Source organism: Dipodomys merriami, unplaced genomic scaffold, assembly GCF_024711535.1.
Source record: "Dipodomys merriami isolate MVZ:Mamm:240054 unplaced genomic scaffold, mDipMer1.0.p SCAF_842, whole genome shotgun sequence".
NCBI lineage: Eukaryota > Metazoa > Chordata > Mammalia > Rodentia > Heteromyidae > Dipodomys > Dipodomys merriami.
The window spans coordinates 171196-243284 of NW_027206449.1; the positions used below are offsets into that span (position 1 = coordinate 171196).

The following is a 72089-nucleotide window of genomic DNA, read 5'->3' on the forward strand; positions in this document are numbered from 1 at the left end:
CCTTCCTTCCTTCCTTTTTCTTTTTCTCTTCTTTTTTTTGGGGGGGGGGCGGTCAGTGAAGGGGCTTGAACTCAAGGCCCAGGTTCTGTCTCTAAGCTCTTTTGTTCAAGGCTAGCTAGCACTCTACCACTTAGAGCCACAGCAACACTCTGGTTTTCTGCTGGTTCATTGAAGATAAGAGTCTCAAGGACTTTCCTTCCTGGGCTGGCTCTAAACCACGATTCTCAGATCTCAGCCTCCTGAGAAGCTAGGATTACAGGCATGAGCCGCCAGCGTCCAGCCTAGAATTTCTTATTATAAGAACATAGTTAGGCACCAGTAGCTCACACCTGTAACCTAGCTGTTCAGGAGGCTGAGATTTTATGATCATAGTTTAAAGACATCCCAGGCAGGAAAGTCTGTAAGACTCTTTTCTCTAATGAACCAGAAGAAAACTGGATGCAGAGCTTTGGCTCAAATGGTAGCATGCCAACGTTGAGCAAAAAATACCCTCAGGGTCAATGCTCAAGTTCCAAGTTCAAGCCCCAATAGTGGCACACACAGACAAAAAAAAAAGAATAAATTAAGAAGTAGTGATTGCTTTCTACCGAAAACCTGAAAGGAATGAAGAGGTGAACCTTTTAGGAATCTGTGTACCAGAGTTGGAGGTGTGACTCAAGTGATAGAGTACCTGCCTGTCAAATGCAAGACCCTGAGTTCAAATCTCAGTTCTGCCAAAAAAGCATCTAAGCATTACTCTGGGCAGTATTAAGTTGATCAGAATGTTTGTCAAGGGGAATGTTTGTGCCTTAAATCACAATGGGGGCAGGCATTCTCTGTCATTAAAATTTGAAGATAGATAAACAGTAAATATTGCTGGAGATAATTAGTGCAGTGTGGAAAGACATGGAAGTTCCAACTCTGGCTGGTCCAAATCCATAGGGCCATGGGTATTTATCTAAAGCGTAGCCAAACCGTCTGAGCTGCAAAGGTGAGGTACAATTTGGAAGGCACTCTTTTGACACAGTTATGTTTGAGAGGTGTAATAATAACAGTTTGGCTGGATGCTGGTGTCTCATGCTTCTCATCCTAGCTACTCAGATGGCTGAGATCTGAGTATCGAGGTTCAAAGACAGCCCAGGCAAGATAGCCAATAAGACTCTTATCTCCAATGAACCACCAGCAAAAGGAAGTGTATCTGTGGCTCAAAGTGATAGAGTGCTAACCTTGAGCAAAAGAGCTCAGGGACAGAACTTAGGCCCTTAGTTCAAGCCCTGAAACTGACAAAAGAAAAGAGAAAAGGGGGGAAGGGAAAAAGAAAGGAAAAAAGGAAGGAAGGAAGGAAGGAAGGAAGGAAGGAAGGAAAGAAAGAAAGAAAGAAAGAAAGAAAGAAAGAAAGAAAGAAAGAAAGAAAGAAAGAAAGAAAGAAAGAAGGAAGGGAATTATAAGAAGAGTTATTTTCATTCATAGAGGAAAGTGGCTTGAATGGCAGAATGCTCATCGGATGCAGACTTAACCATTGACTTTGGGAAATTACTTGATATCTCTGACTTTGAACGTCACCTTTACAGTTTGTGAATGAGCCCGCTGCATAGTCAGGATCATTGTGTGGATGGGCAGCACACAGTAGGCCTTCAGTTGATGGCTGTCCCTCCTCTCCAACTATCTGTTGTCCACAACCTTCCATCGGCACCTCTCTGAGATGTCTGTCTGTCTGTCTGTCTGTCTGTTGATCAGCTGGCAGAGAGGCCTCTCTGCCAACTTCCACAATGCTATATTATGGGATGCAGAAACAGCTTTCTGCCATTAAACCTGTGAGGAAAGAACACTTGCTCATTAGAACTGCTCAGTGTGACTCTCCCAAAGGTCATCTCAGTTCTGCAATCCAGACTTGTAGGTTCTTGACATAGACCACGTTGTGTCTCTTGACCTATATAAACGAAAACCTGCGAAAAACATCTAAATCCAGATCTAGGCTGAGGAAGCAATTTTCTTTTCTGGATGGATGGCACAGTTACAAACAACTGGAAAGCAGCAGTATTAATCAAGAATGGGGAACTTTTAAACCCACAGAAGTTAAAAGCAGGGGGAGGGAAGTTGACTGACACATGTAATGATAAAATCTAGACTATTTTGGCTTCAGGTATGGCTTGATCCAGGTACTCAATATCAGGATTTCTCAGCATTAAAAGTCTTTTATTTTATTTTTTTTGGTCGGCCGTGGGGCTTGAACTCTGGGCCTGGGCTCTGTCCTTCAGCTCTTCAGCTCAAGGCGAGCGCTCTACCACTTGAGCTACAGTGCCACTTCCGGTTTTCTGGTGGTTTATTGGAGATAGGAGTCTCACGGTCTCTCCTGCCCAGGCTGGCTTTGAACCGCGATCCTCAGATCTTAGCCTCCTGAGTAGCTAGGATTACAGGCGTGAGCCACCAGCACCCGGCTCAGCATTAAAAGTCTTATTGTACTTTTGATCACCCAAGGTAAATACAAATACTGGAATTGACCCATGAATTATTAGGCTGATGAAATTCTTCTGTGACAACCTGCCTAGATGATCATTGTCTTCCCAATTGATAACTTTGATGAGACCGCCTCCAGGTCTCATTAGAATTTTAGAGGAATCTCACTGTACAGAACCATAAAAGACTATGATACTAAGGTAGAAAAATGTCAGTGTACTACACACCCCCACTCCAAACTCCGATGACTTCCTAGAGGATTAAATCGAGACTTAAAGAAGTAGTGATTGCCTCTCCCACCCAAATATACAGAAATTCTATGACATATCTGGTGTTGTAATGTAGATTTCTTGATACTAATGGAATCGGGTTTTTTCTTCTATATTTTTGCTGCAACTGGGGTGGAGATAGGGTTGATAATAATAGCCTCTGGAAAATGAAACTAGTCTTTTTTTTTTTTTTGCCAGTCCTGGGGCTTGAACTCAGGGCCAGGAGCTGTCTTTGAACCTGTGTGTGCTCAAGGCTAGTCCTCTACCACTTGAGCCACAGCTCTACTTCTGAGAATTTTTTGGAGTAGTTTATTGGAGATCAGGATCTCATGGGCTTTCCTGCTCTGGATTGGCTTTGAACTGAGATCCTTACATCTCAGCCTCCTGAGTTGCTAGGATACAGACTAGCTGTCCCATTTGGTTCCTTTGCTGAGAATTAGGACTCTTCTGGAAACTCTAAGCAAATAGGAGTCAGCTGTGGAGGGCAGTGTTGGCAGATGGCAGCAGGTGGATGTCAAGCTGCAGAGCACAGGGCCCTGTCCGTGATGCTGACCCTTCTCCTCTGTGAGCCAGAGGTTGCTGGATCCTGTGTGACTTGTTCCTGTTTGCAGTCTCCAACACGTCTTCCATTAAATGATAACATTGTCCCCACACCATCCATGGTGGCTTTGAACACTCAGATCTCGGTTCTTCTGTGCAGAAAGACCTGGTGGACTAGAATCTCAAATGTTGCTTCCATGTTGGTTTTGTTAGCATCAGGACTGAATCTCTTTGAGGGCTCACTTGGTCCTTTTAAGGGATCTTTTACTCAAGATTACCAGGCAAGAGAGACAGGTCTTCCTTCCCTCTTTCAATGAATTATCTTCCAGCCTTCCTTATCTTCTTGGGGCTCACACCTGTCATCCTAGCTACTCAGGAATCTGAGACCTGAGGATTACGGTTTCCAAACCAGCTTTGGTAGAAAGGTCCATGAGACTCATCTCCAACGAACCACTCAAAAGCCAGAAGTGGAAGTATGGCTCAAGCAGTAGAGTGACAGCCTGGAGCAAAACAGCCAAATGGAGTTGGAGGGCTTGAGTTCAAGTCCCAGTACTAGCACATACACACAAGAAAATTTGTCTTGTAGACTTGGCCACTTGTGTCTGCAAATTGGTTCTTCATGGGAATCTTGGGTCAAGTCTGTCTAGCCTTGGGTTTGCCTCAGGTTTGTCCTTTTGTTTTCAATGCTTGGCCATCATTTTGACTCTTAGATTTTAGATCTGTAGTTCCCTCAGAGAGAAATCGTATTTCATTCCATTGCAACTTCTAAAATACTACACAGAATGCCATATTCATCTCAGTCAAAACACCTTATCACATCTTCACAGGAAAAATGACTGCGTGAAGTTTAATTTGCTTCAAGTATTATTTGAACTGTGTGTGTTTGTGTGTATAAATCCTGGGGCTTGAACTCAGGGCCTAGGCACTGTCCCTTAGCTTTTTCTTTCAAAGTTCAGTACTCTACCACTTGAGCCATATGCTTCCCTTCTGCAGGGTTTTTTTGTGTGTGTGATTCATTCAGAGATAAGAGTCTTACAGACTCTCCTGCCTGGGCTGTTCTTTGAACTGTGATCTTCAGATCTACACCTCCTGAGTAGCAAGGATTACAGGTGTGAGCCACTAGCACCTCACTCTGGCCCCATTTGAACTAATTCTGTCTGAGAGAGAGAGAGAGAGAGAGAGAGAGAGAGAGAGAGAGTGTCAGAGGGAGACAGACATACAGACAGAAAGACAGAGACAGAGAGAAAGATAGAGACAGAGACAAAGCTAAAGAGAGAGAGAATGACTTTTCTTTTGCTCTACTGAGCCTTCTTGGGATAGAAGCAAAGTTTTCCCTTTTTGTTTTGATTTTGGTTTCTGAGGAATTAGCAATAGGTCTAATTAATGTCATCAAAAGGAGAGCATTTAATTAACTAAATAACATGTTGAGTCTAATGAGAACATACTTCAGCACCCACTAGGTGGTAATGGTCTCTGAGGCTAATTCCCAGGAGGCCTGTGATTGGATACAGAGAAATTTCTGTCCGCCAGTGTCAGGGTGTGTGTGTGTGTGTGTGTGTGTGTGTGTGTGTGTGTGTGTGTGTGTGCATGTGTATGCATAGGTGTGTGTGCACATGAATGTGTATACACCTTGCTTTGCACTTGCCCAGAACTCTCTATTTCCAGTCCTCTTGACCTGTCTAGCCATTTTCATACTTGATGGCCCAATCATTTATAACACCTGATGGAGGCAATCATTTTACCTTAGAAGTAAGTACATGAGGCCCAGATAAGGTTTGTGACTGTATCAGAGTCACACAGCCTCCACCACAGACAGAGTAGGCATTGTTTACATAATATGAAGTGGCCCTGTGGCTCAAGTGGTAGACTGCCAACTTTGAGCAAAAGAAACAAAAAAGCCAAGAGCAAGTGCAAGGTCCTGAGTTCAAATCCTAGTACTGGCACAAAAGACAAGGCGTTCTCTGCATCTCTATGTCATGGCGTCTCATTTACCTCAGAGATGATCGTTCTTAAGATTCCTGAGTGCTTACTTCAACATTTTATTTGGATGAATCTAATAAATTCTTTTCCCCCCAGTATTTTAACACAACAGTAATTAGGCCACTCATGGTGTGTGCAGACCTCCTCCATTTTTGCTTAACATTTTTACTTTCAGCACACAGGACTCTTGTATTTATCTCTTTTTTTGGCCGATTGTGGGGCTTGAACTCTGGACCTGAACACTGTCTCTCAGCATTTCAGCTCGAGGCAAGTGCTCTACCACTTGAGCCACAGCGCCACATCTGGTTTTCTGGTGGTTTATGGAAGATAAGAATCTCATGGACTTTCCTGCCTAGGCTGGCTCTGAACTGTGACCCTCAGATCTCAGCTTCCTGAGTAGCTAGGATTACAGGTGTGAGGCATTGGCACCTGGTTTTATTTATCTTTGATGGCTGCATGACAGATGAACTTTAGGCTATTACTCAGGACCAACAAAGTTAATCCACCAAAAAGCACAGACAAGAAACAGGGGAGAGATGGGAGAGTTCTTTCTCTGCAAATCCCTTACCTGAGCAAACCTAGGTCCTGGGGATGAATGGACTTGGAGGCATTAGAGTGACAGGGAGGAAGAGGAAGAGGTGAAGCTTCAGAGTGAAGCCCGCCTCCTACTTCCTTTTCCATCTTTCTTTGCTTTTTCTTCTTCTAAAATTTCTGTTCTCTGCAGAGACCCAAGCATCCAGAATAGAAGCTCCCAGTAGGTTTATCTACTCATTTATCCTTCTCTGGGAACAATTGCTTTGTTAGCATTGAAAAGATTTATTCATCCCATCTTTGTTTTCACCCTTGTGGGCTTTCTGCTTATTATTGGCTGTTTTTTTGTTTGTTTTCTTGCTTTTTCTTTTTGTACCAGTCCTGGACACTGTCCCTGAATTATTTTTTGCTCAAGGCTGGCACTCTACCACTTGAGTCACAGCTCCACTTCTGGTGGTTTCTTTTGTTTAATTTTTTTTTGGGGGGGGGTCCAGTGGTGGGGCCTGAACTCTGGGCTGTGCGCTGTCCCTCAAGTATAGCACTCTACCACTTGAGCCACAGTGCCACTTCCGGCTTTTTTCTTTTTGCTTATGTGGTGCTGAGGAATTGAACCCAGGTCTTCAGGCATGCAAGGCAAATGCTCTACCACTGAGCCACTTTCCCAGCTCCATCATGAGATTTTTATCTCCAATTAATCAACCCAGAAAGCCAGAAATGGAGATGTAGCCCGAGTGGAAAAGTGGTAGCCCTGAGCAAAACATACAAACAAGCAAAAAAGATTCAGGGACAAGCCCAGACCCTGAGTTCACGTCCCAGTGCCAGCCTCCAGAGAAGACAACAACAAAATAAAGCAGTATGCTACAGCACACTCTTCTACAGATTTGGTAGAGATGTGCTTGACCTTCATTCAAATGAAGAGAATCTTTTAATTTTCTCTGCTTGATGCTGCTCAGTGGGGCATTGGGGAACCTCTCCTTTCTCTGCGGGTGTCAACCATTCACATTGTACGGTGAAGGTTACAGTGAAAGTTTCCACTGGGTTACCATTCCTCGGCCAAAGCTGTCTTATATAATTGAGTTTTCAGCTCTCTCCAAATCTATTTTGAAGCTCTTCTGACCCATTTCCTCTCCTGGGAGATTGGTCCTTCTAGAACACTTCACCTGGATGAGTTTTGCTGGTTGGTCTCACATGGAAAGGGGCCAGTGAACTACTACACTTGAATGTGTTTGGCTGGGTTGGGTCGGTGGGAGGCAGGAAGGAGGCCTAGGCGCTTCTCTAGTGCTTTCTTGATTCAGTGTGACACTGGTAATCATCATGGGTTCCATCTTTGTGGCCCCTGATGGAGGGCCCCTGGTGCACAAATCTGACTCTCTGTGGACTCTGATAGCACTTCTTCTGAGCTTTCATCTCCTTTGACCTCGGGGAATCCACAGCTCTCTTTTGCTGCCAATCTCCATGTGGCTCAGTGGCCCTTGTTTATTCTTTAATCTCCTACCCATCACTTCTTTCTTCCAGTTGGTTCACAAAAGTGAACTGAATTTGTTTGTGTGTGTGGGGGGGTGTACAAGTACTTAGACTCTGAGTCTCTCTTGCTTGTTTTGATTTACTCAAGAGAGCTCCACTTCTTCCTTTTTGATCAATTGGAGATCAGAGTCTTACAGACTTTTCTGCCAAGGCTGGCTTCAAATCTTGATCTTCAAACCTCAGCTGCCTGAATAGCTAGGATAATAGGCATGATCTACTAGTACTGGGCTTTCCATGGGGCATTTGTTTCCTGCTGAGACCTGGAGCAGATGCTCCTGCTGAATTCACTCCTATGTGTTCCAAGTTGTTTTTTGGTTATTTCACAACTGATAGGTCCAGCCCATCACCAAGATTATCACATTTGCTGCCTTCCCCTGGCACACATCGTTGCCCCTCCCTGAGTTCTTGGTCAACTAGAATTGTGAGGTCATTATAATGAGGACATTCTTTTTGGAACTTGATTTCAGAACTAGGTTACCCAGGCTACAGGCCTGTCACCATCTTAAGGACTGTTTATGAGTAAGATCCTGTATTCCTTCATTCTCAACTTTCTGCTCTGTTAAATGAGAGCATCATAGCTTTCCTTTCAAGCTAATTACTGCCAGGATGAAGTGAATTGACATACATGGCAAACTTCATACGGGACAGTGCTTAGTGCTTCATACGGGTGGCCTTCATTGTCAAGGTAACCATGCTTTACATACAAGAGCAAACATTTGATCTAAACACAACACTTGTCTTTTATAGGATGTCGATTGTCTCATGGGCACTGCAAATAGTGATGCTGTGGTGCTTTCTGGAGCCAGGTATCTTGGGAAGGAAATGGTGAGCCATTTTGTGTGTGTGTGTGTGTGTGTGTGTGTGTGTGTGTGTGTGTGTGTGTGTGTGTGCGTGCGTGCGTGCACATGTGCACGCATGCATGCACGCAATCACGCACGGGTGCATGTTCTGGTCCTGAGGCTTGAACTCAGGACCTGGGCTCTGTTTCTGAATTTTTCTACTCAAGGCTAGTATACTACCCCTTGTGCCACAGTTCCACTTCTGGCTTTTTGGTGGTACATTGGAGATAAAAGTCTTAAGGACATTCCAGCCTGGGCTGGCTTTGAACCATGATCCTCAAATATTAGTCTCCTGAGTAGCTAGGATTACTGTTGTGAGCCATCAGTGCCCGAATTGTAATTGTCTTTTTTTCTTTTCCCCAGCCTTGTTTGAGTTTTCTCAGGTGCTCCCTAATGTGTGATGGAGTTGTATGTGAAAAGATGATTATAAGCAAAAATGTTGTGTGTTGGAAAATGTGTTTAATTCACCCTGACTACTGGATATCTTTGCCTAGCAACAGTGTGCTAGAGTGGTTAGTTATTAACTCAGAATTGCTGGGCTGATCTGAAGTTGTAGGTACTGTCTCTTCTCAGCTTTGCAGGAGAAAATCCCATTCATCAGCCTGAGAAAAGATTCACATTGAAAATTCAATATATGAGCCAAGTACTGGTGGCTCACATCTGTCATCCTAGCTACTCAGGAGGCTGAGATATGAGGATTGTGGTTCAAAGCCAACCCAGGCAGGAAAGCCCATGAAACTTTTATCTCCAATGAACCACCAAAAAGCTATGTGAAGCTATGACTCAAGTGGTAGAGTGTTAGCCTTGATCAAGGGACAGTGCTCAGGTCCTGAGTTCAATCCCCAGGACTGGCAAACATGTTTGCATGAGCTTACCCTCCAAATTCAAGATATGATTTCTACTAAATTTTCTGCAATCTATTAACAATTCAAAAGAAACCATAGTTGGGATAATATAGGCAGGGTAAGGTAATAGGGAAGTTAGAAAATATATTCAAAAAATTAAGCTGGAATTAGGAGTGAGGGTATAACCCGCCTAAAAAATAAACAGTCTGGCTGGGTGCTGGTGACTCACACCTTTAATCCTAGCTACTCAGAAGACATGAGAGCTGAGGATCCTGGTTCAAAGCCAGCGTGGGCAGTAAAGTCTGTGAGACTCTTATCTCCAGTAAACCACCAGAAAACTGGAAGTGGCACTATGGCTCAACTGATAGAGTGCTCGCCTTGAGCTGAAGAGCTGAGGGACAGCACCCAGGACCAGAGTTCAAGCCCCACATCAATAACAACAAATAATGGGCTGAACCACAAGAAGTTGAGTCAACTGTTTCAAAAACCCACAGAACTGCCTTCTTTCTAACACTTTCTTTTTCTTTTTCTTTTTTCCACATGTAGAGTAAACATTTCTGCCTCAGAGAAGTAAATAGGTATGGGAATAAAAAGTGACTCTTTCTGGTAAATCTATGACCAGAATGAATATCTTAAATAGGATCACGAAGAGCAGACTTCCATGTCACAAAACTCCTTTGCCAATCCAGATCCACTGTGCCACTCTTGCATAACAGTAGCAAAAAAAAAAAAAAAGAAGAAAAACAATAAAAGGATAATAGAGAAGTTGCTAGGCTACCCTTCATCCAAGTGACCAGTTTGTGAATGAGGAGCTCCAACCCACATAGAGACATGAAGGTCACTTACGAAGCCCCTAATTCTCTGTTTGGCAGAAGCCGTCAAATTCTCCCACTCCTGGCAACTGGCAAGGTACTATCAGCTAACTTGTGTGAGGTTTTGTGAATGACTTCAAGCTTGTATTGTTAATCTAATTTCCTCAAGGGTCACAGTGGGGCATGGAAAATCTAGTAGGGTTCCCTTTTCTTTCTTTTTCTTTCTTTTTTTTGTCAGTCATGCGACTTGAGCTCTGGGTCTGGGGACTGATCTTGAGCTCTTCAGTTCCCTACAACTTGAGTCACAGCACACTTCTGGTTTTCTGGTGGTTAATTGGAGATGAGTCTCACAGATGTTCCTGCATTGGCTGGCTTTGAACTGTGATCCTCAGATCTCAGCCTCCTGAGTAGCTAGGATTAAAGGCATGAGCCACCAGTGTCCAGAGGGTCCCTTTTCTATTTGGGAAATCTCTTTTCCACATACCTTCCCAGAGATACCTAAGAAACTACAAACAAAACTGGATTATTTTGTGGTGCTTGGGATTGAATTTAAGGTCTCACATTTACCAGGCAAGTACTCTACTATATTACCTATACCCTCAGTCCTGTTTACTTTTGGGGTTTCTTTCTTTCTTTGTTTCCCTCAGATAGGGGTATCATGTTTTTACTCCTACTGACCTTGGACCACAGTCATTCTACCTTTGCCTCCAGAGTAGCTGGGATTATAGTCATGCATTATCATGTCTGGATTTGTTTTTAAGTATTTGTATTATAGTTTGAATTCAGGGCTTTGAGGCTCAAGGCTGGCATTCTACCCCTTGAGCCACACCTCTACTTCCTGTCTTTTGCTGGATGGTTGGATATAAGACTCAGAGGGTTTTCTGTTTGGGCTGGCTGAGAATTTGACCTTCAGATCTCAGCCTCCTAATAGCTAGTAGTACATATGTGAGCCACCAGTGTCTTTTCCTCCTCCTCCTCCTCTTCTTCCTCCTCCTTCTCTCCTCCTCCTCTTCCTCCTCCTCCTCCTGCTCCTCCTCCCCTCCCCCTCTTCCTCCTCCTGTTCCTCCTCCTCCTCCTCCTTCTCCTCCTCCTCGTCCTCCTCGTCCTCCTCTTCCTCCTTTTTCGGTAGATTCTCACTAAATTTTGTCTTGGCTAGCCTTCCACTATGGTTCTCCTATCTCTACCTCTAGAGGAGTGAGTCAGCATAGCTGGAAAGGAAACAGAACTTTTGCCTGACTCACTGTGGTGACAAGATCAGCAGGAATTCATATCGTCTCAACCTTCTCTCAACCCTTTCTAATTCATTTCTTCCCCCTTCTAAACTCTGTGTGTGTGTGTGTGTGTGTGTGTGTGTGTGTGTGTGTGTGTGTGTGTGTGCGTGTGCATTTATAATTGTGCTAGTACTAGGGCTTGGACTCAGGGCCTGGAGCTCTCATTTGGCTTTTATTGCTTAAGACTGGTACTTTACCATATCAACCACAGCTCCATTTCCAACCCTTTTTTGCCAGTCGTGGAGCTTGAATTCAGGTCCTGGGCACTGTTCCTAAGCTTCTTTTGGTCAAGGCTAGTATTCTACCACTTGAACCACAGCGCTATTTCTGGCTTTTCTGTGTATGTGGCCCTGAGGAATTGAACCCAGGGATTCAGCCATGGTAGGCAAGCACTCTACCACTAAGCCACCTTCCCAGCTCCTGTTCCCAATTCTTTGCTGATTCATTGGAGATCAGGCTCTCACAGACTTTTCTGCCTAGGCTGGCTTCAAACCAAGGTCTCTGCCTTTCTGAAGAGCTAGGATTATAGGCATGAGCCACTAGCATCCAGATTCAGGCCATGGGTTTTTTGTTTTGTTTTGTTTTGTTTTGTTTTTGCTTCAGATCCAGATTGTAAACATGTCTTGGATGGATTTATATCCTGCTTAGGGCCATAGCCCACACAGTACAAAGTAGACTTTACCTTCACTTGAGGTGAATTCTCATGGGAATTTAGTGGTGAGGATTACATAGTGTGGGCTATTATAGGACCCAGGCAGTATGTGAGAAAATGGGAAAGCACACAGCAGAGACCTTGGCATCTCTTTGATGGCCACAGAAGGAAAGTGTGGGTTTCCTCCATCTTGACATAAGTTCCTTTTTGGATTCTCCAAGTGTGAAGTTCCTCTGAAGCGATCCTTCTTTGATCTCCAACAGAACGCACTTTGTAGATCATCTCCATCCTTGACCCCCTGTGCATCTCCTTCCCACAATAGCCAGGTGTTCTTCAGAGATAATGCCATCTGCACAATAGCTTTGTGTCTCCTTCATGTCCTTCAGAAGTGGGGGCGGGGAGGCTTCAATCTTAGAGACCTATAGCATCCCTGAAGGGCCTTTGTTGCTTTTCCTTGAGATAAATGGGTGCCGGTGTCTCTGGGCAAAAGGGATCAAACTTTGCACAGTGATTTTCAGATCCGTTCAGCCTCCCAAGTAGCTAGGATTACAGGTGTGTATCACTGACACCTGGCTGCATTCTTTTTTTTTTTTTTTTGTCAGACTTGGGGGTTGAACTCAGGACCTGGGCACTGTCCCTGAGATCCTTTTGCTCAAGGCTAGCACTCTACCACTTGAGCCACAGCCCCATATCCAGTTTTTTCTGTGTATATGGTCCAGAGGAATCCAACCCATGGCTTCATGCATGCTAGGCAAGCACTCTACCACTAAGCGACATTCCTACCCTTGCATTCATGTTTAAGGATGGTTTTCTTTCTCTTGTCAGCCCTCTTGCCTTCTTGTAGTTTCCTGAGAACCTCAATTCCTTTCTCCTGAACACCAACAGTTTCTCCTCCAAGTGGAAAAGAGATGGAAAGTATTCAGAGTTTCGTAATGCTTTCTTTTGGCTCTATTTTTCTTCTATTGATTTCTTTGTAATTAAAAAGGTCATAGAAATGTGTGGGGCTGAGAAGGTGACTCAGTGGTAGAGTGCTTGCCTTGCATGCCTGAGGCCCTCAGCACCACATAAGCAAAAAGAAAAAGCCGAAAGTGGCACTGTGGCTCAAGTGTTAGAGCGCTAGCCTTGACCTGAAGAGCTGAGGGACAGCGCCCAGGCCCAGAGTACAAGCCCCACGACCGAGGCCAAAAAAGAAAAAAAGAAATGTGAGAGAAACGGTAGAAAGATGGAAGGGATCCTAATAGATGAGATGGGTGGAATATGGTGAATAATGGTGAAAGCATGTGGTTGTAGGGAATGTGGACTGACAATCATTCCTTCAACCTGAGTTTTTGGGGTAGGGAAGCCAAAGGCCCAGGGAGGGGACTTGAGTGGCCTGTGGAATTTCTGTGGGCAGGGCTCTCAGCGAACAGCACCCCTGGTGGGCAAATCCAGTGTAGCAGAGCATGTTACTTTGGGAAGCAAAGAACTGTCTGGCCTTGGGCTCCCCACTCACCATGCAGAGATAGGAGAAATGAAACAACCGGGGGCATTTTTTAGATACAGCCGTAGAATGCATACATCTCTCTAGAGAATCAGCCTCTGTGGGCAGCTGCTGGTTTAGCTCAGAAGTGAAGGGTTGGAGAAGAAAGGAGGGAGAAAGAGCCAGGGATGTTGGTTTCTTGTTTTTAGCTCTGTTAGCGTCTTCTGTGCTACTGTTACTAAACCGTATCCTAGTAATAAACACTATCCTAGTGTTACGGTTATTAAAAAAATTAGTTCTGGCTCTAATCCTAGCTCAGGAGGCTGAGATCTGAGGTTAATTGAAAGCCAGACCAGACAGGTTATTTTTGATAAACAACTCAGAAAGCTGGAAGTAGTCTTGTAGCTCCAAGTGTATATCGCTATCCTTGAGAACAAAGAGCCTCAGGGATAGCTCCCGGGTCAAGCTCCAGGATCTGTAAAAAATAAAAAAAAATTAGAACTGGGTACTGCAATCCTAGCTACTTAGGAGACTGAAATCTGATGATTATGGTGGGAAGCCAGCTCAGATAAGAGTGTCTGTGAGACTTTTATCTCCAATTAAACACCAAAAACCTGGAAGTTGTGCTGTGGTTCAAATAATGGAGTGCTAGACTTGAGCACAAAAGGTAAGCACCCAGGCCTTGAGTTCAAGCCCTAGGACCAACACAAACACACACACACATACACACACACACACTCACACACACACACACAGAGCTGTGCTGGCATGAGCTCTTCAGTCTTTTCTCCTTATGAGATTTTTTTCATTAATATTTACACAATATTTTATTATTTTCATTCAGGTGAAATCTTTCCTTAACTCTCTGAGTGGAGAAGAATTAGAGGCTCTAATATTTGAATTAGAACAACTCAGAAGCATTTTCCCTAGCAGAATTTTTTGAGGAAGAGGAAGAAGAGAAAAAAGGTAATATGAAAATTCAGAATCGGAGTGGGAAGATGCAATGTATTTATTATTACTAGAGTATTTATTATTACTAGGGTATTTATTATTATTATTATTATTATTATTATTATTATTATTACTAGATTATTTATTATTACTAGAGTGATTTGTGTGTTTGTGTGTGTGCACGCACAACACCTGTGCTGGTCCTGGGGCTTGAACTCAAGGTCTGCTTGCTGTCCCTGACCTTCTTTGCTTAAAGTTAGACCTTTAAGGACTTGAGCCACACCTCTACTTCCAGCTTTTTTTTGTGTGTGATTAGAGATAGGAGTCTCACGGAGTTTTCTTCCTACGCTGGCTTCCAACTATGATCCCCAGATCTCAGCTGCCTTAGTAGCAGTCTGACAGGGATAGCCACTGGTACCCTGCATCTCTCTCTTTTTTGCAGTAAGAATTTTCATGTAGAATTTTTTTTGCAACTTTCCCCCATCTAGGTGTTCAAACACGTCAGCCTCTTGCTTATGTCTTCTTTTTTTTTTCCCTGTCAGACTTCTCTTATCATCCCTCATACTGATATTGTTCATACACCCCTGCCAGTGATTACAGTTAAAGATTGCTTTTTCAGAGTTTGTCCTCAGTTTGGCTGATGTTTCTTTATATCTCTGGATACTTCATCTGTGCCTCATGACTTGTGGGATCCTTAATTCCATCTTGAATTGAGGCAGAAAAGTTGGTAGTACCTAAAACGTGAGTGGCACTCTTCCCCCTCCCTGCCTCCACAATTTAAAGCCTGTATCTCTTAGAAAATATGAATGTTGAAGCTGCTCATTTTTTATAGTAATTAGGTAATGTGGCAGTTAGTATAAAATGTAATTTCTGGACAAATGAATCTTAAGGGTTGTTTAATTTTAACATTTAATTAGATATATTTCTAAGACATATTCTCTGCTAATTGGCTATTTTAAGAAAGTGGAATCCAATGAACTAAGTTTTGTCTTTTTTTTAAAGCTGGTCCTAGGATTTGAACTCAGGGCTTGGATGTTGCCCTAAGCTTTTTTGCTCATGGGTAGTGCTCTACCACTTGAACCACTGCACCACTTCTGGCTTCTTCTGAGTAGTTTATTGGAGATAAGAGTCTCACAGACTTTTCTGTCTGGACTGGCTTTGACCCATGATCCTTAGATCTTAATTTCCTCAGTAGCTAGGATTACAAGCATGAGCCACCAGTGCCTAGCCCATTTGTAGTGTTTAAATGAACTATTTACTTTGCCATGGAATGACATTTTCACTCTGAAGTATACAAGTGGTCATAGAGACTAGAATTTTATTTGGTGAACATTTCTTAAAAGTGAATGAAATGAGCCTTTTCAATGAGAAAAGCAACGATGTATGAGTCATGATACACATTCAAACTAAGTTTCAATTTTGTAGAATGTATTTATTGCTCTGTTGAGCTTTGTAGCTTCCCAGTGCTGTTTACAGACTATGCTGATGAAATCTGTGTTGATAATAACAGCTATATTCATTGATTTCAGGACAGTTGGTCAGCATTTGGAAGATTTGTGTCACTCGGTGTGAGTATTTTCCCATTATTTAATGTGTGATGTTAGCAAATCATGTACAGGCAAAAGAAAAGAAAAGACTAACTGATTTTAATTTAATACATCCAAGCAGAAAATCTTATGGTATAGCTTCAGGCTCATTGCTATGTATCTCATTACAACTAAATTTTAAGAGATGACCACTAGTTGAGTTTTAGTGTAATATTAAGGAGTATGCCAGCATTAGCTTTATTGATAATCTGAGAAGGCAACTAAAATACTTCTTCCTTTTCTAACTAAGTGACTTTGTAAGGTAGTTTTTCTGCATATACTTGAAACAACATAACCCAACAGACAGTATAAAAGCAGATGAGAGAATACAGGTGTCTTTCATTAGGCTAAAGGATGAAGAGATTTATTAAAGATGTAAAACAATGGGACTATTCTGCTGAAATTTTACCTTTTTTGGAAAATACAGTGTTTTTCAATAAGCGTATATTAATAAGTAGTGTTTCTTTTCTTTCTTTTTGGTGAGTTGTGGGGAGTAAACTCTGGGCTTGGGTGCTGACCCTCAGCTCTTTAGCTCAGTGCTAGTATTCTACCACTTGAGCCACAGCGCCACTTACAACTTTTTCTGCTTATGTGGTGCTCAGTAATTGAACTCAAGGCCTCATGCATACAAGACAAACACTCTACCACTGAGCCACCTTCCCATCCCCAGTGTTTTTGTTCTTAAATTTACAAAACTACCATAAGCACTTGAGTTCTAAATTTTCTTTTGTTTGGGTTGTGAAACTAGGACTCAATACCTGATGCTTTGCTCATTACCTGAGTTCTACTTTTTAACATATCTGTCTGTTTCTCTTGTGTGTGTGCGTGCACATGCTAATGCATGTGTATCCCCTATTTTTTATTTAATTTATTTATTTTTGTGCCAGTCCTGGGGCTTGAATTCAGCACTTAGGCATTGATCCGGAGCTGCAGTCTACCACTTGAGTTATAGTTGTACTTCTGGGTTTGTTTTGTTTTGTTTTCTGAGTGGTTTATTGGAGATAAGAATCTCATTGACTTTCCTGCTCCAGCTACCTTTTAATAGCAATCTATAGATCTCAGTCTCCTGAGTGTGTAGCCAGGATTACTGGTGAGAGGCACCAGTTCCTGGCTCTACTTACATTTTTTTTTGTCGGTTGCGGGGCCTAAACTCTGGGTCTGGGCACTGTCCCTCAGCTCTTCAGCTCAAGGCTAGCGCTCTCTCACTTGAGCCACAGTGCCACCTCTGGCTTTTTCTACTTATGTGGTGCCGAGGAATCGAACCCAGGACCTCATGCATGCAAGGCAAGCACTCTACCACTGAGCCACCTTACCTTTTTAATTAGCTCTTTGGGAGCTCTCAAAATTTAAGAGTATTAAGAGGTCCTGAGACGAGCATGTTTGAGAGCTGCCAGATTAAAATTTTCCAAATGTCAGTGCTTTTAAAGATGGCTCTCTGTTTTACTTCTTTGAACTGTCAGTGTGCTTGCCACTGATATCTCTAAACCTCATTTGATTTTTTTCTATTTCTCATCAACTGTAAAATAACTAGTCTTCAAGTTTTCTACAAAGCAAATATTTCTCAGTGAGAAACTTTTCTTACTCCTTTAGTATGGATTTTATGCAGACTGGGACATTTTCTTTTTTGTTTGTTGTCTTCAGCATCGTGTTTAAGAAGTCAGACTAGACAATTGTATAACATCTTACTAATAAATGATTCCTTAGTCTATGTAAAAGCTTGATTCCTGATTAGAAAATGTTTTCTGACCAGGTACTGGTGGCTCACACCTGTAAACCTAGATACTCAGGAAACTGAGACCCTGGATGGGTTTAAAGCCAGCTCACCAGCAAAGTCTGTGAGACTCATCCCCAGGTAACTACCAAAAGCCCAAAATGGAGCTGTAGCTCAAGTGATAGAGTGTTAGATTTGAGCTGAAGAAGCTCAGGGACAGCACCCACACCCTGAGTTCATGCCCTAGGACTTGCACAAAAAAAGAAAAAAAGATTTTTTGAACATAAGTTCTTAATGTTCTTCTGAAGTATTGAGATGGCAGTTAACTATGATGGGCTTTGGAGTTATCCACTGAGTCAAAATAAAGATCTGTCTTTTACTAAAGCCATGTGACCTGTGATACTGAGCTCTTTTCTCATCTGTAAGGTAACCCAATCTAATTCCTTACAGGTTGTTAAAATAAGTACTAAATGAAATACTTTATTCAGAGGCTGGGAAGGTGTCTCAGTGGTAGAGTGCTTGCCTTGCATGCATGAGGCCTTGGGTTCGATTCCTCAGTACCACATAAGCAGAAAAAGCCAGAAGTGGCACTGTGGCTCAAGTGGTAGAGCACTAGCCTTGAGCTGAAGAGCTGAAGAGCTGAGGGACAGTGCCCAGGCCCAGAGTTCAGACCCCGAGACTGGCAAAAACAAAACAAAACAAAACAAAAATGAAATAATGTATTCAATAAGTGGCATAATAGTCATAAGCAAGGGATGGTAATTATTTTAATGATTCCAAAGATATAATAGATTAAAAAATCTGCTTTTTAGAAGTCTTAACTTAGGAAACACATAAAGCCATTGTGATGTGTTTAGATAGTTGCATTCTTTCTAATTAGTCCTCAATATGACAGTTGTGTTATTTATAAACTTTTTTTGTGCAATTAACTGCATTTGTTCATGTAATCAGCATCTGTTTGGTGTAGGAATGGGAATCCTGAACTTTAAATACCATTCAGAGGACTCTGAAGGATTTTCTAAACAGTTGGATTTTTGTCTAATATATTCACCAGAAATGACTCTGAAAAGAGACTCCTGCCCAACTCCTCTCACTCTGTGCCAGCCCTCCTCAGTGATATTTGTTGAGAATTCAGCAGTGATGTTGGCATTTAATGATATCTCAATGAAGTACTATAAAAACGGATGTAGCTGACGGGGGATAAATGTAGGAACCTGCTGTTGCGGTAGTGTTGGTCATCTTTTTCTATCAGCATTTTTGGACACAGTGGCAAGTGTCTGTGATCCTAACAATGACAGGAAGATGAAATCGGTAATTGTAGTTCAGGCATGCATCCAGGCAGGAAACCATACTCTCCCTGAAAATAGTCAAGGGAAAGCAGGGCCCAAGGCATGGCTCAGTGGTAGAGTGTCTGCTTACTAAGTTTGAGTGAGCTGAGCTCAAACCCCAGTACCATCATAACAAAGTAAAACAATGGTGGAAGATCACTACCAAATACTTTCCACAGAATTAAGTATATATTGGGCAGGATTGTGGCCCAGTATTAGGCTAGGGGTGTAACTCCATGGTACAGTACTTGCCTGAGGCTTTGCATTTGGTGACTGGCATTGAGATGAGGAGAAGTTGCATCGAAATTATGTAGGATGGTGCTGGTGGCTCACGACTATAATCAGCTACTCAGGAGGCTGAGACCTGGAGGATGGACGTTTAAAGCCAGCCAGGCAGAAAATTCTGTTTAGATCTATCTCCACTTAGCAAGAAAAAGACAGACTGGTGTTGTGGTTCAGATTAGTAAGACATCAGCTGAGTTCAAGCTGTGGTCCTGGCACCAAAAACAACAATAACAAAATAAATAAATAAAGGAATAAAGTGTGGGCTTTGGAGGGACTTTGGAAAAAGGAAGGACTCTCCCAAAATCGGAAGATGCATGCCTGAACTACAATTACCGATTTCATCTTCCTGTCATTGTTAGGATCACAGACACTTGCCACTGTGTCCAGCCTCTCTGTTGAGATGGAATCTCCTAAAATTTTCTGCCCATGCTGGGCTGGAACTGAGATCCTCTTAATTTTGGACTCTCACATTAGTGTTGGAGGATGAGCACATACTAATATAACAGGCTATGGCTGAGAAGGGATCTCACAAACTGTGCTGCCAAGGCTGACCTCAAATTATAATCCTCCATTCTCAACCTCTCAAATAGCTAGGTTTACAGGCATGAGCCACAGCAGTGACCTGCCTCATTTTGTTCACAACACTTACCAAAAAATAAGTTTATTAACACTCAAACATAATACATTGTATATCTGAACATTGTAAATTAAATGTATATATTGGAATATTATTTACATTCTAAGTACACACTAAATAATTTTTTAGAACAGAATGAGATAAATATAAGTGAAAAAAAATTCTGCATGCTATTGGATCATTTTGTCAATATTTTGTGATATAGGTATGTCATTATATTTTCAGATTAATTTCTTGCACCCAGTAGGATTTAGTTGGATGACAACCTACGAGTCAGGTTTTAGATTTTTATTCATATTAGGATATAGTTAAATGTTGTTTAAATGAGTTACATTGGTAAGGATGGTATTAATGAGATCAGCTTCACAATCCATCTTATACTTGGGATTGCTAAGTCATTTTAATTCTTTCTCTTAAATGCCAAGGGAGAGGCACAAATGAGCTATGATACATTCTTCCCGCCAATCCCGGGAAATTTTGGGGACAATGGTCAGATAAAGCAGTAACAATTTGCCCTTTAAGCTATAGACTGCTGATTAAAAAATATATAGATTCTAAAGGCTAAAACCTTAGGCTGGTCTCAAAGTGAGTGAATGGATAGGATTTATTTGTGTAAAGAGAGAAGGAATATTTCCTGACAGTATGTTTGGCTGTCTTGATTATAGTTTGCTCTTGACTTACCCATATGTTTGCATGTTTCTTCAGTGAGGTGTTCTGCTTTCCCATCATCAAGATAACATTTTCCTTAGCACCCTTCCAACATTAATCCTTTCTCCCGCTGATTTAAACATCACCTTGCTCACTTGGATCATGGATTATTCCCTCAATTTTACTTCCTTTTTTGTTCCTAGATTAGTGCTGATCAGTTCTCTACTCAGCCACTAAAATTATCTTCCTTTGATTTAAATTTGATCTTACTTGTCTCTGTTCTAAAAATCATTCAGTGGTTCCTCATCTCTTCGTTAGAATCTTTGGAATCTTACTAGGGTGTAAAGGCCCAGTCTTTGCTGGATCCTACTTTGTTGTTTTTTTCCTTTGTTTACATTAAATGCTGTGATCATACTAAACTTCCTGCTATGCTTTCACCCCCTAATCTTGGCACTCATTTTCTCTGCCTGAAACTCTTCCCATAACTTGAATTCCATTTTTTAAATTCTTTTTCTTTTCTTTTTTTCTGGTCCTGGGGCTTGAACTCAGGGCCTGGGTTCTGTTCCTGAGCCTCTTTGTGCTGAAGGCTAGTGCTCTACCATTTGTGCCACAGGGTCACTTCTGTCTCTTTCTGTTTGTGTGGTACTGAGGAATCAAACCCAGGGCTTCATGCATGCTAGGCAAACACTCTACTACTAAGCCACATTCCCAGCCCTGAATTCCATTTACTTTATACAATATCTGCTTCATACTCTCCATTCATTATTCTGTAATGTGACGCAAAGAGCATTGAGAGTGGAGGCCAAGGTTTAACTCCTAACCTTTGCTAAGAAATCTTGTGGAAATTCTTGACCTCTTCCAGCCTTCATTATCTTTATTGCCAACGTGTGATAATGCCCACCTCTCTTATAAGCCCATTAAGAACATCTATCGACATACTATACACAAAAAAATTCTATAAGCATGTCAGCCAAAGATGTTTGGTGTGGCAACGTTTGTGATGACAACAAGAATGATCCCAAGGAAGCATTTAGCTTCACTGCTCAGGTGACCTTCCTGAACCATCCAGGCCAAATCAGTGCTAACTATGCCTCTGTCCTGGATTGTCATTCAGCTTAAATTGCTTGCAAGTTTCCTGAGTGGAAAGAGAAACTTGAACAGAGATCTTGTAAGAAGTTGGAAGCTAGTCCTAAATTCCTGAAGTCTAGTGATGCTGTCATGGTTCATATGGTTCCAGCAAGCCTTGTGTATGTGGAGAGCTTCTCTGACTATCCTCCTTTGGGTCATCTTGCTGTTTGTGATAGGAGACAGTTGCTGTGTGGCATCAAAGCTGTGGACAATAAGTCTGCTGGAGCTGGCAAGGCCACAAAGTCTGCCCAGAAATCTCAGAAGGCCGAGTGATTATTATTATCCCTAACGCCTGTAGCTTCAGCTTAACCAGTGGTGGAAGAAAAGTCTCAGAAATGTTTGTCTTAATTGGGCATTTAAGTTTAATAGTAAAAGACTGGATAATGATAACAATGCATCATAAAAACTTGAGAAGGAAAGGAAAAAATTCTATAAGCACTCATATTCCATGCTCATTAAATTGTTATGCATACTTCTGCTGCATTCACTCCTCTTCCTTCTCACCTTTCTTGTGATCCTCAGCAGTTTTTCTGGAATGTTTTTCATGTAAAACTTTATTTTTTTTCATGGGATGAAGATTTTTCTGAAGAGATAACAGATGTTTTTACCAACACATCTCCTGCAAATCAGACAAACTGGCCAGGGTAAGTTATTACTTCTTGGTGATTGAGATTCATTTGTGACACTTCAGTGAATAAAAACTGAGATAGTAACCATTTACGATATGGAAGTAAGAGCGAAAGCCTTGCTCTTTGTTGGTGACTTGTGAGCTATGTGCATATCCAAGGTCAGAGTGGGCAGGGAGGTGCTATATCCAGAGAAATATTTAATACAACATATATTCCATTGCCTGCTCATGCACAGGACATGGGATGCTTTTTCCTTTTATCCCTATCTTTCCCAGGCTCAGGAGACATTCTGTAAACCAGTACGCCCCAGGCACACAATGCTCTCTGGACAGAGGGAACTGATATAATCAGGATGTCCTGTTTGCTCCTAAGTCCTAGGGTAAGGACCCTAATACTTGATCTTTTTGGTTGTTGTTGTTATTAGAAAATAAATTTTGTTATGGAATGTCTTGGGTAAAAGAAAGACATTCCTCAAGCAACAAAGTAGCAGAAAGTTCCAGGCCAGCCTGTTCTAGCAGGGTTATAACTCAAAAAGAAAAAAAAAACATAAAGAAATACATGTTTAAAATCTACTGAATGTAAGAAAAAAAGAGTACAGTTTCCTGTGAGTATATAATGTCAGAGAGTTTCCTGGAAACAGTAGCCTCTAAAATGGGATGATTTTTTTCTTTATAGGGAAATAGTAATAACATTTATTATTATAACCACAATTCAGTGACATTCAGTACATTTCCAGTATTGTAGAACCATCACCTTTATCTTATCCCAAACATATCCATCACCCTCGACAGAAATTTTGGGCCATTAAACCATTCATGCCTCTTTCCTTACCTCAACCCACAGTAGCCCTGAGTTATTTTCTGTGTCTGTGAACTTTCTTACTCTTGGTACTTTATTGTTGTAGTCTGAATGTTTGGATTTCCATAATTTTTCATATGGTAACACTTGATCTTTTATTCTTATCCCCTAATGTTTGCTTTCTCCATGAAACCCTCTCAGAACACTCCTCGGGAACTCATCTTCTGCAGTTCAAGTGCATCTCTTCACTATTCAATCTAGTATTGTTTAAAAATGGTCAAATTTAAGAAAAGTCATAAAAAGAATATAAACAGTATTTGTGTGCTTTTTATGAAAATTCACTATAGTTAACATTTTCCTTCTTTCGCTTAATCACTTATTTGTGTGTATGTTCTCTTTGTGGACATACATTTGAGATTAACTTGTATATATCATAGTCCTCTATTCCTACATATTTTAATCTTGCTCTCCTCAGGATAAAAATGTCCTGTTATTACATATCCACAGTAGTTACCGGCTTCAGTAAATTAATCACAATGCCATACTTTTGCTTAATCTTTGTCTATATTTCAGTCTTGACAATTGGCTCAATTCTGCCCTCTCATTTTTTTCTCCAGTACTAATACCAGTACATGATCATGAATTATATATAGTTGTGTATACTTGATCTCCTATAGTCTATAATAATTCTCTGCTTTTCCTTTATAACATTACTATTTTTAACAACACAAGCACCTGCTTCCATTTAGTAGCTAGGATTAGAGGTATGAGTGACTGCTGACTAGCAAATGTAGAGTTCTTGAGGGTTAAATTGTGTTATTTGTTTTTGTTTTTGTTTTTTACAAAGTATGAGGCCCATTGTAAAAATTGCTCAGTGTTGATGACCCTATATAAACTAGCTTATTATCCCAAATATACATGTAGATGTTCAATAAGCAGATATGTCTCTATATTTTTATACTAGGTAATTTGCTAGGTGCTAGGGAAGTAATGATGAGGACATAGAAAAATCACAAGAATAAAAGAAATCATGTTAATAAATATTTTTGAGGTCAATAATTCTCAATGTGGTCCCTATGTGGCAATTCTCAGAAGGCAGTTTTCAAATAATTGAAATTTCAAATAATTTCAAATTGAAATAGAGATACAGGATATAGCAGGGGCATTGGCCTGGTTGTCTGCACACTAAGGATGTAGGGAAATGTGCACTGGAGCATGTGGTTCTGGGAATAATTTTTTAATACTTTTGTTTACATTTTTTACCTTTTTTCTCCAGGCTAGCAGGCTTCATACCTTGAGCCACAGCTTAATTACTCACTTTCTTTTTTCTTTGTTCCTTTTTGCCGACCTTGGGGCTTGAACTCTTCTGCCTGGGCCCTGTCCCTGAGCTTCTTTTGCTCAAGGCTAACACTCTACCACTTCAGCCACAGCAGCACTTCCAGCTTTTTCTAAGTAGTCTATTATGTTTCTCGGACTTTCCTTCCTTGCATCAAACTGTGATCCATAGAACTCAGCCTCCTGAGTATGAGTAGCTAGGATTACTGGTGTGACCCTTTGGCACCTGGCTAGGTTTTTCTTATGTTTTGGTTCTGGACCTAGGGCTTGAACACAGGGCCTGGTCAGTGTTGTTTAGTTTTTGTTTTTTATTTAAAGCTGATAGTCTATTTGAGCCAAAGCTCACTTTCTGCCTTTTTGTTGTTGTTTTTATTCTTTGTGTTAATCCCAGGGCTTCAAAGTGGCCTGGCCAGTCTCCAGTCTCCATGCTTTCTCCCCCTCCGCCCCCCCCCCCAAGTTAGCAAGCACTACATCTTTAGCCAGTGCACAACTCTTCCTTTTTATTTTTGGTTGTTGTTTTTATTTCTTTGTATTTGGCTTTTATTTATTTATTTATTTTGGCTGGTCATTGGGCTTGAACTCTGGGCCTGGGTGCTATCCCTCAGCATTTCAGCTCCAGGTCCTCTACCATTTGAGCCACAGCACCACTTGCAGCTTTTTTTTCTGCTTATGTGATGTTGAGAAATCGAACCAGGGCCTCATGCATCCAAAGCAAGCAAGCCCTCTACCACTGAGCCACCTTCCCAGCCCTGGTTTTCATTTTTTATGGTGATCCTAGGGCTTGACCTGCCAGTCTTCTTGAGGTGTTGGGCTTTTTCCCCCCTCTAGGATGGAAGTTTTACAAGTTGAGCCATAGCTCATCTTTTTTTTTTTTTTTTGGTGGTTAATATTGTAAGGTCCGCTCCTGGATGGCAAGCAGACTCCACCCTCCTCACAGCAAAGTCTCCATCCAGTAACTGCATTACCTTGGGAACTGGGACACCTGGAAGAAGTCACATTTGCATCCACTGAGGTCATATCTGAATTTGATGTGGCCACACCTTTCTCTGCACGTACCCTAGGTAAGGCCTAGCCCAGGCCCAGACACTCTCTCTCTGCTCTCTCTCTGCTCTCTCTGCTCTCTCTGCTCTTTTCTAGCTCTTTCTTCTCTCATTCCTCTCTTTCCCAACTCTCTCTCATTCGAAGGCTTTTCCCAGCCAGGTGGAGTGCCAACCTTGCCTGGTCCCAGCAGGTCTACTGAATAAAACTAGTCCCTTACCTGAATAGCACATGCATGGTGCTGTTCTTACTCGGCTATCTCTTTTTTTAAAACCTAACAAGTGAGATAAGTGTCCTATGGCTCTAACTACTCAGGAGGCTGAGATCTGAGGACCTCAGTTGGAAGCCAGCCCAGACAGAAAAGTCCTTGTGAGACTCTTATGTCCAATTAAGCACTCAAAACCCAGAAGTGGCGCTATGGCACAAATGGTAGAGCACAAGGCTTGAGTACAAAGAGGCTCAGGGACAGCACAAAAGTCCTGAGTTCAAGCCCCACAACAGTCAAAAAATACAGAAAGAAAAAAAGTACTACAGGAAGCCAAGATGACTATCCAGACAGCTTGGTATTGGCATAAGAACAGACATCAGGACCAATGGAATAGAATTGAAAACCCAGAAATGAACCTACAGACCTATAGACATCTAATCTTCGATAAGGGAGCTAAAACAATAGAATGGAAGAAAGACAGCCTCTTCAGTAAATGGTGCTGCTAAAATTGGTTAACTACTTGTAGAAAACTAAAGCTAGATCCTTATATATCACCTTGCACCAGAATCAACTCCAAATGGATCAAAGACCTCGAAGTCAAAGTACACACTTTGAAAACATTACAGGATGGAATAGGAGAAACCCTAGGTCTCCTCGGCTCAGGCCAAAATTTTCTGAATAGAGACCCGGAAACACAACAAATCAAAGAAAGGTGGGACAAATGGGATTGCATGAAGTTGCAGAGCTTCTGCATGGCAAAGGACATAGCTAGCAAGATCAATAGAAAGCCCACGGATTGGGAGAAGATCTTCACTAGCCATACAACAGACAAGGGTCTCATATCTAAAATATACTTGGAACTCAAAAAATTAAATCCCCCAACAACAAATCCTCAAAGAAACAACTGCCCAATAAATAAGTGGGCTAAAGACTTAAAGAGAAACTTCTCTGAAGAAGAAAGAAGGATGGCCAATAGACACATGAAGAAATGCTCAACCTCCCTAGCCATAAAAGAAATGCAAATCAAAACAACATTGAGATACAACCTCACTCTAGTTAGAATGGCTAAAATCAAGAACTCTAACAACAACAGATGCTGGAGGGGATGTGGACAGAAGGAAACCTTACTTCATTGTTGGTGGGAATGTAAACTTGTTCAACCACTTTGGAAAGCAGTATGGAGGTTCCTCAAAAGACTTCACATAGAGATCCCCTATGACCCAGCAATCCCATTTTTGGGCATTTACCCAAATGTTTACAAACAAGACCACACTAAAGCTACTAGCACAACTATGTTTATTGCAGCATTATTTACCATAGCTAAGATATGCAACCAACCCAGATGCCCCTCAGTAGATGAATGGATCAAGAAAATGTCGTATATATACACAATGGAATTCTATGCCTCCATCAGAAAGAATGACATTGCCCCATTTGTTAGGAAATGGAAAAACGTGGAAAACATTATATTAAGTGAAGTAAGCCAGGCCCAAAGAAACATAGGTCCCATGGTTTCCCTTATTTGCAATATCTAGTATATGTATGAGTCAAGCGGAAAAGGTCAGATAATGTGATGTTAGGAAAATGAATCCTTAGATATGTATTCAAATGTTTTTTTTCCTTTCATGCATTTGTTTCTAACGCATTTATAAGATTATCTCTTTGTAGCTTTGTATGTCCCTCCCCCACAGTATAACCCTGCTTTTACTATATTTGATGTCAGTATAACTTGTGTAGGAGATGGGAAAAAACAAGTCGTTTAAGGATACAGGTAGACCTGTTGCAACAATGAGAAGTACAAATTGTCATGTCGAAAACGAGCTTTACAATGTTGGTGGGGGGGCTAGCGGGGAGGATTGGGTGGGCAGATGGGGGGGAGGCTGGGAAGGGATGTTAAGTGTAAACAAAGGAGGAGGCTGCAATGCTTGATAAGAAATGTACACATTAACCTGCCCATGTAATTGTAACCCCTCTGTACAGTGTGTTCACAAAAAAATAAAAATAAAATAAAATAAATAAATAAGGAAAAAAAAGAAAGTTGAGAGCCAAGGTTCAAAGCCATTCTAGGCATGAAAATCAATGAGACGTTTTTCACCAATTAACCAGCAACAGGTAGGAAGCAGTAGAGCTCTACCCTTGAGTAAAACTCAAGTTTTAGCCCAGGAGTAGCATAAATGAAAAGAATTCTCATTTACTTTCCTGCCCAGGCTGGATTCAAACCACAAATGCTCAGATTTCAGCTATTTGAGCAGGTAGGATTATAGGTGTGAACCATATTTTTAAAATCTTGAATTGGCTCTAATATTTTTGTCCTTCTTTTCATTAATTTATTATTCTTTTTCACTTTTTCATAAGTTTGGGTCATCCAGCTTATTATTAGGGCTGGCCACTGTTTCTGAGGTTTTTGTTTTGAAGTTTTTTTTTGTGGATTTTTGTCCCAACCTGCAGGACGTCAATGAGGGCGATGAACCTAAACGAGAAGGAATGAAGGGACAAGAGACATGAAGAATGACAGCAAGACAGGGATTCTGATCAAGCTGCAAATTTTTATTTTTCACACAGGGGTATTTATATGCTTGGAATAAGGAAGCTTTTAAATTGGCCATTAAGGAAGCTTTTTCATTGGCCATAGCAGCTGCAGGATGTTTGCGTAGGGCAGGGTGAAAGGGTGGTCATTAGCAGCTGCAGGATGTTTGCATAAGGCAGGATGAAAGGGTCGGATTTCTGAGAGTGGTTCTGTAAACTCAGCCACAAGATGTTCCAGTGAGATAGTCAAGCCTATCTTCATGTTGAGAGACTCCTTTTGGATCTCAACAGATTTTTTTTTTTGAGCTTGTTATAGTACTTGAACTCCAGGCCTGGTCATTATTCCTAATTTTTTCTCAAGACTAGTAGGCTTCCCACCTCAAGACAGTTCAAATTGTGGCTCTTTATGTATTTTTCTTTCTTTCTGCATTTATTTTAGGTGATGCTCTTATGGTTTGTACTCAGGACTTGGGCATTTTTTTTTTTGAGTTTTTGTTGTTGCTGTATTTTTTTTTTCTTCATTGCTGGTCTTAGGGCTTGAACATAGGGCCTTAGCTTTTGCTAGTCATAAAATCAGGGCAGAGAGACTGTGTCTGAGGTTTTTCCCTTTTCTTTCTCAAGACTAGCAGTGTCTATGGCTTGAGCCACAGATAAAGTTCTGGCTTTATTTATTTATTTATTTATTTTCATTTTTGTTGCTAGGGCTTCAACTCATGACATGGCCACTCTCCTGAGGCTTGAAGTCAGGGCAGGGCCATTGTGAATGAAGCATTTTTTGTATTGTTTATTCTCAAGGTTAGCATACTTTAACAGCTTGAGCAACAGCTGCATGAATGGCTTTGTTTATATAATGTTCTCTACCACCCCCACCAGGCAAAAGTTGTAAAGTTCATTTTTGAAATAATTTCTTGTACATCTCATTGTTGCAATAGGTCTAGCTGTAACCCTATTTAAACAATTTGTTTTTTCCCTTCACCTTCACAAATTACCCCAACATCAAATACAGTGAAAATGTGGGAGTTATTTATTTATTTGGTTCTGGTCCTAGGGCTGGAACACAGGGAGTGGTGACTCTTCCTAAACCTGAAATCAGGGCAAGGTCACTGTGCTGGAGTCTCTCTCCCGTGTCCTGAGCAAGGCTGGCAGGCTCCAAAACTTAAGCCACATTTCAACATCTGGCTTTGTAAAACAAATTTGGTGATTCATAAGGGGTAAGTTTCTTATGGAGGAGCTGGGAAGTGGCTCAGTGGTAAAGTACTTGCCTTGAGCTGAAGAGCTAAGGGACACCATCCAGAGCTGGAGTTCATGCCCCACAACCCACAAAAACGAAAAAAGAAAAGAAAAAAAAAGCTGAGTGCCAGTGGCTTACACCTGTAATCCTAGCTACTCAGGAGGGTGAGATCTGAGGATTGCAGTTCAAAGCCAGACTGGGAAGGAAAGTCCATGAGACAATTATCTCCACTAAATCACCAGAAAACCAGAAGTGGCCCTGTGGCTCAAGTGGTAGAGCACTAGCCTTGAGCTGAAGAGCTTAGGGACAGTGTGCACGCCGAGTTCAAGCCCCATGACCAACCAAAAAAAAAGAAAGATTCTCATGGGAAGACAGGGACATTAGCCAGGTTCTAAAATCAGAGTATGGTGATTCGAAGCCAGCCAGGGCAGGAAAGTTTTTGAGACTCTCATCTCCAATTAATCACCAAGAGCATGGAAGTAGAATAGTTCTAGTCTTGTGCAAAACAGCACAAGTTCAGGCCCCAGGACTAGCACACATAAAACCTAGTGTCATGGAGCTTCCTGCCCAGGTTGACTATGAACCACAATCCTAAAATTTCAGCTTCCAAAGTAGCTAGGATTATAGGCATGAGCCACTACTTAAAAATATTTCATTGACTTCTCTCTTCTTCTTTTGCCTTCTTATTATATTGTTCATTTCGTGTGTGTGTGTGTGTGTGTGTGTGTGTGTGTGTGTGTGTGTGTGTGTGTGTGTGTGTGTGTCCTGGTGCTTGTTCTAGACCTTGAACTCTGGAGCCTAGCCACAGTCTCTGAATTTGTTTTACTTTTATTTTTAATGCTGTTTCTAGGCTTTGTATTCAGGGCCTAGTCCCTGTCCCTGAGTCATTCTTTTGTTGCTGGTGGTGGTGGTCCTAGGGCTTGAACATAGGGCCGGGTCACTTCCTGGGTTTGAAACCAGGGCAGGTCCACTGTGTATGAGGGTTTTTGTTGTTCGTTTTCCCTCAAAGCAAGCAGTCTCTGTGGCTTGAGCCACACAGATCAACTTCTGGATTCTTTTACTTTTTGGCAGTTCATGGAAGATAAAAATCTCATAGAATATAAGAGTACTGTATCAGCAACTGAAATCTGAGGATTGGGGTTGAAAGCCCGGGCAGGTAAGTCCGTAAAACTTATCTCCATTTCATCCCCCAAAGAAAGGAAGTGGTAGAATGCTACCTTTAAGAAAAAAGAATTTCTATTTCAAGCCCTGGGTTCAAGACCCCTACCTGATACATACTCACAAACTCGTAAGGGACTTTTCTGCCTGGGATGCCTTGGAACCCAGATCTTCAAATTCTGTCTTTTGTGTAGCTTGAGCTCCAGGTGTAAACCACCAATTCTCTTGGCTTTTGTGCTCATCTTCCACTCTGATTTTTATTTGTGTTTTGTATTTAATTGATTAATTATTAGTAGTCCTACCCTATGTATCTGGGCCTGGTCACTGTTATTTTGCTTTTTCATTCAAGGCTGTTGCTTTACCACTTGAACCACAGCTCTACTTCTGGCATTTTTGCTGGTTAGTTGGAGATTAGAGCCTCATGGAATTTCCTGCCCAGGTGGGCTTTTAACCACCATCCTGAGATTTCATGCTCCTAACTGGGATTACATGTCAGCCACCAAAAAGTGCCTGGCTCACTCAATTTTAATATTCTTTTTTTTTGTGGTTGGTCATGGGGCTTGAACTCTGGGTCTGGGCTCTGTCCCTCAGCTCTTCAGTTCAAAGCTAGCGCTCGACCACTTGAGCCACAGAGCCACTTCCAGCTTTTTTCTTTTTTGCTATATGGTGCTGAGGAATCAAACCCAGGGCCTCATGCATGCAAGGCAAGAGCTCTACCACTGAGCCAACTTCCCAGCCCTCAATTTTAATATTCTTAATAGGCTCTTACAGTCTTTTTATTCACATGATGATGATGATGATGATGATGATGATGATGATGATGATGATGATGATGATGTGCTGGTCATAGGTTTGAAATCAGGGCATGGGTGCTGTCCATGATCTTCCAGTTGAACCTCAGCTCAAGTCCTGGACTTTTCTTTATTTCTTTTTGCTTCTTTCTTGGTGGTTAATTTGAGAGAATTGTCTCATAAAAAACCTTGGCACTACTCAGAAGGTTGAAATCTGAGGATTGTGTTTTCAAGCCAGTCCTGACAAGAAAGTCCAAAACACCCTTTTCTTTTTCTTTTTGTTGTTGTTGTTGTAATGACAAAGGTGAGGTGCAGTGGAGTTGCAGTTTCATTAACAGGTAAAAAGGATGTTTGCTTTTGAGCAATAGCCTCCCAAAGTACACTGCCTCCTGACTAGGGATGGTCCACTGATGGTTAGAATGACTTGTCTTCCTTCTATGACCCTATTACCCTGGTAACCGATTGTTTACAAAGATGTGATCCTGACACCTTAGCAACATGAGAAGGGACAATATCATTCCTAGGTTGGGATGAAAACCAAGTGGATCCCCCCATTTGGTGTGCTGCCTCGCTCTGGGGGGCCAGGATGATAGTGCACCCTTCTGTGAAGAAGGAAAATGACTTGAACAATTCTGTACTCTTTGTTCATTTCTGACAGATGAGGGCTGTGGATAAATTCATGGACTCACCTAGGGACAAGCAGGGAATTTTCTAGGATCTCCATTGTGTCTAGGAAGGAAGGGCCTCAGGTTTTGCTGCAGAGAGATGCATCCTACAGTGCGGTTGCAGCAGCCCTGGCTTGCTCCAATGCCAGTGATTTCACAGATCAGCAATATACCTGGACCCAGGAAATGTCACCTTATGCAGATGAAATAACTCTCAGGACATCTGTCCTGATGACCATGGAAGCCTATGCCAGTGCAAGCGTTGGTGACACAATTCTGCTCATGTGGCTGGGAGTATGGAAGTGGCACAGGTGTGGATTTGAGGTGTTGGATAGCACACGTGGTGTATGCTTTCTGCTCTGCCCACCACATGAGTAAAGGCAATGCTGGATTCTGTCTGAATTTAACTGGGGTCTGAGGGACTGTGGATTTTCTGGGATGCCAAAACTCCCAGGGGGACATAGGTTGAGCTGGACTAGGTGAAAGGGAGTGAAGGAAACCTCCAGAAAGAAGGAAGTCTTGATTCTCTTTAAAAGTTCCTTTAATGCTTAAATTTTAATGAAAACGGGAAATAAATGGAAAAAGTGATTCTAGATCTCAGTTTCCTGAATAGCTAGCATAACAGGTGTGACACTAGTACCCAACTCACTCTTTTGTATCTATTGAGTTTATTAGGTTCTAGACACTGTAGCAAGGAAAAAAAGAAAAGCTTTGTTTTGAAGGTCTATGCCTTTGTGTGTGGGGTTGGGAGAGGGTAGGGAATGTATACACATAAATATGTTTAAATATATGATGGAAAAAATATATTGAGTGATGTGCTAGGGAGGAATGTTAGCAATTTGCAGTGATGTATGAGTTCAGAAAAGCCTCATGTGGTAAAGTGACTTAGAAGAGATCAAGGCAACTCATCCAGGCCCCAGAATCAGGTAGAGTCATGAGCTCGAAGTATGAGCACCTACACCTGGGTCCCCTCCCATTTCTGGAGTTCCCTCCATACAACTGGCCCCTCCCTCTCTCTGCCCAGACCCACCTGGACTCCCATCTACCTCACTTCCTTTTCCCTCAGATCCTCCTGCTACCAGGATAGTGATGGAGGTCATGTGCTCCCTCTTGGGGGAAATATCGCTTCTCTAATAAACCTTGTAATAATCTTTCTCCTTTGCCTTCCTGCTTCTGCATGGTCCCCTTGCATGGATTTTTGTCTAATCCTCTTACATTGGTCGCCCCTGTGGGGATAGGCTCCCCAGTGGGTTTGATCCTCCCTCCACTTCGGAAGGAGGTTCAACCAGCTTCCCTGGGACCTATGCTGAGATCCTATACGCCAGCCACCAGAGGACCACCAAGGTAACTTTCTCCTGACTGAGCGCTCTACCAGCCCATCCAACACTGCTAATTAAGTCCCACTCCAGGGTAAGTGAAAAGTTTATCTGAGGTCTGCGTTTCTGATTCTGATATCTCAGTGGTAAGGGTACCTGGGCCTCTGTGACTTACCGAGCCCCCCTTCCCCTCATCAGAGCCAAACCTTGGCCAAGTGCCAGGGGCCTACCTTGGCCCAAGGACCCCTCCTCCATGGCCCAAGGAATGCAAATGGACAAACATGAAGACATTCTCCACTGGCAGGGCCACCACCCCCTTTAGGAGCCAACCTGTACTGTGGAGAACACTCTAATATAGGCCCATGGCATCAGGTCCGTTACCATGGGAAGGACACTAAATTTCTTTACATTAAGGCCACCTGGGCCTTGGAGGGCTTCTGAGCCCCTTCAATCAAATTTTGCCCCAAATTTAAAACTCCACTTCTGCGAGTGCTTGGGCAGATAGCTCTGGCTCTCTCTCTCTCCCTCTCTCCCTCTCTTCCTCTCTCCCTCTCCCTCTTTCCCTCTCCCTTGCAACTGAAGGTAAAAGTATGGATGAGTTTAAGTTTAAACTCCTCCTCTGTGTACTGCTTTTGCAGTTTCCCCTCCTCTGCAGTCTCCCCTGTGAGGCCCTCCCCTCTTTTGCGGCCTCCCCCACAAGGCACCCTCACTTCTTTGCCCTTCCCCACGAGGCACCCTCACTCCTGCGGCCTCCCAGTGAGGTATACTCCTTTTTGCAGCCTCTTCTGTGAGGCCCCCACCCCTGAAGGACTTCATCTGTGAGGTCCCCACTGCTCTGCGGGACCCCTCCTCTGCCTTTGTAGTGGGGGTGGAAGCTGAAGCTCCAGTTTTGCCAGAAACAATGCATAAAGCATAAAGTGACTCCATTTAGGGTATCATCTCTTATTCTTTTCCATGGTTTTCCATGGTCAGGACTGACTTTGTCCTGGCCATTGTCTCAACATCCATTGCTGGGATAGCTTGTCCCGGTTGGCATTTACGGTTTGGACTCAAGGCCTGGGCACTGTCCCTGAGTCCTTCTGTTCCAGGCTAATGCTCTACTACTTAGAGTCACAATGCCACTTTCAGCCTTTGGCTGGATAGTCCTGGTTCTGTGCTGATTAGTAGGGAGATGGAGTTTTAGAAGGATTTTTTTTGTGCCCAAGATGGCTTTGAACTTTCTTACAAAAGCTCTTTTTATTTCCAGCTAAAGCAACAAGGAGATCAATGAGATGGAGGTTACCTATAACTTGTTAACAATTGACTAACAATTACTTGTCAGAGATTTTTAAAAGAAAGCCCAGTAGATGCTTTTAACCTGAGACTGATTGGCACTCTAAGTACAGCCCACTGCCTCTGGGTAGCCTGTTTAAAGTGGCTTATAGACAACATTTAACCTATAACAAATGTACAGGCCTTTTCTTGGGCTACAGCAGCATAGCCTGTTTAACACCCTGGTTTATAAAAGCATTTTCTGTCTGGCAGAGGAATGCCTACCTATGTAGGCCTTTAGACAGATCTCAATAGGAACATAATCTCAGCTTTACAAGCTTTTCAACAGATGAATTTAACCAGCTCAAAAGTTACTGCCAATTAGGACTTTGAGCAGATACAGGGGTTTTGGGATTTACATTCTACAATCTTAGCTTTTACTACCCACTATCACAGATCTCTGGAAAGTTTTGCCCAGTTACACCAACATGGGTGATAGGAATGTTTAAAAACTTATCTTTCCATGACTTTCTGGCTTGATCAATTTTTTGGAAGACAAAGCTCAAGTAACTCAGGACCTGATACCACTTTTGTCATCCAAACATTTGTTTGTAATTGCCTCTGAATGTTTTAACATTGTCAGGGTCCCTGGAGTGCCTTTCTTATGTTGGGATAAATACATCTTTGGCACTTTCCTTGGTCAGTCGCCGGACTTGAACTCAGGGTTTGAGTACTGTCCCTCAGCTCTCCAGCTCAGGACTAGCACTTGGCCACTTTAAACTCCAAAACAACTCAGCTTTGAGCACTCTGTTGGCAGATTAGAGATGACAATCTCACAGGGACTTTAGTCTGCCTGTGCCTGGACTGGCTTCGAACGACAGATCAATGAGTTGTTTTTTTTTTTTTTACAAACAGTCACTTTGAAAAGACCCCAGACCCCAGAATACGTTCATCCATTGAGCTCTTTAAGAAAAACCACTGCCCCTTCCCCTACATAGCTAAGAGAGCAAGCAGGACGCAGGCAAGTCATTAACCACTGAGTCACCGCCTGCAGACCTCAGCATGACTCTAACACATGCCCTAAAACCAGGCATTCCTGAAAAATAGCCGACCCTCCCGTCCCTTCCTGTAAAACTTAGCTATAATGGCAGGGTAGGTCAGGAGGTAATAAATCACTTGTCAAAATTAGGGAACGAACAGTTTCGGTGCATGACGACCAGCACAGACTTGCCGGGGCAAGTACCGACACGTCAGCTTTCCCCCAACCCCACCTGCCCCATCTGGCCAGCTTAACCTGACCAATCCCCACCCTGAGCGTAATTTGAAATTAACCAATCAATACTCTGTAACCAAGCATCTTGCTTCTGTAACCTTGCTTCTGCTGTCCATAAAAAGAGGGTGCTTTCAAGCACTCGGCGCGCAAGTCTCCCGATAGACTATGTCGCCCCGGGTACCCGTGTAACCGGTTCTCAGACATTCAACCCGAACCTTGTGGATCTCGAGGTTGAGTGCACCTGGGAGCCGAGGGCTTGCCCAAATAAACCTCTTGCTGATTGCATCCGCACAAGTGGTCTCGTTGTTCCTTGGGGAAGGGTCTCTTCTGATTGAAGGACACCCCACGCCGGGGGTCTTTCAACTTTTACTCCAATTAAAAGCAACAAAGATGGTCATTGGAAGTAGTTTTATAAGCATGGTTTTACTTATTAAATTACATTTGACAAACGTGTCCTATCTTTTACTGTGGGCCTTCCGGCAACTGTTACAAAAAACTTTAGGGGCAAACCTGAATAATCCTATTTTTTTTTTTTTTTACTTTGAAATAAACCTTTAGGAAAATTTTATCTTTTAAACTTGTCTGGGAGGTCAGCCACTCCCCACAACTTCTCAAATTTTTACAAGGGGGATGTCATTTTAAATCCTTTTTGTGAAGTTATGTTAATTTGCATTTAAATGCATCATTGAAACACTGGGCTGTATATTCTTTGCCTGTAGGCTGTCCTGTGGGCAGTGAATAGAAAGAGTGGCCATATTTTTTTTCTGCAGTCTGAGTTACATTTAGGAATTTACCTCCAATTGTAAAATAGTATAGAAATCAATTTCTATCCTTTGCTCATACACCCTGTATGGTCTAACTTCTGGCGATTAACATTTACAGAACCAAATATCTAATGTGGCTTGTGTTTTACCCTTAATTAACAGGCTTTTGGTCATGTAAGATGAAGCAAGGCCAGAGTCTGAGAGAGACTGTGGCATCTCCCAGCATGTATGGACTGTTGCACCTCCTGTTGGTAACCTGCAATATTTCTACATATACTGGTTAGAGACCTGGTTTACATTGTCTTTTGCAGGCTGGTGCCACTGGTTTAGGCAGCTGTGCCTGGGCATAGTCACTCTGCTCCCTTGATCTTAATTGAAGTTGATCGGCACACAGGGGAGAAAACAGAGAATGAAACCCTTAGCTTTAGTTTACTAGCCATGGTCAGTGTACAATAGTTAACTCTTAGCATAGATGGACATAGGAATGACATAATTCACAGCCAACTTAGTTACCAATTTCATTTACTTTGTAAAGGACATTGTCTTTTTTAAGTCCTTTTCCAAGGTCTTTTAAAACTGCCTGTTTTTTCTTTGGCTTAGTCAGGTCACAAAGTTTTAAAGCAATTTAGATTAATTCACAGCTTCCATTGACAAAGATTTTTAGTAGGCAGAGTAACCTTGAAACCATAATCACTTACATATAGTCAAATAAGACACAGACAGACATGTTTGTGCACAGATTATAGAGCATGCTTAGATTTTAAAATAGACTTTTAAAGTTTTGAAATTTTAGTGGAACTACTTTTCTAATTATGAAGGAACCATGTGGTCAGTTTAAAATACAAAACTTTGCCAACAAGAAACCAAATGAACAGGAGGCAATAGGAACATACACTTGGCCTAGCATAATGGCACCACAGGACAGGGGAGGGGGAAGGGGTAGTACCAAGCTGAAGTACCAAGATGCCAATTTGGCACATCCACCACTTGCTCAGTGCTAGAGAGAAGATTAATACACTTTTGGTAATATCCAAACTTGTTGGCCTTTATTTCGGTGAGTTTAGACTTAAACTCACCCATTTTCTATCTAATGAGTAGAAACAAGCAATTACTGGTTACATTCTTCCAGGGCTTAACCAACGCGTTTAGCATATGAAATACTTGTGAAAGAGGTTACAAGCAGGTAATTTTGGCAAGAGGGAGAGTTTAAGGGGAGGGGGAGAGAGAGAGAGAGAGGTACTTGCTCAAGCACTCTCAGAAGTGGAGTTTTAAATCTGGGCCAAATTTAACTGATGGGGAACCAACAGCCCTCCAAGGCCAGGTGGCCTTAATGTAAAGAAATTTAGTGTCCTTCCCATGGTAAGTGACCTGAAGCCATTTGCCTACAGTAGAGTGTCCTCTACAGTGCAGGTTGGCTCCTGAATAGGTGGTGGCCCCACCAGTGGAGACTGTCCTTATGTTGGTCCAAGGTGGGTCCTTGGGCCATGGTAGGCCCCTAGTGGCTAATTCTAGCACTTGGCCAAGTTTTTGGTCAGATGGTGAGGGTGGGGCTCAGTTAGCCCAGAAAGGCTCAGGTGGCCTTACCACTGATATTGGAATCAGAAACCCCGACCTCGGACAAACTTGTCACTTACCCTGGAGTGGGAATTAATTAGTGGGGCTGGATGGGCTGGTAGAGCGCTCAGTCAGGAGGAAGTTACCTTGATGGTCCTCTGGTGACTGGAGTGAAGGATCTCAGAATAGGTCCCAGGGAAGCTGGTTGAACTCCCTTCTGAGGTGCAGGGGGAGCAAATGCACTGGGGAACCTATCCCAGTATGGAGCCACCAATGAAAGAGGATCAGACACATCCATCCTATGGGACCATGCAGAGGCAGGCAGGCAAAGGAGAAAGATTACAAGGTTTATTAGAGGAGCCATATTTCCCCCAAGAGGGAGCACATGACCTCCATCACCATCCTGGTAGCAGAAGTATCTGAGAGAAAAGGAAGTGAGGTAGATAGGAGTTCTGGTGGGTCTGGGTGGAGAGAGGGAGAGGCCAGTTGTATGGAGGGAACTCCAGAAATGGGAGGGGGCCCAGATGTGGGTGGAGCTGAGGACCAAAGGTGAGCAATCTACAAACTGCAGTTCAAAGCCAGTCCAGGCAGAGAAAGATTATCATCTCTAACTAGCCAGCAGAGTGCCAAAAAAGTGGGCAGAGTTGCTTTGGAGTCCGAAGTGGCAAAGCGCAATCCTTGTACTGGAGAGCTGAAAAACAGCACTCAGGCACTAAGTTCAAGTCCAGTGACCAAGGGAAATGTCAAGGTTGCATTTACCCTAACATAGAAAGAGGCACTGCTGGGACTTTGGCAATAATGTTTGGCTCTTCTAAAATTGATCAGAGCTGGAGGTCATGGCAAGCTAGTTTATAAGCATGCATAACTGGGCAAAAACTTGTCAACCATTTGTAATAGTTGGCTGTAAAAGGCTGAGTTTGTGAAATGTGGGGAATAGCTTAAATCCAAACTGCTCTGTATGTGCTTAAGACCCTAATTGGCAGTAAATTCTGGGCTGACACTAACCAAATAAATTTGTTTAAGAATAAAATATGAAATTGTTAGGACCAGATCGAAAGTAAACAGATAGGGTATTAATTAGAACAAGGAAGGAGAAAATTCAAATTTAACTGAGACAAATAAGTCCCAGGTAAGCAGAGAAACATTGGTATAAACACCAAAATAAAACAAAATTGTGGTCTGATAATTACTAAAAAGATCATTTATATCAGGATTTAGACCAAATGTTAAATTTTCAAAGATAAGGGCTTAAGTAGAGAGTTAAGCACCAGGAGCTACACTAAACATCTGTATGCCAAAGGATGGGCTGTCCCACCTAGGCTATTTGAGGAGCTAAACAATGCTTTCGCCCATTTGGGGAGGTAATGTTTTCCTAGAATTTCAAGGTAAGACTTGTCCCACCTCCAGGCCTTGAAGCTGGGTACAATGCCCCCATCTCCAGCCTAGATACCAGGATGTCTACAGGCAGTTGTTTGGACTCAACCACCCTATTTGCCTTAATGCAATTTGTAATCACTAACTGTTAGTTCTGCTTTTATAACTTGTTTGTCAATTACAAAACTGCCACTGAACACCTACAAGTGGAACTTCTTATGGATCTTACCTTTAAACATCCTAGACTATTTAAATCTTTTACAAACCAAAGTACTAAACAGGCTATGCTGCTATAGCCCCCCCCCCCAACAGGGTCCATACAGCTATTAAAAGTTAAAAAATTATGTCTAAACTCTAGTTTGGAATAAAATGTAATTAGTAAAAAGTTGTCACCTTGACAAACTACCCCACACCATATTATAAAAGCCAGTGTACAACCAGAAAAATATTAGGGGAGTTTACTAAAGTTAGTCCCTAGGAAAACTTCTTTAATCAACCTGTGTAGACTAATGCCAACTGTTTACACACCCATAAAACATTTAAGCTTCAATTATAAAAAAAAAAAAAAACGAAAAAGGGGAATCCCCAAGGGAAACTTTTGCCTTCACCTTATTTAAATTTTTAAAATTTCACTCAAAGTGATCCTTTCACTAAAGCTGAAAAGCATTTTATCCCTCTAGCACCACCTCACTATCTATTCCCATATGGTTTAAAAAATTTAATCAATGAAGACTAAGAGTAATGCCCCATAAGGGAAAACAGTGTTTCTATCATTCCAGATGGATCCACTGGCAACATCTGGGTCCCTTTTTGACTCATCCGACCTCCAGAGAAGCAAAAACAACACAACACAACCCTGAGGAAGAAGATCTAGTACGCAGCTTCGCAGACCTAAGCTTTAAGTCCCGAGGAAGCCATCATCCTTATCTTAAGAAAACCAGCTTGACCCCACCAACATGGGGTCAGAATAAGGTGTTGACACAAGACCGAAGCCACCCTGGTCAGTACAAAAACCCCTAGAATACCTGAATATCTGTTTTGGCCGTGATTGCACTGCTTGTGAATACATCTGCAGTGAACATGCATATTGGGCCTATGTCCCTCACCCACCATTGTTAAAATTAGTGGATTAGCTAGACCAAGGTCCGGTGGCGTATACAAATGACAGCACGTATTTTCCGCCACCATGGGATCATGCAGACCCTACTCATCCAGGTGAGGAAGGAATACCTTATATTATTTCCTTAGGATTTGAGTCTTTACCACTGTGTTTAGGGACATCACCTTGCTTACCAACCAGAAGACAGGTATGGGCATACATCTTGCCTGATGATAAGATCAACAATCATATGGGGCTATTCAGAACAAGTTCCTTAAATTTTATTGGTCAGGATCATTCTTATACAAATAAGACTGGGCAACCACCTAACCTAGTATGCCAGGACATTAATTATTGAATTGGGTTTATGTTTCTATTCAGTGGTCTCAGTGTCAAAACCCTAGAGGAAAGATTATACAGCATAATGATAACATCTCATTTATAGATTGAGGTCCTCATGGATGTTTCATTGCCAATTATTCTGAAAAGCATGTTGGTGATTGGTATACTAATAATTCTTCTGACGGTGACGTCTATACAATGGAGTTATAAATCATGTAGAACCCATTGGCTTGCTCACCTGACATGATGGAGGCCTTGTGCCTCGTAGGCCACATATAAATTTCAGGGGACACTTAGGGCCTGAGCAGTGGCATTTATAAAACTTGCCACCCAATTTTATACAACTCAGAATTGGATTGGTCACTTTACTAGGGCCCATGAGGCAAATTATACATTTTACAGGAACCATTCTTCTACTGTACAGGGTTGTATTAAACTTTCCTATGTACTAGCCCACAGGGACAGTGTCAATCAATGAGAACCCACGCAGCCAGGACTCTTTACATGCTTAAATCATACTATTTCTTTTAATATGCCTTCTCAGTCTCTCTTGATATTAAGATCTCGCTTAGGGGTCTGGGTGCCTGTTAACCTCACCCGACCTTGGCAGGAGAGCCCCACTGTTGGTTTGTTGAAAGGAGTCTTCCAGCAACTGCTGAAGAGAACTAGGAGATTCCTGGGTCTGAGTGTAGCTGTGATCCTTGAAATGATTGCTATCACCATGACTGCTGCGACTGCTGGAGTGGCCCTGCATTCCTCCATCCAAACCAAGGACTTTGTAGAGAAGTGGCTGGACTGTCACCAGCTATGGACTCATCAGCACAATATTAAACAGGACATTGATTCCCGTCTGAACACACTGCAACACAGGGTGCAGTGGATGGGAGACTAGATAATTGATCTGCAGAAACAGCTAACCTTCAAGTGTGATTAGAGCTCAATAAACTGTGCATCACTCCTACTTGATTCAACACTTCTAACATTACTTGGCAGGGACTTCACTACCACCTGCCAGTCTTGCAAGGAAATTTGACTTGGGACATCCACTAGTTACAGCAGGAAGTCATTGAGACTTTCTTGGCACAACTCCCTGGGGTGGGATATGAAGGTCTGGCTGAGGGAATTGCATCTGTGCTAAACCAATTGGACCCTCGTACCTGGTGGCACAGTTTTAAACATAGTGTTTCTACAGATCGATTGCATTATGTCTTGTCAAGATATTGCTGTCTACATTCCAAAATAGTTTCTGCAAATCCCTCCTGCAAAGGATCTCTTGCTTACAGTTGTACTTAAAAAACAAAAAAGGGGGGAGATGTCAGAGGCATTGACTGGCATAACCCCATTTGTTGCTGTTTCCACAGTGGGATCTGGGGACACGATGTGTGGTATAGGCAAGAAGGGACTACACCATGTGGGTATAGACAAAATTTATTGAAACATCACATGCTTATATACAGCACACAAGCAGGAGAAGTAAATCTTCAGTCAGGGGCAGAGAGTTAAACAGTTTTATGGGAGCACAGGCAATGAGAGTTTAAACAGAAAAAGCTAATCCTTGTCAACAAATGTGGAGCAGTTCCACTAATCAAGGTTGTAAAAGTAGGTAAAGCACAGGTGATTACACATAGGGGGAGTCTCCAGGCATTGTTCTACGTGGTTAAGTAGATGAAGCAGGAATGGTACTTTGAGCAAACCATTACCTGAGTCTTGCACCGGGGGCAGAACCTTTGCCCAGCATGGAGGAAGGGGTGTCCCTTCCTCCCCGAGAAGAATTGGAAGTGGTCCTGTGGCTCAGGTGGTAGGGCACTTGCTTTCAGCTGAAAAGCTGAGGGACAGCGCCCAGGCCCAGAGTTCAAGCCCCACGACCAACAAAAATAAATAAATTGGAAGGAAAGAATGCATGCCTGCATGCACCCTCAGGGCACACAGGTGCTCAGATGGGGTTTTGTAGGCCTATGCCTCCAACACCCATCTGAACCCCTCTCCTTTTGCTCCAGATCCAGCTCCCAGATCTTAGGCCGATTGGGTGGAAGGGGGTTGTGTCAATCCTGGAGTTTTTCTCCGCCTCTGGCTGTGCCTGAGCAGCTGCAGGAGCCCTGGCCCATGCTGCACGAGGCAGCAACAACTGCTGCAGTCGCTGCTGCAAGTTTGGCCATTTGGCTCCACTCCTGCCTGGTTGCCCTGACACTGGAGGAGTCTCGCTGACTCCTTTGCTGTTTCACACTGCACCTCCAGCCTAGGGATGAGCCCAGGAAGCTCGGCGCTGGAGCCTTTGAGGCCTGAGGTCAGCCACTGGAGGGATTTGGAGGGGCTTCCCTGACTGCAGGGTCTGGCCTGAGGAGCCTGTGCCCCAGCCATGGCTGCTTGCTGCTTCTCACTGTTGCTCAGAAGAAGCGGCGGTGGCGGCGCTGGCCTGTAGCCGGCTTGCTTGCTCCCTCCGAGGCTCTTACAGTAGTGTTACTGGCAGAACAATATCCCAACTGCTCTAGTACTATTTTATTGTATTTTAAAAATAAAAGACTTCATGGGCCCCATAAGTGCTTTATAAAATATGACTGGCAGCCGCTATTTAAATAAATGTGAGAATTCAGGAGGTTTTTTTTTTTTATCTTCCTAAGTGATTTTTTTTGTCTGTCTTGGGACTTGAACTCTGGGCCTGGGTGCTGCTGTCCCTTAGCTCTTCAGCTAAAAGCTAGCACTCTACCACTTGAGCCACAGGAACACTTAGGTTTTTTGGTGGTTTATTGGAGATAAGAGTCTCATGGTCTTTCCTGCACTGGTTGGCTTTGAACCAGATCTCAGCTTCCTGAGTGGCTAGGATTACAGGCAGGAGCCACTTGCGCCCAGCTCTAAGTGATCATTTTAAAGGCTAAGCATGATAGATCACTCCTGTAGTACCATCGACTTGGGAGGCATAGATTGAGAGGACTGCAATCCAAGACCAACCCAGGCAAAAAGTGAGATCTGATCACAATCATCAAGCTGGGCTGATTCCAATAATCTCAGCTAGATGGGAGGCTGGTCCTGGGATGGGAAGAAAACAGGATGCCCTAACTTAAAAACTAAAGTACAAAAAGGCCGTGGTGTGGATTAAGAGTTAAACACCTGCCTAAGCATGAAATCCTTTGTATAAACCCTAGTACTGAGAAAAGGAGGGAGGGAGGAAAGCAGGAAGGGATATAGGGGAGGGAGAGAGATGTTATTTCATTAATTTTACATTTTTCCTAACACCATTCATTTTGAGTTTCTTTTGCTCAAGACTAGCACTCTGCCACTCAAGCCTCAGTACCACTTCCAGCCTTTTCTCTTTATGTGGTACTGAGGAACCAAACCCAGGACTTCATGTATGTGCTAGGCCAGCACTTTATTACTAAGCCACATTCCCAATCCTTCTTTTATTTTGTAAGATGAGGTTTGGTTTTGTGTTCTTCTCTTGGCATGGAACTTAGGCTAGTCTCGACCTAACTTCTGACTCAGCCTCCTAAATTCAGAGATTGCAAACATAGACCACCATGCTCAGCTCAGGATTCCTTTGAGAGAATCATCTTTTCAGAGACAGAGTTATTCTGTCTTCCTTGGATTGGATGGCCTTTTGCTTTTGGCATTGTGTTAATCCCATTTCTTGTCCTGATATATTTCTCCTCTTAGATCAATAGAAAAATTTCAGGTTCCCAACTTGAAGCCTATTGGTGTCATCCAATAATATCACAAAACTTGTGAATACCATTACCTGGCATCATGGGCATGCCAGCCAGCTAAAACTCAGCTATCAGATGGGCTTGGGCTCCAACAATGCAGGCATTTCTCTGCATAATCTGAAAACTGTCATAGATAATGTTGGTTTATCCCATCCTGTTTTCAGCTGCTTGCCATTCTGAGCTTTATATGTTTTTGCATTCTTTTATTTATTTATTTATTTATTTTGAGTCATGGGCCTTGATCTCTGGGCTTGGCTTGGGTGATGTCCCTGAGCTTTTCAACTCAAGGCTAGCACTCTATGACTTGAGCCACAGAGCCACTTCTGGTTTTCTGCTGGTTTATTGGAGATAGGAGTCTCACGGACTTTCCACCCTGGGCTGGCTTTGAACCACGATCCTCAGATCTCAGACTTCTAAGTAGCTAGGATTACAGGTGTGAGCCACCTGTACCCGGCCCTGACTGAATCTTGAAAAGAGAAGACAGGAATAGGTCAAGAGACAGACAGTATCAAAAAGGGGATGGGAGGGATCGAGAGTCCTGACTGAGCAGTGGATCCATATAAAGTCTGATCAGACTTACTCCAAACATGAAGGAACATCTTCAGTCTGGATGTGGGATGCCTATAAACATTGTCAGGGACATGAAATGAGCAGGGCTGGGATGAGGGTTTTAGAGAGCACTGTGGGATGAAGTGTCATTAAAAACTCTCAGCTCTGGGGCTGGGAAGTTGGCTCAGTGGTAGAGCGCTTGCCTTGCATGCCTGAGGCCCTGGGTTCGATTCTTCAGCACCACATAAGCAAAATAGAATAAGCCGGAAGTGGCGCTCTGGCTCAAGTGGTAGAGCACTAGCCTTGAGCTGAAGAGCTGAGGGACAGGGCACAGGCCCAGAGTTCAGGCCCCACAACCGGACCCTCCCCCCCCAAAAAAAAACCCTCTCAGTTCTGACAGCACAGATCAGGTGTATGTCTTGGGAGTCCCCTGTTGTGCCGTGGCAATGCTCTTCCTGTGTATGTCTGCCTAGAGGGGGAGGTGTTTGCTCCTTATTTGTCATTAATTCTAGAGGACAGAGGAGCCCCATGAGTCCAGTAAACAGATGCTTTCTGGCAGCTTCTCACAGTGTTTCCTCCAGGCAGCACCAGGCTCTTTACTTGCTCTGATGAGGCAGCTGCATATGGGTCTGCAGGAATTTCTTGTCAAGAAATTAGAGAGTCATTCATTCATTACTCTAGAACAAAGAATGGCAATGCCTAACTATAGGTTGCTTTGTTATTCCAATGTGTGTGCTACTGGCACTGGCTTGTCTCTTCAGTCTGCACAGGCTCAGGACAATACTATAGTCAGCTCTGACACACCAGCTTACACCCAGTCACTACTCAGAATGTGATGTCAAAGCTACGGTAATAGATGACAAGGCTGTTTAAGTCAGAATAATATCACAGCAGAATGCACTATGATATCTTTTTGCTCCTCTGATTTAACAGCTTCTAAGCTAGTGTTTCCTGGCTTTCTATCCTTGTGGCCTAGTATGAGAGCCATCTAGGTTGATGCAATGCATCAGCCAGGAGAAGGGTGTCTATAGTCAGAGTATGACACAAAAAATAGCATCTGTGGTGGAGGTTAGACTTGGTGTTGGATTATAATTAAGCGCTTGCTGCAAAGCTGGGAACCATGGAAATGGACTGCCATTGTGAAATGGACATGGGATAATTTAGGAGACAACAAGGATCTGAGTAGCTCTCACCTGTAATCCTAGCTACTCAGGATGCTGTGATCTGAGTACTGAGGTTCAGAGACAACCTAGGCACAAATATCAGATAGTTACTTTCTTCCAATTAACTAGCAAAAACTGGAACTAGAGCTGTGGCTGAAGTACTTACTAGCCATAAGAAAAAGAGCTAAGGGTCAGCACTGAGCACATGCTAGCATGAAAAAAATGAGAAAGATTTAAGAAGGGAAATTACAAGAAACTTACTGTGAACAATTAGACCTCTAATTATCTTTCTTTTTATTAGCAAGTATTGGTTGTACAAGGAGGAGGTTGTGAAGTTCCCATACATGTATACAATGTATCACAGTCATACCCCCTCCATAACCTACCCAGTCTTATTTCCAGTTAACACGAAAAAGCCAGAAGCAGTGAGGTAGCTCAAGTGGAAGGGTCCCAGCCTTGAGCAAAAAACTGAAATGACATTACCAGGTCCTGAGTTGAAGCCCTAGTACAAGGACCACCACACCCAACAAAAATAAAACATTCCATGGGAATGAATGTAGATCTTGTAACATACAACTACAGAAAATAGTAATGTCTGGCATTGAGCTTCCTTAAATTATAAATAACATGAGGAAACTGTTAGGTTTTTAAAAAGAGGTAGCCGAGTAAGAACTGCACCAGCACGCACGTGGTATTCAGGTAAGGGGTAGTAGACCTGCTGGGACCAGGCAAGGTTGGCACTCCACGTGGCTGGGAAAGGCCTGGGAATGAGAGAGAGCTGGGAAAAGAGGAAAGAGAGAGAGAAAAGAGCCAGAAAAGAGCAGAGAGAGAGGTAAGAACAGTAGCACTCACGTGGTATTCAGGTTAAGGGGTAGACCTGCTGGGACCAGGCAAGGTTGGCACTCCACGTGGCTGGGAAAGAGAGAGAGAGCAAGAAAAGAGCAGCAAGAGGAAGAGAAGAAGAGCAAGAGCAAGAGCAAGAGCAAGAGAGCGTCTGGGCCTGGGTTAGGCCTTATGTAGGGTATGGGCGGGGAAAGGTGTGGCCACATCAAATTCAGATGTGACCTCAGCGGATGCAGATGTGACCTCTTCCAGGTATCCCAGTTGCCTAGGTAACGCAGGTACTGGGTGGAGACTTTGCTGCGAGGAGGGTGGAGTCTGCTGGCCATCCAGGAGCGGACCTTACATTCCAGCCTTTTAATAATCATGAAATAGGGCGAGGATTCTCTCTGGCTACTTCCTGCTGACAAGGGGCGTCGACAATAGGGGTAAAAGGCTGGAATTTGGTCTCCTCCCAGAGAAGGCAGTGAGCAGCAGCTGTCCCTTGGTGGCGTGAGTCCTTAGATGAAATCTGGAGAAGTCTCATGAGCATTGAGGGGCTGGAAAAAAATACTAGAGAGCAAATAAATGGCAAGGGGAAGGACTTGGGCTGAAAATGTTGTTAGAAATGTCCCTAGTTACTTCTGACATCTGGCGACTAGGTAGAGAAGTCAAGTGACAAAGGCAAGAATATAAATTCCTGTTCAGTTAATAGGTAGACAGGTATAGACACTGGCTGGGTAGGCTTCTTACTTCTACTGACCTCCAGGCTCAGGTTAATTTTGAAAGGGCAGGCACAAAGTAGGTGATGTGACATCATCTCCTCTTACTCCTTTCCACGTTCCCTTGTTCCCCAGACTGGCTGAGTCTAGGTGCTCGTTGCTGGGATGGCTTGTCCCAGTTGGTATTCAAGATTTGAACTCAAGGCCTGGGCACTGTCCCTGAGCACTTCTGCTCAAGGCTAGCACTGAACCACTTTGAGTTATAGTACCACTAGTATTCAAGGAGGTTTGAACTCAAGGCCTGGGCACTGTCCCTGAGCACTTCTGCTCAAGGCTAGCAGGGAACCACTTTGAGTTATAGTACCACTTGCAGAGTTTAGCTGGGAGACAGAGTCTTAGGAATTTTTTAGCCCAAGCTGGCTTTGAACTGAAATCTTTGCCACAAAAGCCCTTTATTATTTCCAATTAAAGCAACAAGGATTTCAAGTAGAATAAGTAGAGCTTACCTGGTTCTTATCAAGAATTGCCAACAAATATTCTGAAATGACAAAACTCATTAGATGTGATGAGAATTTTAGCACAGATATACCCAGTATTTTATTTTATTTTATTTTAATTTTATTTTATTTGAGAACATACTGTACAGAGGGGCGACAATTACATGGGCAGGATAATGCATACATTTCTTACCAAGCATTGCAGCCTCCTCCTTTGTTTACCCTTCACCTCCCTTCCCAGCCTCCCCCCTCCCCCCACCCAATTATACCCCCCTCCCCCCCCACACCGACATTGTAAAGTTGGTTTTGACATGACATTTTATACCCAGTATTTTAGAACCACGTAGTCAGTAGTAGAATACACAACACAAAACAAAAAAGGCAAAACTTAAAACCTAAAATTTCGACAACATTTAGACATCTTTGCTAACAAAGCATATCAGCTGGTTGGGCGTCCATTACCAGGGCCTGTGAAAAGAGCAACTTGTTAGCAAGGCACCTTAGAATAGATGGAGTAGTAAACTTAGTGGAAGGTGAAGGGTCAGATGGGGCCAAATCCTTAAGCCACCACATGGCCAAGATGGCGAATTCAAGATGGCGAATCTCTGAAAGAATGCAAAGAAAGCCTGAATAGATTAAGCCTACATTGGCTAGCGTTTGAGAGGGAACCTAGAGGGGGGGGGGTCCCTGGGACCCAGCCTGCGTCGCACTCTTCAAGACACAGGCCAAAAAGTTATAAAAAAAAAAAAAAGGGTAGAAAGTTGCCCATGAATGGCAGAGAGAGAGCAAAGAGAGCCCGAAAGTAAACAGACTTCTGATCATTTACCATTGCAGTAGCAAAAACTGTGTACTTCTGAGAACGGCATAAAAATGAGGCTCTCTGGCTTTCCAGGGAGCGCAGGAGACATTTCAAAGGGGCTTCACGGCTTGGGCGTGATTCGCAGCACCCGATTAATGAGTAGGAGAGTCAGTCTGGTGAGTGAGGGAGAGCTGACCAGGCAGAAGCGGCGTCCCGACATCCCCCAGAGCCCTCTAGAGAGAGCAACAGAGAACCGTAGAGAGTAGCTCCACTCACCAGAGTAGAGAAGTGGTGTGGACGTGGATGTGAAGGCAGCAATGGTATCAATGCATTGATTCCGCCGCAGACAGACGGGTTTGCAAAAGGCCATCAGAGCAAAAAGGGAAGAACAAAAAAAATGAAAAAAGAAGCAAAAAACAGAGAAATCCCAGCTATCCTGACTATAAGCCTTTATCTGAGTCACGGTACCATTTATGTTAGGTTTCTAAAAAGAGGTAAGCCGAGTAAGAACAGCACCAGCACGCACGTGGTATATAGTAGTAGCCCTGCTGGGACCAGGCAAGGTTGGCACTCCACGTGGCTGGGAAAGGCCTGGGAATGAGAGAGAGCTGGGAAGAGAGGAAAGAGAGAGAGAAAAGAGCCAGAAAAGAGCAGAGAGAGGGGTAAGAACAGTAGCACTCACGTGGTATTCAGGTTAAGGGGTAGACCTGCTGGGACCAGGCAAGGTTGGCACTCCACGTGGCTGGGAAAGAGAGAGAGCAAGAAAAGAGCAAGAGCAAGAGCAAGAGCAGGAGCAGGAGCAGGAGCAGGAGCAGGAGCAGGAGCAGGAGCAGGAGCAGGAGCAGGAGCAGGAGCAGGAGCAGGAGCAGGAGCAAGAGAGCGTCTGGGCCTGGGTTAGGCCTTATGTAGGGTATGGGCGGGGAAAGGTGTGGCCACATCAAATTCAGATGTGACCTCAGTGGATGCAGATGTGACCCCTTCCAGGTATCCTAGTTGCCTAGGTAACGCAGGTACTGGGTGGAGACTTTGCTGCGAGGAGGGTGGAGTCCACTGGCCATCCAGGAGCGGACCTTACAGAAACAAAGGTCCAAAGTCTTTTTGAATAGCATTTTATTTTCTGAGGATAACAGAATAAGAAGACATTGTTATTGTCTGTTCTGTCACATGGTGTTAGATATAAGTATGGGATACTCTGCAGGAAGAACCTCTGTGCAACTTCTGAGGAAACAGAAGTTGGCTGTTCTTTTAAGGGTGAAGGAAATACTTTGTATCTTTTGATGGCTGTGAATCTATGGGAAATCATCAACCTATTAAAAAAACTAGATATAGTTATAGAATTATATCATCTTATAATAAGAAAGGTCATTAAAGGCACTTTAAAACTAAACAAAGAGGGGCTGGGAAGGTGTCTGAATGGTAGAGTGCTTGCCTCACATGCATGAGGCCCTGGGTTCAATTCCTCAGAACCACATAAGCAGAAAAGCAGAAAGTGGTACTGTGGCTCAAGTGGTAGAGCACTAGCCTTGAGCTGAAAAGCTGAGGGACAGCTCCCAGGCCATTTGTTCAGACCCCATGGCCAACAAAATACATACATACATACATACATACATACATACATACATACATACATACTTACATAAACTAAGAATAAGAACTTTAAAAGAGTAAATTAATAGAAATTGAATCTAACTTAAATAGAATCTACAAATTTATACTGTTAAATTCATTGAGTACTTAAACAAATGGGGAAATTCAATTCTTTTTGTTAGATTGTTAACTGAAGAATATAATTTGAGTGAGGGAATTTTGTGTAGATGCCTATTACATATCATCTAATAGAAATGCCATGTAAGCCAGAACACATAAGCCTCCCACAGGACATAGTGCTGTCTGAAAATGAACTCATGGAAAAATGGTACAAAACCTCGTTCAGAAGTCATACTAAAATTTTTCTGTGTATATGCTGATCCTGGGGTTACAACTGAGGACTTGGGTGCTGTCTTTGAGCTAATTTTGCTCAAGACTAGTGCTGTGCCACTTGAGTCACAGCACCACTTCCAGGAGTGTTTTAGTAGTTTTTTGGAGATGAGTCTCATGGACTTTCTTTCATGGGCTGGCTTCAAACATTGGTCCTCAGATCTCCACCTCCTGAGCAGCTAAGGCTATAGGCATGATCCAGCAGTGCTGGGCTCCCAACTGACAATTTTCTCTCAAGAAATATCACTTCACACTGAAATAGTGAATCCAAATAGCTCATAATGGAACAAGGAATAATATTTCCAGAGCAACCTGTAGTGGATCTATTCGCATATACTGTGACAGATACCAAATGTTCCCAAATCAAATCTACCCTAACCATTTTTCTCTCATAGACCCTTCTTAAAGCAATTTCAGCAGGTTTTGTTAGTTTGTTTTGTGCTTATTCTAGGTCTTGAACTCGGGGCCTGAGTACCATATCTATGCTCCTTTTGCTTAATCTTAGCATGCTACCACATGAGCTACAATCCATTTCCTTTCTTTTGGTAGTTTTTTGGAGATAAGACTCACTGATTTTTCCTGCTTACAACCTTCTGAATAGATAGGATTAAAGTTGTGAGCCACTTTCCCCCACCTTCATTGTTTACTTTTGTAGGAGCACATAAAGTACTTCGACCACATTTGTCCATTTGCCCTTCCCCTCAATGCTACCCCCACCAAAAACCTTATAATAGCTTTCTTAATCCCTTGATTAAAGTAAACTAAGCAAAGAGATAATTAAAAATGATATGGTATATCTTAGGTTGCCTTGATCTTAGCAGAATATCACTTCAAGTTAAAAACTGATTAACAAAAATTAAAGAAAAATACCGAGGAGACTCAAAATTGAACAAAGTAAATCCTAATCTTCAAGTTTCAGGTCTCCAAGTAAAAGGAAAGCAGAAACTGTTGTTGGGAGTTCCAGGTAACCAGTGAGGCTTGATAGTCAAAAGTGATGTGTGATCCTGAAGTCTGAGGGGAGTATGAGCAGTACTAATGTATAAGTGTTTAAAATCCCTCACTTCAATGGTTATGCTGGGGTGAAGTTGAGAATGTCCTTGTTCAAGGTTTTGGGTATCATCATATTTATGACTTCATGAAATCCCTTAACATCATGATGCCTCTTCCTGAAAATTCATTGAGCAATCCTAGCTACTCAGAAGGCTGAGATCTGAGCATCATGGTTCAGTTATCTCCAATTAATCACCAAAAAGATGGAAGTGGAGCTGCAGCTCAAGTGGAAAATCACTAACCTTGAGGGGGAAAAAGAGCAAACAAGAACAGATTCTAAGCCCTGAGTTCAAGCCCTAGGAGTGGGGATGGGGGGAGTTTGATTGAGAAGGAAGACAAAAGACAGTCAAAGCCAAGAGTAAAGTAGGTCCTAAGAGTTCAGAGATTACAACCTAGAATGCCTTTAACCAAGGATGCTTGTCTTAGTTGGGTTTTTCTTATTGTGATTTTTTATAGGCAAACAGCATTGAATTGGAGAAAAAAATGGCTTTCTCAACCTAAACAAAATGTCAAAATGAAGAAAAAGCCTATCTTGTGCAAGCCTATAAGGCAGGAGTTACTTGAGGGGAATGAAGAAAGCCTAAAGAAGAGCTCAGCATCCCAGAGAATGGTGTGTCAGACCAGGAAGGCAAAGAGGAGGACCAGGAGCTAGAATCATCATGTGACCTCAATTCTGTGGATATGTGCAGAGTCATGTGTTCACTCACTAACTCTTAGGATTTTGTCATGGCTAGGACACTAAACTTGCTCCTTACTCAAATTTTCCCTTTCATCTGCTTGATCTCAAAACTTCTTAACTTGGGTGGCATTTTTTGTGCTTTTGAAAATTTTATTATTTCTCAAAAACAGCCTTTGAAGTGTTAAAAGGATATCTGGGTGAATAAAGTGGAAATATTCGAGTTTTGTTAAAAAAAATGAATGAACTGAGGCAGTTGGAAGACCATGGGAAGAGGTGTAATAAGAATAGTCTCTTCCGTGGGAAAAGTCCTAGCAGTTTTACCTTCAGCTCCATCTATAAGAAACCATTAACATTCTCTATTAGTAGAGTTATTATTTGTATAATTAAATTTGTAATTGGCACTTGATGATCCAAATATTAAGTACCATGTCCCCTGAGCAAAGTTTAGGTTGTCTGATATAAAGTTGAAGAGCCTACAAGTTTAAATTTTTCTTTAATATAATAAGTAACAGACTATTTTTCAAAATCTACTTGGTATGGCGAACTTGAATTGCTAGGCCTGGTAATACTTTTCATTGTAGGAACAACTAGTTTTTCTACATAGCTCTTACCCTATACCCTGATGCCCTACTCTGCTTTGTTAGCCTTGTCCAATACTTTGGGATGTAGTCCTTTGGTTTATTTTTATCATTCTAAAGCTAGTCTCTATCATCATAGATATGTCAGAATTGGCATGTTGGTATAAATATCTGGGAATAAATCTATTTCTTCCACTGTTCTCCCCACAGATATCTTTAGGTAGAAAAATGTTGTTTCCTGCTCTTTGCCTTAGCACCATCTTCCTAGAAAAAACAGCACCATGAGAGCCAAGTAGAGGAAGCGAATGCGCAGGCTGAAGGGCAAAAGAAGAAAGATGAGGCAGAGGTCTAAGTAAACCAGTCTGTGCACCCATCGAGGCCAGAGGAGCAGGACGAATAAGGAATGCCATAGGCTGGGATGCTGAGATGTTGGACTGCATGCCGCTGTGATTTCCCAGTGGATCCAGAACTTTCATTGCCAAGATCATCTCTGAAAGACACACCTTGCTCATAACCAAGCATCCCCTGATGGTCCTGTGCCCCGGACCTGTGACATTCTGGACTAGTTCTGTTCATAGTTGTGGCCAAGTGTGACACATGTACAATAAACCATCTCTTTTGCTGTTGCAAGAAAAAAAAGGAAACAAAAATGTTGTTTCCTTATTGAAAATTCACCCATTTCAAATATTTTGTGGAAGTTTCTTTTTTGTTTATTGTTTTTTGTTTTTTGGATTTTGTTTTTTGTTTTGTCAGTCATGGGACTTTAATTCTGGGCCTAAGCACCGTCCCTCGTTCTTCAGCTCAAGGTTAGCACTCTACCACTTGAGCCATAGTGCCACTTCTGGTTTTCTGAGTAGTTTATTGAGATAAGAGTCTCAGGGACTTTCCTGCCTGGGCTGGCTTTGAACCATGATCCTCAGATCTCAACCTCTTGAGTAGCTAGGATTGCAGGCTTGAGCCACTGGTATCTGGCTGGAAGATTTTTATATGTGGATTTATGGAGGGGTGTATTTGTTTTCTACTTTTCAAACCATTATTTAATGACCATTCTTTTGGTATTGAGCAATTTTATTATTTTAATTTGGGGCATTGCTTTATTTTGTTTTGTTTTTACACATAATGGTATTTGAAATCAGGGTCTCATACTCACCTTACTTGAACCACTGCTCAAGTCCAGCTCTTTGCTTGTTGAAGATGGAGTTGCAGACTTTTCTGCCTGGCCTGGCTTTGAATCACCATTCTCCAGATCTTAGCCTCCTAATTGAATTTTATGTGTTCAATAGTGTGGAATGTAAGCCAGGCATGGGAAGCTCACAGCTATAATTCTAGCTACTCAGGAGACTGAGGTGTGAAGCCAATCCCAAACATAAAAGTTCACAAGTCTCTCAGCTCTAACAAACTTCTCAGAAAAGGCTAGCAGTGGTGCCATGGCTCGGTGGTAGAATGCTAGCTTTGAGCAGAAGAAGTTCAAGGACAGCACCTAGTCCCGGAGTTCAAGCCTCTGCCTGTTGGGGTGGGGGGCAGAAGAGTGGGTTTCAAACAGTCAAATGGAAACTCTTCTTCCCAACTTTTCATGACCAGTCTTCCCTCTCCTCCTTCATAAAGGCCACAGTATTACACGTTTTCTACCAGAGGCATAGAAACTGGTAATATTAAGTGCTTTTTGTTTTACATTCAATTCACTTTGGAACTTTAAAAAACTTCTATAACTTATAATAAAGATTTATACTACTGAAAATTAACTGATTTTTTGAAAAGCATAGAAAAAAATCTTTGTCAAGGGTCCCAGTGAATACTAAGGAACATTATTGGGAAATTTTTACTTGGTTGCTTGTCTGTTGCATCATTTAAACACATGTGGAATTTGGGGGTTTTCAACATTTTACCACCAAATCTTCAACAAACTACGTTGCCTCATTGGATTTTTCTTCAAAAGTTATAAAATATTTTGACATGTTTTTGGTTTGGTCTTTTGGGGATTTTGGCTTTTGGAGTGCTAGTGGGCCAGTATGTAGGCTTGAACGGAGGTCTGGTATCTTGCTTAGATTATTTTGTTCAATGCAGTCACTGTGTCATTTAAGTCAGATTTCCACTTCTGGCTTTTTGCTACTTAATTGAAATAAGAATCTTGAGGATTTGTTTCCTTGGGTTGGCATCAAACTGTGATCTTCAGATCCCACCTTCATGAGCAGCTGAAATTACAAGTATGAGCCAAACCCTGGATATATTGTAGTACCTATAAAACCAAAAGATGGACAAAATTCTGAAGCAAGTGTGAATGATATGTATTTTACATAATTATATAGAAAAATATAACCATGTAAGTTTGTGTGTGTGTGTGTGTGTGTGTGTGTGTGTGTGTGTGATTTTAAATGTGTAGAGGGAAATGAAGATGTATTGAGGAAAGATTTCACCTAGGGTTTTTCACAGACTGGGTTACAATACAGTCATCATCCCATCCATCTGCATCCTTCCCTAAGATATGCACATCCTGTGGTGGTATTATGGTTATTTTTTGTGTGTGAGCACCACTACCGGGGCTTGGATTCAGGGCCTGGATGTTGTCCCTTAACTTTTGTTGTTGTTGCAAGGCTGGTAGTCTGCCTTTTGAACCACAGCTCAGCTTTCTGTCTTTTGCTGGTTAATTGGAGGTAAGGGTCTTTTTGCATGGGTTGGCTTTAAACTGGGATCCTAAGATCTCAGCCTTCTGAGTAGCTAGGATTACAGGCCTGAGCCTCCAGTGTCTAGCTTTTCATTATTACTTTTACAGCCTACATACTCATACACATCCCTTGCATCCAAAAATCTGACAGTTCAGGCTAACTGACAAGATGTGAGGAAAGATGACTGAGTAGATACGTTTCCAAATGGGCATCTAGCCATATTAATATCATTTTGGTAGGTAACATCCTTTAGTGAGCACATATTTCCTCTTTCACTCTTTCTTTAGAAGTCAGTGAAATGTTTTTGATATATCTTTCAAATATCATCTCCCAAACAGGAGATAATATTTTAATATATTTGACAATATTTCAGATGAGGGGTCTTGGTTGTCTGAAGCTCTGTGTGAAGAAGGCATCCAGCTGGGCTGTGAGCACAGAGCTGATGTTTCCAATCTGCTGGTTTCAGAGAAAGAGGTTTTCTTCCTGGGCAGGCTTTGAATCCATACCCTCTGCTTTCAGGCTTCTGAGGATTACAAGCATAAAGCACCACCAACTGGCTCATTTTAGAAGCCTTAGTTGCTTTTCATTCATCCCTTTTTTCCTGCAAGGTTGATGTAGGCAGCCTGGTTGTACCTCATGATAAAGTGATTTTTATAATACTTTGCCTCTGCCATTTCTGAAACTTATTTCCTCAGTACTGGGTATATGAAGTTGATCTAAACCCATTTTCCTTCTGAGATGTTAGGTAGCTTATTTAAATCATTTATCCTTTGCTTTGGCAAAGCAATCGAGATGTTTCTGTAAAACCCAATTTCATGAGAGTATTATAGTTAGAAATTATCATATACACACTTCAGTGTAGTCTATGCTTTTTTATTGATTTATTGATTTATTTATTTAGGTCAGTCATGGGGCTTGAACTCTGGGCCTAAGCGCTTTCCAGAAGCTCTTCAGCTCAAGGCTAGTGCTCCACCTCTTGAGCTACAGCACCACTTCCAGTTTTCTGATGGTTTATTGGAGATAAGAGTTTCACGGAGCTACCTTCCCAGGCTGGTTTTAAACCATGATCCCCAGATCTCAGCCTCCTAAGTAGCTAGGATTACAGGCGTGAGCCACAAGTGCCCGGCAGTCTCTGCTTTTATAAACTTATAAGATTGGGTGGAAGAATGGTGATTGTTGAATTAATTTAGTAATTATTCTATAGATTTTAATCCTTAAGGCTTATTAACTCAAAAAGGGATTAAATACATTCAGAATAGTGGAATGTGGCAACTACTGATTTGATGTATGTGGACAAATGATCAGATTTCTTATGATTACTAAAAAGATTTCTTCAAATTTCCAGTGGGAAGCTGCTGTGTTAACTGGGAGGAGACAGTGGTGATGCTGGAGCTCTGAAAACTGGCTATGAAGCAGAATTTCAGAGGAGAGCATTTGTTAAGGATATAATTTCCAAGGCTCATACCAAATATATTGAACTAGATTGCCCAATGATGAACAACGGGGCACATTTTGTTTGTTGGTTTGTCTTGTGAAGATTTAAATTTTGAGCCTGGGTACTGTCCCTTAGTGTTTTTTGTTCTAGGCTAATGTTCTACCTCTTGAACCACAGCATCACTTTCAGATTTTTGGTGGTTAATTGAAAGTCAGTATTACCAAATTTCCTCTTTGGGCTTGCTTCAAACCTCATCCTCAGATATTGGCCTTGGGGGTAGTTAGGATTCCATTCCAGGTATGAGCCACCAGTACCAGCTAAAATCACATTTTAAAAGTATTCTCTAGGTTAGTCTGGTGTGTCTGGTTACAATTTGAGAACATTGGTTCTGGTGGGTCATGACAGATTTAGAATAAAATCAGAACTTTTCTTCCTGTAACAAGTAGCACACAATATCTAATTTATTCCTGCCTTCATCTCTGATCTCTTTCTTCTTCATTGTACCAGTCCTTCCTTGTTCCATGAACCTCAGCATGTCAGGGCTGTCTTCCTTTTCTTAAACAAGTCAGGTCCGTTCCCACCATTGGGGATGTACTTGCTGTTCTTGCTACCTGGAACATCTGCTCCTAGAAAATTGCATGGATGATGGCCCTGCTTTCAGATCAAATGTCCCCTCCTCAGGGATGTCTCTTCCTATCCCCACTGTGAAGTTGTACCCACAATACCACCAATGTCATGCCTCTGATTTATAGAAATTGTGATTATGATTTCTGGTTTTCTTCTCAGCATGAAATAGGCATGGAGGCAGCCACATTCACTTCTTTTTCTCCAACCCCTGCAACAGTGCCTGGTCTTTAGTGCTCAGGAGCCTTAGCATGGGAATGAGCCTTACCCAGCTCAAGTAATCCTAGTTACCAGTCAGGACAGCTCATCAAGCTGTAGCCTGGTGTCTAGCAGTCATTTCCTCTCATGCTTTGTGCCTCTCTGTGTAGCTGAGTCCACCTCAGGGCCAGATCAGTGCCTGAAATTTATCTGCTGCCATGGCAAAAGTATCTGTGATGTCATAGAAGTTATGGCCATTGTTTTGTGAAGCTGTGAGGACACCCACCCCCATAAAAGGTCACCCAGACAGGGATCTCCCATGCCCAGGAGTACATTCAAAAGTTCAACAACCAAACCATCCCTCACCCCCTGATGCACTCAGTGTGTTTCCATTCTTTAAAAAAAAAAAGAAAAGAAAAATTCAAGACATGCCTTTGGTGATTTGTCACAGAATTATTGAAACATAGTATATAATTTTATGTGAGTATTTGTAAGACTTTGTCCATCTCTGGAGCCATTGGCATATTTATATGTGTTTGCAGCTTGGGAACAAAAATAAGCTTTAATTCAGCATAGTCAGAGACTATAGTTCAGAAGGCTCTTTTGAGACCCTTTTGGAGGGAATGCTAGCTTTCCATCCACAGGTGGCCATCTTGGTACAGGAATTGAGTAGATTGTCATAGGATAAGAAGCTTGTCCTAATTTCTACTGACTTTCCTCTGGGGTCAGGGAGGGTGATCCCTGTGTTTGCTATCCTGGAGGGACCCAGACTTCCTCTCAAAGTCTAATGTCATGATGGTAAAAGAGGCTAAAACTTAGAACCCACCTTCCTATACAACTAGGGTTATAGGCCTGGACCTTGTACATACAACTCATAGCCCTTTTTTGGTACATAATGTGGTCAACTTAATTATATTCTCTTCATAGATAGATGCACAAATGTATATACACATGTATTTATTCATCTGTTTATAAACAGTGTTATATCTACACACACAAATATATATTTATATAATTATAATCAAAGTTATATCACCACTTTCCCCAATAATGTTTTACACTAGTTTGTGAAAAAATACCCTTGAGACTAAAAATGTTAAATGCTCTCATAGTTTGAAAAAATCATATTCAATCTTATATAATATATTATATATAATATAGTGTAAAGAATATAACATGTATTTACATATAACTATTTTAATTATGGATTTCCTTCCTGATTAATTATGGAACCATGTAGACAATGATAATTGTCTAAATCTAAATCTATTTTACTGTTGTCAGGAAATACATTATTATAATAAGGCTTGCAAAATTCACATTGGTGAGTTACAAAGTTTCAATAATTAAAATATACAACTAGGATGATGATAAAAACAAAATAATAGAAAAAGGAAGAATGGGAGCTTGTGGAAAGAAAAAAACCTCCACAACCCAAACCTCAACAACCCATGCCTTTTTTCCCCAAAATCTTTAGAGACTTAATATATTGGAATCAACACTTACAGGCACTACCCAAACAGAAAACAATCACGAATTTAGAATTCAGCTATTCTAGTCTAAATCCATGCCTTGTGTCAGACAAGCAAGTATTCATCATCAATCTCCTTTTTTAAAAAAAAATTCATGTGTATGAATCTTCTCCATTAACAATTTGATAAACCAGAATTTGTTCAGAGTAGGTACTTGTGGCTCACACCTGTACTCCTAGCTACTCAAGACTGACATGGAAGGAAAACATTTGGATTGTCATTCTTTAATGACAGAAGGGAAGCTCAGATGTGTTTAGTATGTAAAAGACCCTTAGTTCATTACTCAGAAGCATAATAAAGAAATGGAAAGGAAGAAAAAGGGCAGAAATATATGTATATGTTCCATTGGGTAGGTGTGTGTACATATGTGTCTGTCTATATGTACATAGGCATACATATCCTTTAAAATGTGAATTGTATTGAATGTTTCCATTTTAATCCCCCTTTCTATCCTCTTCCTGCCCTGTACCTGCCATTACCTCTGATTTCACTGTTAGTTCCCTACTTTTGTCCATCTGGAGTCTGTCCAACCGCTTTTCTGGTGGACCTCTTGATATCAATCATTCATTTTCCTAAATTTTACAGATATGACATGCAATGTAACTATTTTAGAAATGATAGTGAGGGACAACTTCAAAAAATCAATTTAATGTATGCTGGAGACTCACCTGTAATCTAAGTTCTGAAGATGCTAGGATTCAAAGTCAGCCAGGACAGAAAAGCCTGTATAACTCCATCATATTCACTTAATCAGTCAAAAAACAGGAAATGGAGCAATAGCCAAATTGTAAAAAAAAAAAAAGTACTGTAAACCGAAGAAGAATCTTATAAGAAAAGTAATATATGCTGACCTCTGCAATTATGGAGTTGGGAGCATTTTGTGAGCATCCAAGACTTGAGTTCTAATCCCAGTACCAGAGCAACAACATCTACAAAAACCATTTTCTATTACCAAAATAGTCCTGACAATTAATAACCTAAGTTGGTAATGTGTATTTAGTCCAGACGATGCTTATCCAGACTCAAGGGTAAACAGACTGAATTAGGAAAATTGAGACAGAACTGGAGCTAAGGAAATAATACAAAAATAAAGGACTAAAATCTGAAATTAACATTTAAACAAAATTATAGCAGTTTGAACAAGAAAAAGATATTTTTATGAATAATGGGGTTTTGTGTTTTCTTCGGACCAAGGACTTGTACTCAATGCCTGTGTGCCGTCCATTAGCTTTTTTGCTCAAGACAAGCACTCTAGTCCTTAAACCACAGCTCCACTTCCAGCTTTTTTTTTGGATGGTTAGAGCAGATTATTTCTGCCCAGGCTGGCTTTCAATTGTAATCTTCAGAGCTCATCCTGGTATCTAAGACTGCAGGTGTGAACCACAAGCACCTGGCTGGAATAATAGTTTGAAAGATTCAGTTTTAGAAGAGTTGGAAGACTAAGCCAAGTGAGCAGGTATGCTGAAGCCAAGAAGCTAGAGGCTAGAGGTGTGTAATACTTTTATTATTTGTTCTGATGTAGGAGAAATTATCTTCAGATTGTTTTGATCCTGGACAAAAACACTGTGGAAAAAATATCCAATGATGTAAGGAATTTTGTGTTCTCAATTTGGGAATCACTGAGAGAGAGAAAAAAATAATAAGCTGTCCTGGCATAGAGCTCAGAAGTTTAAGTTGACTAGGCAAGTATTCTATTACTTGACCCCTGCCCTAGGCAGGTGGTTTTCAGTTAATTTTCAGACGAGGTGTTCAGTTTTTGCCCTGGGATGGCATTCAGATTTGCCTTTTCAAAAGCTGTGGTTGATTATCAGTATGCAGCTCTACTACCAGATTTACAAACCAACAATTATATAAATGGAACAGTTGTGGAAACAGAAGTAGAAATGTAGAAGTCCTGTAAAACTTTGTGTTCCTTGGAAATGGAGGTATAGATGATGGAGAGCTAATATGTTATAGAAATCTTGCCCATGTAATTGTAACCCCTCTGTACAGTATTTTCATAATAAATTAAAAAAAAAGAAATTTGAATCTCTGGACTCAGAGCCTATAGCACAATTGAACATTACTTTGGTAGGTCATAAATGTCTGATTTCTACTCCCAAAATGACAATAAATACCACCCAGGATATTAAATTGCCTCAAACTGGCAAATTTCTTTGCTTGTCACATTTAAGTCAGGCTTCAAAACTTTTCTAGGACCTCGTTATATGATTTTGTAGAAACTCAGATTTTTCCAAATATCACTGGCTGGGCACTTATTGATTCCCCTGAACATAGACTGGGGGCATTTTCCATTAGCCCCATGGGTAATACTTTATCCTGCACAACAAAACAAGTGCTGATTTGACTAGTTTGGAGCCGATCTAGGTGGATTCTAAACATCAATGGAAGTCATTCTGGATCAAGTTCTTCCTTGGTGGTTCATGCAGGTACACCTGCATCACATGTGGGGTTCAGAAGCACTGGAATGTGCACAGGACTCAAAACCTGTTTGGGCTTTGCTACAAATGGAACAAACCCCTCTATGTTCACATGCTTTCTGGAGTGCAGGGATGGCTCCAGATCTCCATTGGTCACCATCACCAACATCACTAATAGATTCCTTATCTGGAGTTCAAGAGAAGCTTCTCTACAGTAATGCTAACCTGAGAATGGAAATAGGCACAGGATTTTAAAGTGGACTCTAGAAGTTAAGGTGCAACTAAACTTCCATGAGGATCTAATGGGGGATCAGTATAGTTTGAACTTGGACTGAACACTGATGAGTGGCTATGTTCATGTATTTTCAAAAAGAAAAATTACCTGGCAGAGAATATCCATAAAAGAACATTTTGCCAAGCCAGGTAGTACTAGGGGCTCTTGGCCATTCAGGCCCATCCCTAGACACCCAAGTTCCATCCCTATTCACTGGCTTTGAGGCATCTAAACAAGGACTTCTTCCCTTTTTCTTGGACTCACTGGTCACACGCTCCTCCAGCTTGTCAAGAAGAATATGTAAGGGGAAGACCAGTCTGAAGAAGGCAAGTTGAATTTGACATACTGTGTAAGTTCTTTCAGGGTGTCATGGTCCTTACGCTCATAGAATTCATCATTGTATAAGTCCATCCACACAGTGAAGATGAAACAAATGCTGCTGTGGGCAGATTGGTGACAAGGAAAGTGAGAGCCTGACCTCCCAATCCTGAGCCTTCTACCACAGCCCCTTTCTGCCAGGACTCATGCTGTGGCTGTCCATCATATATGCAGACTTGCCTGTTGAGAAAGGAAGGAGACTCCTGGGAGCAGAATGATCATCACAACACACTTCCAGGAGCTTCTGAAAGACAATTCTCCAAAATTCACCCTGTGATAGGCAGTGAGAATGTTGTTTCTGCACAGGATCTGATTTTTGCACACTGCTTTCCCTGTCATCCACTAGAATCCACAATTGCAACCACATTCACAACTGTGTCATTTGGCATTCACTGAAGTGCCAAGCCTCAACCCTCATAAGTGGTAGACAAACAAACTTGTACTTTGGTTCAGAAGCCTCAAAGATACCCAGTTTTCAGGAACAGAACTTCTTTTTGTGTCAACATCCACTTACTGGTTTACTTGTTCATCTTCCTCCCAGTTATGGTGAAGGGAGCTGTACCAATAGGAAGAGAGAAGGAAGTCAACTCTATGGTTCTCCTTTTCTGAACTAAGAGGACACCTATGGGACTGGCTAAGTCCTACATGGTAGTATAAAAGTGACGGAGAAACTGATGAGATATGTCTCTACAATTCTGTGAAAATTCTGTGAAGAGGTTTGTATGCATCTGTCCAAAGTAAATGCCTGTAATCCTAGCTAATCAGGAGTCTGATATCTGAGAATCACAGTTGGAAGCCAGTCTAGTCAGTAAACTCTAAAGCCACTCATCTTCAATTAATCAGCAAAAGGACAGAATTGGACCTGTGGCTCAAAGGGTAGAGTGCTAGCACTGAGCATCAAAAGGACATCACTAAGGCCTTGAATTCAAGTTCAAGTTGCAGCCTTTCCTCTACCTACATTACTTCACAGGCCTGCAAGATGGCTACTGAACCCTTATTTATTAATGGGAAATGTGATTTCATAGGGCCTCACTTAGGTGAGGGTCGTTGTTAGGTGCCACTGGCTCATGCCTGTAATCCTAGCCTCTCAGTAAGCAAACTGCTGAGGCTCCAGTATCTTCTAAGGAAAATGAAATGCCCTGGTGACCCAGTCCTAAGAAACTAGCCAGGGTGTACAGTTCTTTGTCTTATGCCAAACTCCCATGAGAATACCCCCAAAAAACAGGAAGTGGAACTGTGACTCAGAGTGGTAGAGTGCTACCCTTGAGCAAAAAAGCTCAGGGACATGACCCAGAGCCTGAATTAAAACCCCATGACTGACAAAAAAAGATCACATTTATAGAAAGTAGCAGAGCCACAAGTCAAACACAAGATGGTTGAGTGCTGGAGTTGAAGTTCTATAATGTTTTGGGGCATATTGTAAGATGTTATTAATAAGAAGATCAAAACACCACGGAGATAAACAAAAAATCATCAAGTAGTTGCTTACCTTTTTTGGGTCAACTCCAGCTTTGCCATGGGTGGTGTGCAGTTCCCCAGAAAAAGAGAAGAAAATACACCATAGAGGATTCCACAGCACAAGCAAGAAGCTATGGCTGGCATATGTAAAGCATGGAGAGCAGAATTTCCATGACTTGAGACAAACAGGACACAGGATACATACTACAGGTGCTCAAAGAAGTCCCAAATTTCATTCCCTAAGAAGGCTCTAGGGGGTGATGAGATTTGAGCTGCACCTTGAGAGACAGACTACAACTGTGTATAAAGAGAATACTAAAACCAGGCACCAGTGGTTCACTCTTATAATCCTACCTACTCAGGAGCTAAGATCTAAGGATCAAGGTTCAAAACCAGCCTGAACAGGAAAGCCTATGAGACTCTTATCTCCAATAAACGACTAAATAAAAAAGTCAGAAGTGCAGCTCAAGTTTTAGAGTACTAGCCTTGCCCCAGAAAGCTCGAGAACAGCACCATGGCCCTAAGTTTAAGCCCCAGGATTGGTACAAAAGAAGGAAGAGGAGGAGGAGGAGAAAGAGAAGATTCTCGTAGACTGGAAGGAAATACAAAGTTGAAATTTTCCAGGTATACACACTGTATAATTGGCCTTTCAAAAACTTAGATTAGCCACCTAAGACTCAGCAGGAAGCAGGCGGTCAGTCACTGCACTACATGTGTAGAAGCTGTAAGTGAAAAGCAGAGATGCTATACCCTGGACTCTCAGAAAAGAGAAAACTCAGAAAGAAACTGGAATCTACCTATCCCCCATCTCTGTAGCAACAAGATGAATGAAAAACCTGGAAAAGGAGTGTGTGAGTGACTGTGACCCATACACCACTGTTTTGTTTTGGGCAGAGAAAGTAGGATTCCTGAGGTCTGGACACTCATCCACGAAATGGGGCTAAACGTATTTTCCCCCCTAGGGAGATCAAATTAGATAATCCATTTAGAAAGCATTCTATCCTATGAAACAGAATAACATGAACATTCCCAGGACTGGACAACCTCCTTCTATACAAGTGTATGCGTTCTATTTGGGACCAACCTAAATTAAGCTAAAAGCTGTTTCTTGATCCTTTTTTCTTTAATTGTGCATTGATCTTTTTTTAAAAAATTGTGTCTATATGCATGTGTGTGTGCACACACGCGAACAGCACACCACACACACACACACACACACACACACACACACCACGTGCACATGCATACTGGAATTATGCTAGAACTCAGGGCCTGGACACTGTCCCCTAGCTTTTGATTTTTTTAATTTTTTTCTCAATGTTGGTGCTCAACCACTTTGAGCCACAGTACTACTTCTAGCTTTTTGTCGGTTAATTGGAGATGAGTCTCACAGACTTTCCTACCTGGGCTATCTACAAACCACTCTCTTCAGATATCAGCCTAGTGAGTAGCTGGGATTATAGGTGTGAGCCACCAGTTCCCAGTTTTGCACTGGTTCTGGTCTTATCTTCTCTGCTGCACATAAAAGTATCTATTCTATTTTCATATCTTAGTTCTCCAAGTATTTACAGCCAATAATTACCACCATTTCCCCTCTCCCAACCAAAGTTCTAGACTATTCAAAACAATCCTTTGCCAGCTGCCAGCGGCTCACAACTGTCACCCAAGCTACTCAGGAGGCTGAGTAGTGGTAGGATTGTGGTTCAAAGTCAGCCCAAGCAGGAAAGCCTCTGAGATTCTCATCTCCAAATAACTACCAAGAAAAAAAGGCAGAAATGGAGCTGTGGCTCAAGTGGTAGAGTGCCAGCCTTGAGCAAAAAAAAAAAAGCTCAGACACTGCATCTAGGCCGAGAGTTCAAACCCTAGGTCTGTTCATGTATGCGCACATGCGCACACACACACACACGCACACACAAGTATTCCATCTCCTTCTGAGGCTCTTCAGGGTTTCACACAAAGACAGAACACCACCTTCTGTCTGACACTTTCTAGAGTTTTCCATATAATGACCAGTAAGAAACACGAGTTCTAAATGTAACCGTACCTAGAAGCTAGTTGATCCTCCTACCGTTAATGGTTCTGAACTACCTTACTTTCCTTCTGTAGCCAATCTAATTCTTGCTGGCTAGCTCAATATTCAGCCCACATCCTTGAATAAATAAAGCTTTTTCTGATGAAAGGTAGTGCTCTACCTCTTGAGCTACAGAACCATTTCTGGCAATTTCTTAGTAGTTTATTGGAGATCAGAGTCTCATGGACTTTTCTGCTCTGAACTTTTCTGACTTTTCTGTTTTGAACTGCAATCTTCAAATCTCAGCCTCCTGAGTAGCTAAGATTACAGGCATGAACCACTGGTACCTAGCTTCATTCGTTTTTCTTTGCTCCAGAATTCCTCTCATGTTGATCCTCATGCACTAAAAGACAATTCAATGTTACTGTCAACATGATGGCTTTTAAAATCAAATTTCTCTGCATACAGTCTAGACCCTAACAAGCCACTAACAAGTTATCTGAGATCTGATCATCCTCACAAGGCAGGTGACACTAGTAATATTTAGAAGAATTGTCAAAACTGCAAAACTGAGGATTAAAGAAGTAGTAAGGTGGGCACTAATGGCTTGTGTCTGAAATCCTAGCTATTCAAGAGACTAAGACTGAGAGGATTGTAGTTTGAGACTTGACTGGGCAAAAATGTCTGCAAAAATCCATCACCAAAATAACCAACAAAAAGCAAGGCTGGAGAAATGGTTCATACAGTAGTGCACCTAGCCATAAGCAGCAAATTCAAGCCCAGTTACTGGTTAAAAAAATAATATTTTTTACCTTTCACTGTACACTTGAACCACTCAAATGCATCTCCCCAGAGAGCCTAATTTTAAGTGTTTTTCCTAGATATAGACAGGGATGAGAAGCTCTGAAGTAATGACCTTCATACTTAAAAGGTTTTTTTTTTAATACATCATCGTTGTTCTATATTTTTAAATAAGAGTAGATTATCAAAACCAGTTAATCAGTGAGGTCTAGCTTTCACTGTCAACTATGTGTAGTTATTTCATTTATCATAATCCATGAGCTGGACAGTGTTTGGCAGTGTCTTTATATTTCAATTTACATAACTTTCAGTATTTAGCTGTTCTGAGAAACATTATGTATGGGCTTAAGCATGTAAATATCTTCATAGCCACTCAACTGTTTACCTAGGATAAATTCTGAGATAAGGAAGTACTGACTTGGAGGGTAATACACACTTTTAAGACTTTTGAACATGTCAAATTGCTATCCTTAATGGAATGGTCAATAGCATTTGGGGCGCATTAGAGTTACAAATAGAAAAAAGTACAGTTCAAATTGATTTAAACAATAAAGGGGATTTATAGGCTCATAGACCTGGCAAGTATAGCATTTAAATGAATTTCAAGGCTAGCAGGATTCTGCATTTTAATAATATCATGAAAGATCTGTCTATATCATTTCACCCCTCCCCTTAGCCCTGTGTGGTACCAGACTTTTTTGAGTTAAAATAGCTTTTTCTGTAGCCAGCAATTGCAAATGCCTATACAGGGAGAAAAGGAAGCTCTCTAGAAATGAATGGGCCTGGGGAAAATTATTGTTGTTTTTGTTTCTGTTGGATTGAGGGCTTGAACTTGGGGTCTGAGTGCTGTCCCTGAGCTTTTTCTGCTCAAGGCTAGCCTTTGAGCCATAGTGACACTTCCAGTTTTCTGGTGGTTCATTGAGGATAAGAGTCACATGGACCCTCCTGCCTAGGCTGGCTTTGGGCCATGATCCTCAGATCTCAGCCTCCTAAGTAGCTAGGATTACAGGTGTAAGCCACTGGTGTCAGGCTAAAAAATTATGTTAAAGGAAGTAACTCTGGTCCAGAAAGACAAAAGATCACATGTTCTTTCTCATAGATGGAAGACAGACCTCATTTATAAATATATATAAGCACACACTAGGTCATGTGCATACACACACACACACACACACACACACACACACACACAGAGAGAGATACATACTACAAAAGAATTAACTAGAGAGAGATACATACTACAAAAGAATTAACTAAAGTATATGGTATATCATTAACGGAAATAACGTGGTATATGCAGGGGAGAATTCTTTGAAAAACTATAACAAAATGGATAACAGGAAGCTAGAACTTGAGGTGGGGGTAGGTGGATGAGGTGGTATGATGTGGCGGGATGGAGAGAGAAAGGGTGGGAGAATGCAATCATCATATTCAATGTACATCTGTGAAAATGGAACTAGGTAACTTGGGTGGGGTTGAGAGATGGGAAGAATGATGGAAGGAATGGCGTGGATCAAGATGCATTATACAGCTGATAGCTGGTGGCTCTTGCCCATAATCCTAGCTACTCAGGAGGCTGAGATTTGAGGATAAAGGTTCCAAACTGGCCTGAGCAGGAAATTCCATGAGATTATCTCCAAATAACTACAAAAAAACCAGCACGGGAGCTGTAGCTCAAAGTGGCAGAGGGCTAGCCTTGGGTAAAGGAGCTAGGGACAGCGACTAGGCTCTGAGTTCAAACCAAAAACCAAATTTTATTTTCAAAAGATGCCCTGTGCTTCTAAACTGATGTGTTGAATTGAAACCTCTTTGTACAACTACTTAAAGATAGATAAATAAATAAATCCTGGAGGAAGGCTCTTTCTTCCACATTAGGCCTCACCTGGAATTGACTGATCAGAGATGGAATCATTCTAATTCACTTAAGCTCAAATATAAAGGAGCAGGCAGCTGCTCCTTCCAGACCTTATAGCTTTCAGGGGTGATGTTCAGATGTACTGGGTAAAGGAGAAGGTGACTAGAGGAGGCACCTACAAAGCCCGTACTGGATGAGCAACATGTGAGAAAATAAAAACTTGGTGTTGCTTACATATTTGAAAAAAGAAGGGAAGAAAATGGATTTGTGAGAAATGGGCCTAACATTCAATCACAAAAGTCTACCGTAGGCCATTTCCAAGGTAGTAAATCCATTAGCAGGCCTTATGCCCAGGAATAGAAAGCACATAGACTATACTGTATGTAGTATGTTACACTCACACAAGTGCTGTGGATGTAAAGAACTGTTGTATTGGGAGCTGGTACGCCTGTAATCGTAGCTACTCAGGAAATTGAGATCTAAGGATCAATGCTCAAAGCCAGCTCAGTTCTGTGAGACGCTTATCTCCATTTAACCACCAGAAAACTGGAAGTGGCACTGTCGCTGCAAGTGGTAGAGCACTCATATTGAGCAAAAGAGCTCAAGGACAATCCTGAGGCCCTGAGTTCAAGCCCCAGGACTGACAAAAAAGAAAAAAGAAAGAAAGAAAGAAAGAAAGAGATATCTTGGAATAGGTAGATTAGTCAGGCAGAAGAAATCAGGAATAAGCCTGCAAGATTTCTCTTTAAAAAAAAAAGAAAAATAGGGCTGGGAAGGTGGCTTAGTGGTAGAGTGCTTGCCTTGCATGCATGAGATTCTGGGTTTGATTCCTCAACACCCATAAGCAGAAAAGGCCAGAAGTGGTGCTGTGGCTCAAGTGGTAGAGTGCTACTCTTGAGCTGAAGAGCTGAGGGATAGCACCCAGGCCCAGAGTTAGGCCCCACAACCATCAAAAAATAAATAAAAAGGAGAGAGAGAGAGAGAGAGAGAGAGAGAGAGAGAGAGAGAGAGAGAGAGAGAGAGAGAGAGAGAGAGAGAGAGAGAGAGAGAGAGAGAGAGAGAGAGAGAGAGAGAGAGAGAGATAGGATGATCTGAGAAAATTTCCCAAGCATTCTAACTTCCCTTTGACCCAGATAGGTTGGATAAAATGAAAGTAGGATAGTCTTAAATGTCGTTAGGTAATTCCATGCCCCAATAGCTAAAAGGGAATGACCAATTAAAAATATCATGGGTCGTGACCAATGAGCAAGTCACCTTCCAGCAAATCTTTAGCATAAAAGTTAAATGACACCTATATAGATTAAAAGAAAAGAACCCACCACAGATTAAACCAGTTAGTTGGCAAACCGCTATCATGGCCCCTCTCACCCAGCAAGAATGTTTTCTCTCTCCTCTTCTCACATGCATAAATTAAAAACTTTTAACACTTACTCCTTGCTGTGGATTTCATTCCTTGAGTTCTCCAGGCAGTGACACAGCAAGATAAGGATTTGCTGCAGCTCTAGTGGTGGCCACTGGTGGGGTGAAAGCATTAGCAGGCATGGTTTGTTGCTGGACTGAAGGCGGTGACATAATTGGGCCTCTCTGGCTATGAAGGAAACAGCAGGTAAGAAAAGTCAATGTTCTAGGCTGTCAATATTCACGTGGCTAGAACTGGCCTTGTAGCTTTAAGTCTAAGGTTAAAACACTTCTATGAGAACTTCTTGATGTTTATGGTACCTTGCATATTTCCCTCTTGAAATAGCAATTGCTCTTACTTTGAGTTTATCATGTGTCAGAATTTTCTAGAAACATACACTTGGGCCCACCCAGTTCTATCCCCTGTTTCCAGGCAAGGTTGTTTAGGCTGTTATTGCCTCCCTTTGAGAACAGTTTTCACTGTGTATAGTTTTTTTTTTCCAGTCCCGGGGCTTGAACTCAGGACCTGGGCCCTGACCCTAAGCTTCTTTATGCTCAAGGCTAGTGCTCTGCCACTTGAGCCACAGCACAAATCCTGGTTTTTCTGAGCAGTTTATTGGAGATAAGAGTCTTAAAGGATTTTCCTGTGCAAGCTGGCTTTGATCCTGAGATCTCAGCCTTCAGAGTAGGTAGGATTACAGGCATGAGCCACCATACACCTGGCCTATAGTACTTTTATGACCTCATAGAATAGCTTTAGGTCCAGCTAGCTGCTTATCAGCTCTGAAACTGCTGCAGAGAACAAAGCATTTGCTTTTCCTGTCCCATTTCAAGGGCCCTTGACCAGGTCATTACTAAGTCATTTACATGGCTCAAATACAGCAAAACTCTTTTTTTTTGATCTGGTCATGGGGCCTGAACTCTGGGCCTGGGTGCTGTCCCTCAGCTCTTCAGCTCAAGGCTAGCACTCTACCACTTGAGCCACAGTGCCACTTCCGGCTTTTTCTTTTTGCTTAAGTGGTGCTGGGGAATTGAACCCAGGGTTTCATGCATGCAAGGCAAGCACTCTAACACTGAGCCACTTTCCCAGTCCGGCAAAACTCTTTATTACACCCCTCCCCTTTCCCTCCCTTTCTTTTTCAGGGCTACTTTCCTATCATGTGTCATTTTAGGTCACATATCACTCAAACACAATAAAGCTCCGCTCTCTCTTTTTTCTCCGTCCCTCCTTCCCCACACTCCTTCTCCTTTCTCCAATCCCTCTCTCCATCTCTTTTCTTTTCTTTTTTGCTGGTACTAAGATTTGAACTCAGGGCCGGGTGCTATCTCTTAGCATTTTTTACTCAAGGCTAGTACTCTGTCACTTGAACCACTTCCAGCTCTTTCTTGGTTGATTGGAGATAAGAACATTATAGATTTCCCTGCTGTAGCTGGCTTTGAACCATGATCCTTAGATCTCAGCCTCCTGTTTAGCTAGGATGACAGGAATGAGATGGTTATTTTTTGAAGAACCCTCAGTGCACTTTCATTAGTACAATTTGATTAATATCCATCTTTTCACCATAGTGTGGGGTTCATAAGGGATCTTTTTAAACTACTGTGTCTTCAGTGTCCTTGACATTGTACTAACACCTGCTTTACTTATATCTTTAAATAAAATAACATTTGATTAAAAAAAAGCAACATATGTTCTTGAATTTGATTTTCACTACAACTGTTTCTCATTT

General features: G+C 42.0%; 1 long non-coding RNA gene across 6 annotated transcripts; it reads left to right on the plus strand.

Moving 5' to 3' along the window:
* Window positions 1-7766: 7766 nt before the first annotated feature.
* On the plus strand, window positions 7767-41927 carry LOC138820158 (uncharacterized). Of its 6 annotated transcripts, XR_011369737.1 has the most exons (12): window positions 7767-7799; window positions 8028-8105; window positions 9511-9873; window positions 14003-14124; window positions 15639-15677; window positions 22010-22076; window positions 22337-22440; window positions 25091-25255; window positions 29015-29177; window positions 30269-30353; window positions 40123-40343; window positions 41395-41927. It is a non-coding gene; the product is annotated as an uncharacterized lncRNA (long non-coding RNA). The 6 variants fall into 6 exon arrangements; XR_011369739.1 differs by lacking the exon at window positions 29015-29177; XR_011369740.1 differs by lacking the exon at window positions 22337-22440.
* Window positions 41928-72089: the final 30162 nt, after the last annotated feature.